A 62,396-nucleotide genomic window follows, 5' to 3' on the forward strand; every position below is an offset into this window, starting at 1 on the left:
TGGCACACACCCCCAGAGTCACCGAGACCTCCCACTGGATAAGCAGTTATGGAAGACGGATGGTTGTGAGGAAGGAGTAACAGCAAAGTCATCGTTAAGCTTCTCCAAATGAAGCCTTCGCTCCCGCAGTTTAAGGGTTTTAATGTCATCCGGAAACAGTGAGAGCCATGATGGCAGCACAGAGCTCAAGCAGAGACTCCCTCTGAGGATCTCCAGCCTTCCGCACAGTTTGTCAGAAGCAGTCTAATATGTTCTTGTCAGACCCTGGACAAGCAGTGAAGCTCGGGGCGAACAGCAGAGACAGCACTTGGCGACAAATGAGAGGGGCAGAGGCGATACCGGGAAACGTAAAACAAGACAGGCAGCAGCAGACGAACAAAATGTCAACGGGCAACGTCTCCCAGAGCATGTGGGAGTTACAAATTCCGCGATGTAATGCTATGCCACACTACACTACATAGGAAAATACATGCTCACGATGCAATGTGTTACGCGAGAAGATTTCCGGTAAGCAATAGCTTTTGCTCAAGCTGATCGGTATTCTCAGTCGTTGGAAGCTACTCCACGAAGTGGAGATGCTGAGTTCGTATGCTTGAACTTCACTGTACTATCAAAGTACAACCATTTCCTGGATGGCCCATCTACTCTCCCGCGCCATGGGCAAAATGTACGGGCAAGATTCAGCTAGTATTCCGTCATTAATATTTTAATTATAATTAGGAAGTTTTATTGTTAGGACATTTTTAGGCAGTAAGAACAGTTCACCAGCATAATAATAAATGTTTTTTTTTGTTAGTCTTAGTGCTGCATAAACTGCCTGCAATTCCAGAGCTAATTTTCTGTGGATCGCTAAGGGGATTCAAATTTCTTTACCCTGTTTTTTTTTTCCAGACCCGTGAGGGATACCGTGCTGCGACATGCAAAAATACCACGTTAAAAGTACAACCGAGCAGCACTTTTAAATGTCGGGCGTTGGGTTTGTGCCGTTAGCCGTGACCACGGCCACAAAGCGGCTGGATTCCGTTACTAGGCGCTTATCTTCCGTCTTTGCTGAGCAGCTTTGTCTGCCATAAGAGGCAGCAGCTCTATCAGCCTGCACTTTCCCCGGCAGTGACCGAAAACCTCGGCTAAACAGTAGTTTTGCGACAGCTCTGGGTCCCAAATGCCCCCTGCACCATACCCATAAAGAGAGAGTTAACCTCAGATAGGGACTGAACTCACGATCCCCCCGCCATCATTGTCCAAGGCCATGATGGGGAGCAGCGCCCCCCCCCCCCCCCCCCCCCTCGAAGATGAGAGTGTCCAGCGTGCTTATCTGTCCGCTAGGCTATGAAAAAAAGCCCTTCGACCATGTGCGGGCGTTTGCTCTCTGCTTAACCTGATACCCGCCCTTTCAGGGGCAGAGAAAGGCACAGATATTGGCTTACACCTGCATTAAGGAAATCCCACCTGCCTGCAGATAGTCTGGGGGTGCCCCGATGTGGTGGGGCAGGAGGGGGGGGGACAGGAGAAGCCATGGCCAGCAGGATAGGACAGTCAGGTGCACTGGGGCAGGGGGGACTGGGGGCATTCAGAGCGGAAGACCCCAGAGCATACAACCCATAGGGAAGACCCTCCAAAACCAGGTAAAGGGGATATCTCTGAGAGGGATGTAGAAGGGGGCATGTGACGCACGCTACCCCCTCCCCCCAGGGGATAACATGTCACAGCCAGGGCAGCCCCTCCTCTGCATTCTCTGTGGGCGAATGGTGAGAAATAAGGTGCAGTAACGGCACTTTTAGCGTGTAGCTACAGACCATCCCGGGCCGGATGGGGCCAAGCTGCACCTCCACCCAAAGGATCGCATTGTCTCTCACGGCCTGGTGGCCCCTGGACCATCAGAGCGTGCTGGAGGGAGTCAGGTGAATTTTGTTTTATTTCAGCAGCCAGGCGGGGGTGGGGGGGGGGGGGGTGTCTAACCAGTATGCCGAGTCACCTGCTCGCCCCATTCTGAGTGAGACGTGCCTACTGGGGAGAGAAATGGAAGTTCATTGAGTTGTGGGGCGTCGAGGGTAATTTGCAACATCCTTGCTTTATTCCCTCTGCTGTTTCTTCCAGCTCTTTTCTGTTTTGTGTTCTTTTTTGTTATAAGGTTCCTTCTCTTAGGGGGAAGAGGAGAAGAGACCAAACAATTCATCCAAAGGCACTTAGGCTGGTAAAGGTAACGGACCTTAACCACTCCTGGCATGAAAGAGCCAATTTCCCAAACTCAGTCCATTTTTTGGTGATTGTGAGATGAGAACAGCAACGTCAGACTTCCTCAGGGAACTGGGCACCAAAACTCACTGGTTCTTGTGTAATCCAGCAAAGTCCACGGAAATGGTACTTACTTATGAACATCCTGAGTATTGAAAATGTTCTCTTCGATTGGAGCTGCATTTGTTCCTATTCCTGAGAAAATAGATGCCTCTAGAGGAGCTCTAAGATGCCCCTGCCTGCTGTTATTCCCCTGGAGTACGTCTTGCTGGCACCCTTAGTGATTACCCTCCTGGGGTCTTCAGGTAAATGATGCCCATTATACGCCAAACGAAGCCTCTTGGGGAGCTGGGGGGGGGGGGGGGAGCAGATAGGGACACTAATTACCAAAGGAGGAATCTGCTCACTAACAGTCAGTGGCAGGAGCATCTTGGATCACAGCAGAGCATAGGTATGACCTTCATACCATCTTGCTTTAGAAAAAGCTGCGTAAAAACAGGCAGCACAGAAACTCTATCCTTTGTTTCACATTCGTTTGACACTTTTTCCCAGCGACAGGCAGACACGCATGTTGTGCACGCTGTCCATCTGAATGTTTTCGCAATTTTTATTACGCATCATCTAGCAATCCATCCATCTGCCATAATCCAGTGAGGGATCCCAGTGAGCCAGGGGCACAAAACAAGGCAGGGGACACCCTGGTGGGATGCCAGTCCATCACAGGGCACAAGGCAGGGGACACCTTGGTGGGATGCCAGTCCATCACAGGGCACAAGGCAGGGGACACCTTGGTGGGATGCCAGTCCATCACAGGGCACAAGGCAGGGGACACCTTGGTGGGATGCCAGTCCATCACAGGGCACAAGGCAGGGGACACCCTGGACAGGATGCCAGTCCATCACAGGGCACAAGGCAGGGGACACCTTGGTGGGATGCCAGTCCATCACAGGGCACAAGGCAGGGGACACCCTGGACAGGATGCCAGTCCATCACAGGGCACAAGGCAGGGGACACCTTGGTGGGATGCCAGTCCATCACAGGGCACAAGGCAGGGGACACCCTGGACAGGATGCCAGTCCATCACAGGGCACAAGGCAGGGGACACCCTGGACAGGATGTCAGTCCACCACAGGACACAAGGTATGGGGCACCCTGGACAGGATGCCAGTCCACCACAGGACACAAGGTATGGGGCACCCTGGATGAGATACCTATCTCATCCAGGCAAATGTCTATCGCAGGACAAGGGACACTAAAAAATAAAATATTTAAAATATTGCACTAAAAATTGCAAAAAATATCACAGAAAATAATTACATAGATTCAATATGTCAGTTCAATATCTGATGTCATCAATCAACATTCAGCTATCTGGAAATTTCAACTATCCAGAAGTGCTTCGGTTGCAGTGCAGTATCTTATATACCAAAGTATAAAATGTGGCTTAAGGAGCTTGCTTTGAACAAAAATGGACATTAGTACTAAACTGCAGCCGTGTTTCTAGGTCCGCCTTAAAAACCCAGCCTGACGATGCCTATTTGCCCATAAAACCACTTACCCATGTTCTCATAATGGTCCCACAAGGTGGTGTATGGGGAACTGTGTTAGTGAGAATAAAGGAGCTCTGAGACATCACACTGAGCAGGACGCTACCGGGCCCATTGCTGTCAAAACGTGAGCCTTTGCAGAACATAAACTTCTGTGACAGGTCCCAGCGTGAGCGTGTGTGTGGGTGTGTGTGTGCACGCATGTTACAGGGGTGAAGAGGTTTCTGCAGACAGCTTCCCATATCTCCATATCTCCACAGTTGGAGTTCTGTACACCCAGCAGGATGTGCTTCCTTCATCTTCTGCCACATGTCTGGTCTGCTAGACCCCCACCTCTCCCCCATTACAACCCTTCCCCCGTCCCTCGGTTGGCTCCCATTGCCATGTGACCCCACGACCAGACAGATTATTTCCATTACCTCAACACGACAGGGCCTTGCAGATAATACGTGGAAGTCGATGTTCCAGGCAGCTAGATGGAGGCACGTGAGGTCCATGTACAGGAATACAACAAATTACATGGCTCTGCTGTCCAGCCAGCAAGCTCCAGTTAAGCACTCTGCACTGTGGGACCAGCTGCGGCTAGGAATGGGGTCACTCTTCTGCTAGATTGTAACTAGCAATGTCCTGATCCACTGTTTTGGTACTACCGATATAATCTGATACATTCGATATGCCGATTCCGAGTCCCGATCCAATCTGATACATCCGATATGCCGATTCCGAGTCCCGACCCAATCTGAAACATTCGATATGCCGATTCCGAGTCCTGATCCAATCTGATACATTCGATATGCCGATTCCGAGTCCCGATCCAATCTGAAACATTCGATATGCCGATTCCGAGTCCCGATCCAATCTGATACATCCGATATGCCGATTCTGAGTCCCGACCCAATCTGAAACATTCGATATGCCGATTCCGAGTCCTGATCCAATCTGATACATTCGATATGCCGATTCCGAGTCCCGATCCAATCTGAAACATTCGATATGCCGATTCCGAGTCCTGATCCAATCCTTTAATAAATATTAAAATATACATACACGTACCATAGGCATCATCAGTGCATTCTTCGTCTGAGTAAGCCTTGCGGTTTTTTCTATATTCTTTCTTATGATATACCTGAAAATGCATAACTAGATTTGCTGTATTAAATAACACTCTGTTGATACTTCATTTTAAAAGGACTGCATTGCAAACATTGCAGGCAGCTGTCGGACTACTTCAAGTTTCCAATTTGAAGCATTTCCACATTGCTGACGTTTCAATAGTTTGCAGTCCCAAGCCGTGTGCCTCAGGCTTACTGCAGCATGCGATGGAACCTTACAAATGGCACAGCTAATATCAATGAGGTGAGTATAGGAATTTAAGTGGATCTTATCAAGCTGTGCTAATGGATTCCGATCAATTAAAGAATTTGATATCAGCTCAGGATATCATGTGTTGTAAGCCAGACGTAAACAAACAAAACAGATTAGGTTAGGTTAGGTTAGGTTAGGTCAGGTTAGGTTAGGTTAGGTTAGGTTAGGTTAAGACAGTGGTTTTCAAAATTTTTGGACCAATTACCACTTTAAGCAACTACATACCACATGGGTGAAAAAAAAAAATCACAGGAACATGAATCACAGTAATAATTACCACAGTCTTCTCACATACTGTCTAGGGGCACTCAGTACCACAGTTTGAGAACCACTGGATTGGAGATGATGGTGCTGAGGTCTTTTATTCTGAGCACACAGAGACCTTCTCATGCCCCTGTACAGGAAGAGACATTTTTATCAGCTTTATTCTAGGAGCTCTAAAGGTTGACAAGGATTAAGGACGGCCGGTTAAAGTTCTCCATCCCTTGTAGTAGGCCTCAGGCTTGAGTAACCACATTCGCAAGTCAGTCTGCAGTCAGAAATCCTCTATAAATGCTACGCGACCCTTGACCTAACCCGGAACTAGCTAGCCACCACCTGCCGGCATGTGACCGCTGAACAGTAAATATTCATCACCTTGGTTTGGCTGAATTCGCACCACCCAGCACAAGAGTGCAGCATCATCCAGGAGTGCTTCGAGCAAACACTGACTCTCACTGCTTCTTTTCGAAAGACGTTCATCTCGGAGATGAATCCTGTTACATAGACTCTGTGTGTCTGATACGTGCCGATACCACATCCCGGAGCCCCAGTCCCAGACAGCAAACGAACGACTGGAGATTCAGCTGGTAGCAATCATTAATACCTCAAGATTGCCAAGCGTAACCCATGACCAAAGGCCACTTTCCCTGTTCCCTGTGCCCTCAGGCATTCTTTTTTTAACTGGTGCAACCTGAAAACCTGTCAGCTTGCATAAAACTCAGGGACAGAATCAAGCTTCTATGTTTCCTCTGTTGAGCTTTCACTGGGTCCTTCAAACACTCAGCAGCTTCCTCGCTTATTAATGCACGCCCACAAGCCAGACTGCAAAGCCCGACTTGGAGAAAGCCCTTCATCTGAGCCTCCGTGGTTCACCTGGGCCTCACGTTTCAGAAGTGAACGATGTGCTCTTTCTGCAGATTTCCTTGTATCAGCCTGTGACGTGAGGCTTTAACTCTGGTGCATCTTACCATCCCTGAGTGTCATGGATTTTCATGGACATGTTGTGTAAACCGGCCATAATGGGGCGTACGTCCATTAAATTGGGCTTAATTGTGTACAATTGTTTTATCTGGGACAATCACAAGCTTGGAGAATCTTTGAAGACGGTTCTACTCGCATGTAACCACAAGCTCCCGGCTATCACAGATGTGGACCAAACGAACTCAGCAAAACACACATATAAACTGTTTAAATCATTCTAACGGGCTCAGAGTGCCCTACTGGATGCGTAGGTGATTTTAAAGGCTTTTATTTATTCGAAATATATGCACATTGACAGTAATTAAGAAATATGGTATTTGGATTGTTTCTTCCTTACTGGTTTCCAGGGGTGTTTGTAAATATGACCCATATTTCTTCAGGTTGAAAGCTGAATGTGCCGACCCAAGCAAGGGCACCAGTCTGACATTTTGTCAGGGGACACATAATGTCTAGCTATGACCCGACTGCTCTCATCTCAGACACCCGCTGGGTAACTCCGTGGGTCTAACAGCCTAAGAACTCGTGGTCGTTGGGATGCAGCGCCTATTTCATCCCAAAATATAATGTAACTGAATTATCACAGGTGGTGGAAGGTTCCAGTTTTGTATCTGTTTCATCTTTTGTTTGTCTAAAAAACATCTTTGAAGTACATTAAGAATTTTTAAATGATGTATTATGTACTCCCAGTGTAGGTTTTATTGAAATGGTTAAATTATTGACGGGAAATAATCTACCACTGGGTCAGATTGGAAGGCCAAATTATATATATACTTTTGGGGTTAGCTGGTCATGGGTGTAAAATGAATGCCACCCTATGTCTGAGAGCACTAATTGCCGAAAGCATGGTTTTGTTTGTCTGTTTTCATACCCTTTTATATTTGGCTCAAGCATTTTTTTCCTACGTTTCATTCTTTTTCATTGAATTTATTTCTTTTGACACCGTTCATCTGTCACGGTGCTTGGGGAAAATAAATGACCATCTGCATCACCTCGTCCCTGTCAAAAGGCGGATTTTTTTTTAAACAGCAGCCCTCGGCTGTCCTGTGACACGGGCAGAATTGATCCGCGCCTTTTAGACAGGCAGCGTAACCACATACAAATGTCTAAGCGGGCAGAAAATTATACATCACTACACGCAAATATTTTAACGGACAGTCATTGCCTGTATCTATGGGCGCTCATCTTAATTGATCAATTAGCAGGATGAATCTGATATTTTACACTCAGTTTTCCAACGGCAAGAAGCATATTCCAACAGCTCTGCACGTAACAAACTCCCAGTTTTATCAGACTGAATCTAGAGTAAGGGGGGGCCAAAAGTTGCTAATTGGATCAGCCCATGGGGTGGGGGGAGGGGGGAGCGGCTGGAATGAAAGCGAGCGAACACACAACCCTCTGTGGAGCGTGTCTGGGAACGCGGGGTCAGCTGGGCCGGGAGGCCGGAACCCTCTGCTCCCCACGGACATCTCCACCAAACGGGGGCTCATTAGACGGTCAGGCTCAGGTGTGACCCATTACCGGCTGCTTGACGAGGCTTTGTCACCAGGGGCAACAGAAAGAGGACGTGAGGGGGGTTTTTTATTATTAATGCACATAAAAGGCTGTTTTCTTATTCGCTCTCCCCATTTGTTCTGTGAAGGGGTCTCTTTTTTCGTTTGTTAGCGATACCAACGAAAAGATTAAAAGTGGCCCATTGTCTTCTCAGACTCGTCAGTCCTGGGCTGCAACCCTCCCCCGGCACGTCATAGACTGTGTGTGTGTGTGTGTGTGTGTGTGTATAAAAGATATTATCTTTATTGCTGTCAGCTATTTCAACTTACATTCATTTTTATTTAGCAGATGCTTTTGTCCAAATGTAAGTGAGGCAGATGCTACATTACAAACATACTGTCCGTGCTGTCAAGGAGTCGACTTGGCATGAGTGCAGCTAGGCTGGGCTCCCAACGACTGCCCACTTACAACTACGGCAACACTTTATTTGGATAGTCCACCTGCGGGGTATTTGTAGCATTTCAACTTTGAGATTCAACTCTTTTGAGATTCAACAGTTCCGCTGCTTCACTCTGACTGTTTACAGTATGGAGTACATGTACCGATGACCATACCTACATATTCTAAGAATAATTTAAGAGCCACACAATGTCTTCCAAAACTGTTTGACGAGCATTTGATATTATACATTTGATATGTATAATATAATCTGTATAACATATAACGTATAAACAAATGCATGGTCAGGATAGTTTCTTTCAAAAACGTTTACATTCACCTTAAGCATAACGCTAAGATAAAGGCAGAGTGACGTGATCCACGCGATGTCACACACAGAGATGCTGCCCGGCCACTCAGTCACTCCAATTTGTCACGTGCCGACACTGGGTCCCAGCCCCCAGTGCCCTCTCTCCCCTGCCTGCACGCCCCCAGCTCAGGCCTGATTTGGACTGCAAGGAGAATTCGGGGTCCTTTGAGAAAAGTGCCTCATGTCCAATAGAAAGGAAAAAATAAATTACCGTATAGTAAGATAGTTTTCCAGGGGCTGCTTTTCCCACCAAAGGCTAGAAACTTTCATTGTGTTTGGAATCATTCATAAAATTATTCATCTAAGACATATTATTTTAAATTAAATTAACAAACAAACAAAAAAAACAGTAACAGAAGTTTTAAACATATGCCACTATTTACTAGTATGCACCCATTGTGGTTGAATGTAACTCACTGAAGTGCAGGTTTTTATGTTACGGTCAGCTGGACCTAAAAATCAGCCCAGGGAAGATGAGAACTTAATGTGTGGGACTCGGAGAGAGATCCAGTCTTTGACGGGTTTGGGGATTTGAGGAGTTAATCTCCATGCTGAGTGGCGAGGGGAATGTATGCAAATGCAACTGTGGCGATAGTCTGAGCCAAGACCAGCCTCACCTGACGTTTCCGGAATAAATTGCAGCCTCCCGCTGAACGGTAACCTGAAGAGTAAAGGTCCACTGGGCGGTGGGGGGGGGGGGGGGGTGGTCCTGAATAGGGTTAAATCATCTGCTAATCGCTGGTAATGAGAGCTACCCTGGGGAGGAAGTGGGGGGCACACAGTCAGGGAGAATGATACAGTCCTCCCAGCAGAGCACTGTCTGGGGGGGGGGGGCGAAAGAGCAAGGCAGGAGCTGAGAACTACCAGTTTAACCAGTTTAACGACCAGACCTGAGCATATCTCACACAGAGATTTCACAAGTTTTCCACTTCTGCTTAATCTACCTTTGGGTAAAATCCTTAGCGGGGGGAGGGCCGGGGGGGCACACTTTGTCAGCAGAGGTGGAAGGATCTGGAAGGAGCACATTCAGGCACCGACGGCATTAGCTGGCACCCGAGTGCTGAGCTGCCTTCTACAGATAAAGGGCAAATCTTTCTGATTCGCTGGATCCAGGCCTGGCAAACACGTGTGCTGGGGCAGAGGGGGAGGGGCTTCTTCTCCATCAGACACTCACATGTGTGTCAGGATTGGAGAGGGAGCACTTGGTCAGGTGATCGTGCCAGCGCTTGTTTGGACTCCCCCCTGAGGGGCTGATGGGGTCAGGAGGGTCGAGCGGGACGGGCCAGGGAGGGGGTCTGCTCCGAGAACAGTGGGGTCGCTGGTCTGGGGCAGCACTTATCCAGCACTGTATCCCCCCCCACCACCATCTCAGAGCAGCGATGACCATTCAGAGATGCGGGCTCACCTTTCCCTCGCTCTCTCCCCCTCTGACTCCACTCCGCTGATGGTGAGAGAACATCAACTGTCTCTGGCTGGTCATATTTCCCAAGACAAAATGCTCATTTCGATTTCGCCAAGTACCTGAAGACAAAATTTCTTAGTAGGATTAAAAGAATTATTCATGGCCTTGCCATTAACAAAAATCCATCAAATAAACTGGATGAAACCAGAACATGTTTCCAGTGCCTCACTGGTTTCCGTAGGTAGCAGCTACCTTCCAGCTTTCCTCCGTGGACCTTTCCATCAAACACTGCAGCCCAAGTTAATGATTTAAATGATTTTTGGAAAAAAAAAATACACAAACCACATTCTAAGCAGCAAACTACACCCACACAGTTAGCAAATCCCTCTATACCCATTATGGAAAACATTAGATGTAATAAAATTAAAAACCCCAGGTGTAAAATTTGATTTTAAAGAGTGCAGGAGGATCCATTGGAATTTACGTTCATTTTCTGGATCTTGGAAATGCTTATTTACATTACTAAGATGTTTATTAGATACACTTAATCATCCTCTTTTATAAAAAAGACCATTCGCACATTTCAGCGAATGTATCAGTGAACCGACGTAACTCTGCCCGATTTGCCCTGTTAAACACTGGCGGCGACTCTCTGCGAGCCGAGAGGAGCTTGTCACCTGTTGGCATGTTCAGCGCAGGTAAAGTACCGCGGGACTGGAGCCACAGTTCGTTAGCACGCTTATCAATCATGACGGCAGCCCAGGGGAGAAAGCGGCCCAGGAACGCGACGGAGGGATCGCCGATGAAGACGTCCATGCTTCCTACCTGAGTCACATCCTGCTGTGAATCAAAGGTGAAGATTAGGAAGTTTGTTTATACAAAGCTTAAGTCCCCATTTTATATTATAGGATTTTCTGGTATTTCCTGTCTTATATATGTACTGTATCTATGCATGTGTGCCCTTCTTCGTAAAACTTAGTTTAAAATAGGACCAATAATGCTTCAATATAAAATATCAAACCGCAGATGAGAGTTTTTCTAATCCTACTGATTATTTGATTCACTCTCTGACAACTTCTAGGGCAAAGAGGATGGGGGCATATTGGGACACCATCCGAGATGTGCGGAGTTCCTTTTGTATTTATCCAGCCTTACAACCCCGGAGGTGTCCGCCCCTCCACCCCAACCCCCATCACCGCAAGTGTTGGCTCAGTGGTTCGTACATGTCGTACATTTCGCAAGAAGATGAAGAGGACCGGGAACGGGGTGAGGTGTCCGATCCGGAGCTGGATAAACGGGACCCCGGGAATCGCGTCCGGGTCCCGAGACGGGGAAGGAAGCAGACTTGGAAGAGCCACTCGCCGACTCATCGGACACAAATACACGCGGAAGTGTGAAGGGATGGAGAGAAAAAAAAGCGGCAAGGGCGGGGGCCGATTGAGGAGTGAGAGAGACGGGGAGGCGGTGGGGGGGGTGTAAGGTCTCTCTCCGGGAGACGTCCTGCTGTTCAGGCAGAAGACGCCTCCGTCGGGCCATATCCAGCCTGCTGCCTGTGCACCCCCCCACCCCCCATCCCCCGCCGTCCACGCCGAGCCGTGCGCCAGGGCTCGCGACATGCCCGCCGTCGCCAAGAGGCCCGCTGGCCGGTCCCTCTCGCCAGAGCAGATGCCTTTCATGGGCCCCCGACAGGTGCTGGCATGCCAAAAGACACCGAATGTGTGAAGAGAGGGTGGCAGGGACACAGGCATGGGGCAGAAGAACACAGAGGCTGGCCAGAGACAGTCCCCCTCCCAGACAGACACAGAGGCACTTCTTTATTCTAACAGGAAGGCCCTCAGGCCTTTGGAATATGAATTCTGCTTCCTGGCTCCTATTATATCCATTGAACGTGTGACATCTGAATTGTAATTAGTAGCTCATGGGTGACTGGATAGAAAATACCACCACCACCCCCCCCCCCACCACCACCACCACCACCACCCCCCACCGCAGCCCCTCCCCACTCCTAAAACACTGGGGAGTCCTGAACAAACACAACAGGCCTCCATCTTTGTACACGCAATTCCTCCCCCTCCGCCAGCTTTTGTCGTGGCCAAGCCAACAAACGGGGCCTGGCGGGACCCCAGAGAGAACCGGACTTTTGGGGTTCCATCATCACCTACCTCAATGGCTCTCCTTTAACCACAAGTGCTGGATGGCTCTGCCAAGCGTCAGGGAGTGGAGATAATGGGATTGAACTGGTACTTAAATCTCAGTCAACCACTGCAGCTCGAGTAATTAGCGAATTGGATCCATGCTGGGGGGCTAATGATGGGTAATGCTGCCCTGGGCTCCATACACAAACCCGCATGATGTGGGCTTCCTTCCCCCCCACCACTCTAGAAAACAAACTGCGGGTTCACACCGCAAAACAGTCCCACACGGTGTCTCAACCCAAGGAAAAGGCTTGAATTATTCCGAGGGGTGGGGTGACGGGGGTAGGGATGGGGATTTCCTTTAACGATGATGGCAAAGAAAAGAGAGCGGACCCTACCCATCCACCCAAGGTTCATTAGAGGAACAATGGTCTCTCTGCCATCTAATTAGGAAAGGTTAATAAGCAGAAGTGTCATGATTCATTACCCATGATCCTCTCTGCTGCGTTAAGAGGGGTTGACGGAAGCCAGACGAGGGAAAAAAATTGATACACGTATTATTGATATTTAAAAACATGAACACAACAGGCAAACAGGTATATATACACAGTATATACCTGCGTTATATGAATGTCACTGTTTAAAATGACCTATAAAGTAAATCTATTTCATAAACACGATTTTTATTCCTACAAACATCATTTTCATGAAAAAAAAAAACATTTAATAACCTAAAGCTGAAATTTAATAATAAAAATGCATGTGTTGTTTTCGGAATTCCCTAATTGCACATCTGTAACTGGAAAACCAATTTAAAATATACAAGCGACAGAAGCCTGGCACATTTTTTTATTCGCACTTAAGCGAAAAATTGAATTGAAGACACTGAAGACTGCATGGACGTCCGCCTCTGTCCACTTAATCCCTGAAACGTTTGCTGAAATGACACGTTCCAGTGACCGCGTGAGACGTGGATTTACCGTGGTGTGGGGGCAGCCCACACTGTCACCACCACACCAGGCTCTCAGGATAGCTCCTGTTTTACATCCAGCGACGACCATCCATTAAAATTCATGGGTCGTAGAGACATTTTGCTAAATGCACTATTTCCCTGCTGAGAAGCACTCAAGAATATTCCGGAATAACAGTGAGCCTTAATGTGGGCCTATTTCTGTTATAAAGGCAAAACTTCAGGGTGAGACATCAGAGACCGAGAGAGTTGCTTTTTCAACAGTATTTTCAAAAATGGTATATAGACGGTATAGTAGGAAAAGTTCAGGGGGGAAAGTCTACATTAAGCCATATGGCTGTAAGAACCGATCATCAGTTTAAGCTTTCAAACAAGGCATAAAGTGGGAGGAAAAAGACAATACAAATATGAATTACCTGATTAAGTGTTTGTCAAAGGCGATGATGAACACCGGCATTTATGTTGATTCATCACCCAATCTGTGTGTTACTTAATACCGAGACAGGTCCAGTCCACAAGGAGCTGTGCTACCTGTTTGTTAAATGGAGCAAAAATTAAATAGTCCAAAGAACCTTTGGGCCAAGACAAAAACAAGCCAGATACATCCCTAACCAACACTTATCGTTGTGCTTATAAACTCCACCAGCCTTTCCTACAGACCCCCCGAGAATGAAATACAATTTGTAAATGCATCTAATAAGACACAAATGCCTCTTACACGAGGCACGGAGCAGGGACCTGACAAAAGTGCAAACATTTCAGTTTTAAATGGGTAACTATTTAAAAATGCTTGCGCAATTTTTAAAACAAATTCACAAGTGTACAGTGAACTGTAAAGATGCCTCTTGTCAGATAAATACCGAATTAAATTTAGCAATTTCTTTTTTTGCGTGGTAACAATAACTTGTTGTGAGTGATAGGTTATATGGCCGTGTTGCTTGTCAACGCATTTATTTCCTTTAATTTTTAGCCTTATACATCATCATCATCATCGTCATCATTATTGTTGTTGTTTTTCTTGTGCTGACTGTCCATCCATCACTGGTATTCCATTTTTTTTAGACGCGATGAAACAGCTAAAAGTCGCTGGTGCTGAAAAGCGGAGCGCCGCCGCTCTTTGCCATCGGCGGACCCCTGCGGTCCCGGCGGTAACAACAGCAAAACGCGCCCGCCTCGGCTCCGGCGGCACCGTATGCTAATACGCTCGGGCGGGCGGTGCCGGCTGACGGATCAATAACGCTCCTCCCGGCAATTATCCGCCTCATCATCGCTACCTGTTAGGCAGTCACTGCAAATCCTCCTCCCTTCCAGGACAAAAATTGTCTTTATAACTAATATCCGATGTCCAATTATGGGTGAATGTAACGGGACTTGTAGGGCACCTATAGTAGGTAGGCCTATGTCCTTTTGAAGGGATGTTTTATATGCATTGCCTACTGATGACATTTTAAAAGCCTATCCATTTAAAAAAATAAAATACATTGCCATTCAAGGATACTTTGCTACTGTCATCATCATCATCATCATCATCATCATCATCATCATCATCATTATTATTATTATTATTATTATTATTATTATTATTATTATTATATTTACTAAAGACAATGGGAAACCGCGTCTGCTCTGCATATCAATCCGAATTGCTTCTTTACATTCAAACTGCACAATCGGGTTCAGCCAGTGGCTACAATTAAAATGACAGCACAGTAAACCGAATCCTCTCTGCCCGGGAAAGCAGTGTGGTATTTTGTCAAAAATCAGCTCGGAAAGTCGAGAGCTAAGCCAGAATCCCATCAGCCTGATGCAGCTCGGGTGCCTTTTTAAGCTATTCGTTAAAATCAGTTTCCCTTGGCATTACACCTCCTGAACCGCATTTCATGTAAACAGCCGGCAAGCAAGGTGGGAATGATAATGGCACGAGGGAAGGGGAGGGTGAGACCGCGTAAGGTGGAGAGGAGGAGGAGAAGGAGGAGGAGGAAGATAAAAATTGAATGAATTGGTTAGAAAAAAAAAGGAAAATATTGATCAAGGTAGGTGAGGGGAGGTTCCTTGCTTATCACATCTGTCAAGTTCCGTGGACTTTGCTTCTCAGTTTTTAGTCCTTCCCTGCACGAGGACCAGTTATTTTAGGAAATAAATTTGCCCCCGTGAACATGACTGCGGCTCTGTCTTGGAGAGACACTGTCCTGTCACCAATTCAGGTCTCGCATGCGATTTTTGGGCGATTTTTTTTTTTTTGTTTGTTTTAAAGGTACTTTTATTTTGCCTTATTTATTTGTTTTTATTTAGCATTGTTTGCTTAATCGAGATAGAAATTTAAGGAAGTTTATTTTTGTGAAGAATGTGTGTATGTGTGTTTTTGTGCATTCAGTTGAAATCCTAAAGGTACGTCCTCCGTACACGAAACATTTCGTCTGTCTGTTCAACTGACCAAGCAAATATACTGTAACAACATGTAAGAAGCACAAAACACAGCAGCCGTCTGCAGAACTAATCCGGTAATAGCGTCCCTGCAACTTTCAAAGTCTATTGACCTACATCGCCATCTAGTGGCACAAAAGAACCGCGGCGTCCATTCACGGGATATTGCCGCGTGTCCCCGTGCAGGTTTAACGTTAATAATCATCCATCCATCCATTCACCCATCGCCCGAACGCATCTTTGTCGGATATTCTGGGTAGAAGTGAAATAAAAAATATATTAATGTTGTTAAAGTACTATTTCACACAAATAAAAGGCAGGGATTTTGTGTTGAGTGTTTTAAAAATGTAAATATGTTTAATTCGAAACGGCAAAAAAAAACAGCAAAACAGCAAAAAAAGTATTTGGCTGTTATTTGTGCATAACATCTCATTTGTGTGTTAGCTTTTTGTGTTTCTTTCCTATTCCGTTATCTGCATAAGTTGGTTTTGGTTAAAGTATTAATCAAATCAAAGTACTTTTTTTATTATAAAAATCACGGTTTGTTAAATATATTATTCAGCAGTTCCAATATATTAAGGGTGACTACGAATAACAAACCAGTTTCAGTATAACTAATACTTACAGCACAACATGGAATTTGTTCCTATGTAAACACAATATTTTAATTACATATTATTAACTTTTCAATTTGATCTTGTAGTTCCAAAAGTAACCTTTTGCTATCAAGTGTTGTTCCACTCAGCACATTTATTGCCCTGAGACTGACTTTGGAATGTAATTAATCTTATCAATAATATTTTGTTTACGAAGTATGTATAAATATGATAATAACATTATTCATAACAATATGAATATGATAATGGTTGCACGCATTAAAATAATGCTGAATTCAGGCGAAAGCACAGCATAATGCAACATTAACAGAGTACATACTTTAAACAGCCAATGTTAAAATTGTTGCTGTTAACATTAGAATTGCCTACCTATAACAGGTGTAAAAATATATATGGATAGTATTGATATTGCACTTTATGATAACTGTAAAATATGGTACTAAACAAATCATATAAGTATACATCTACTGAACTCGTAAAGTTGAAGCTTAGTCTTTGAGGGTTTCATAGCGGTTCAGTCCAATACATCCCAAGAGGTCTCTACTGACCTTAAGGTTTAGGGGAAATCATAGCTGATCTGCCAGAGAACAGGGGTCAATGTCACTATGTCTCATGACTGTTCACATCAGACTAATAATCAATCATCGACTAATTAATTTTTATCGACAACTCCACCAAAGTCAGATCAATGACGGTTATTGATGCATTCGTGTAGTTCAACTTGTACAATGTATCTTCATGTTCATAGCAGGTAGCTAAAATGGTCCTCATTACGCACGCAAGTGCTTAAACGGTACTGCAGAGTGGTCAGGACAGTTTATTTTAGTGGTGGTTCCGTCTTTTTCATATTTTGCTATTCATTTTTTTTTCTTGGTAAGCTGGAGCTGGGGTGGATTTGAGGTGGGAAAGAAATTTTAAAATGCAATTGTCTTTTTGCATGCAAGCGGCAGTTTGGAAATTAACTTTTTGATTATTCACTTACTACAATAATTAAATATTCCTTGCCCCGGGTACTCAGGGTAAGTGAACCATAAAGGAGATATCTAACAAGCCTTGACAGATGTTTTGAATAATGTTTATTTATCAAAAGTGAAAGAAGAGAGTGCCGTAAACAGTCGCTCTCCGGTGACCTGTGTAACATTTATTGCTTTTGTCCCACTTTCAGAAGATGTGATGTCGGGCAAATTTTCCTCATTAAAGTTTCTTTTACGAAGTTTCTAAGAGAAAGACCCAATAGAAACACCCGGCAATGATAATGATTAAATTCTGGAAAAAAAATATTCATATTCTGGCAGAAATTCTAAAAGAAAGACAACACAAGTAAATGTTCTGTGGGGGTTCTAGAATAAGAACCTTACACTAGTAACCTTCCTGGATAGATTCTAGAAGAAGCATACTCACACAGGTAGATTTTCACAAGTAGTCTCTCTTTACATGTTCTAGGAAGAACCAGGAAAATTATCTGCAATATGCTTATTTAAAATATGATTTTCATTTATTTATAAAGGATAGCTGTTCTAAAACAATAGGAAAATTAATAATAACTTAATTTAACTGACTATACATATAATTTCATGTAACATGAAGTGAAAACCAACACATTAATGTATAACCTCAATGTATAAATGAATTAAATGGGAAAATGAACAGATATAATCCATATTCAGGGAATATTTGGATATAACATAATACATTTCAAATTAGGAGATTTTTCCAGCAGTAAAGTACGAAATGTTTATGAGGCATGTTTGAGCTACGTGCAACATCATGTGTGATCTGAAGTTCAACTGCAGAAGCGCCGGAGATAAGAGGAGGCAGAACAAACCATAGCAAAGATCTGAAGGTTTCATGCCAGAAGTCTGCAGCCGTTATTAAATGCTTTGATGAGCTCTTCTGCTCCCATGGCCTGCGTGGGGTTACTGGGATGTAGAGGTGACTATCTCTCTTTCAAATACGTTTCAATTTTTTCTTTCTTTGCCGCAGCAGTTGAGTATTTGATAAATCATTAGATGTTTAACCTTGCCGGCATTGTTTCATATCAAAGTTTTGCATGAAATTTTGCTGAAAAATTGGAAATAGTTCTTTCAACGCTTCGGGTGCATAAATTTGGCATTTCATACAAACCTGTAACATCAAAGCACAAATTAAACAGTTGGCATTCATTCGTTCAAGTTGTATATAATTCAGTTAAACATCATTTAATGCCAGTACTATTGGGATTAGCCAGTGATATGTAATATATTAATGTAAACTAAATTTATTTTAAAAGTTAAATCATATAATATGCTTTTCTTGAAAAGAAAAAGCAATCTATAACCATTTCAGGGAAAATTTCAGACTGTGAATGAACCATATTGTTTTGAAGTTTTAAAAGATTCAAATTTCTTAATTCTTCAAATAATTTCTAATGTGTCGATTTTTCCCACCTTTCAACACATTTGCCCACGGCGATGTTGTGACTAAACTGTCGAAGACTTATGAAACTAGTTTTACTATTTAATTATGAAATCAAAAATAAAAAATAAAATGTCATTGTTTTATGCCATGTTCTGGTGCCTATTTTGCATGTCAATCAGAAATGTCATAATGCACTGTCCAAGTATTCAGACTTTGCTTGAAGGCCCCAGGCCAAAAAACAAACACTTTTTAACTGGCCAGAAAGGTATCATCCTGCTCTTAGACTGGAGGCTTAATGGGGGAGGAATCGACAAATCAGACGCAAGAAATTAAGAATGCATTTGCATGAAAATATTCATATTTGCCCACACTTCTGTGACAGGCCATCACAACACCTCAGCCTCAGCCCACGACCGTAAAAAGAAAAAAAAAAAACTGTCTGCCACTTTCATCAAGTCAGCAATGTGAATAAACAATGACAGTCAAACGAGAGCATGAAATCACCTAATATGATGTCGGTCTGCTGTTCTATCTCACCACAAAAGCTATACCCTACAGGGCCCTGTTCTACTGAAAGTACGGCATTTTCCACAATCATGAATTCTCGCCTTGTCAGTTTCAGAAAATGCTACATTAAGGTCATTTTTGGTTTGTATTTTTTCGTTTCTTTTACTTTCTAGACAGATGGTCTAGCTGTTTTATTAATCGCTTTTTTTTTCCATGTGCTTTCGATTGAACCAAGTTGGGGTGTCAGAGTCATCACATAAATGAAGGAATTCTCGTTATGTAAATGCGGATTGCACTGATAGGCATGTTCTGTTTCATAAATTACGTGCCCCTTGTCAGAAGCCAAAACAGTATTTGAATAACTTCAGAGGAGTTGTCATCAAAATTTGAAATTTGTGCCCTGCCACTGCCACTTCTGATTTAGCTGGTGTAAAAATAGGTGTTTATTTCTTTATTTTGTTAAAAAAGTGCACATGATTGTTTTGTCATAAATGTTATTTAAATTAGGTCAGGTTGCATAAGTAATCGTGGCGCAACTTTTTGAATAATAACATAATGTTTGGCATTTGAATAAATACATTTCAATTTTTTAGTTTTAATAAAATATGGTAAGCAGCAATGGTTAGTGTATATTTTAAAATTATTTTCCACCCACTAACTTGTTCCCCACTAAAAAAACATGACAAGTTTAAATGCAAAGACGTGATCATAATATTGCTAGTCATTACTAATCACATTCCATTAGTAAACAAAAAAAGTGTTTAATGTTAGCTATGCATAGATAAATGCAGGCCCATATTCAGTCTCCACTATATCTCTTTATCTGTAAAAGATTTGATCATTTCTGGATGAAAATATTTTGAATGAATATTTAAGTTATATAGGACATTGGTGGAAAAAATCATACATTACTGTTTCTTGTTTGTTTCTTAACTTAAATTTTGTAATATCAGATATTTCCACTCTACAGAATTATCACAGTTGTTCACAGAATGAGAAACACCAGCAATGCTTATCTGTTTTTTCCCTGAAGTGCTTCAGAAACCAAATAATGTTTCATATATCAATCATAGGAAAGTCTCTTTTCAACCAGGGATGAGCAACAATTATCGCAGATTATTTGTAGGGAGCAGCAAGAGAAACTCTCATTATCAGCCATTTTTGTGGCCTTTCTCTCCTTTTGTTCTTGGTTAAAATGCACTTTATACAGTTATTGCATAAATCAGAATTCAAAAGAACTTCTCTGCATCTCTAACTCCTGACAGATACAAATACACATGACATCAGACCCCCAAAATTGTTGGGGCTAATTTTAATATTCATGAGTTCTGTGCAAGCTCACTTCAGCAGTTTCGATTAAGCATTAATTAACAGCCAGAGGGAAAACCAAACAAAAATAAAGAGCTGAAATGCTAATTAAGGTGATTGGGATGTGCGCAGGCTGTTGTGCCAAAGATGGCCTGCTGTGTGGAGGCCTTGAACGGGTCTGAGGAGATTCAGGGTCTGCCAGTCGACTGCCTCACTCGCTCTGTCACTTTCTACCGCTATTCACTGCTAGCCTTCGTTTTGCTGCAGATCTTGCCCACTTCTTTATATTGATGTGCTGTTTGACTAGCACAGTTAGGGCCAGGGCTGGGCTATTTGAGGCCCAGTCATGTGAGACTTTCAAGTTGACTGCAAGCAGAGCGAATTTTCCTCATGCGAAGACTAAACTAGAACTGCTGTCATTGTAAAACTAGAATGCAAATGTATTTAAAAATGCAGACATTTAAACACCTTTGTCATAGCAATCCATATTTTCTTTCTGAAGGTGAACAAACACCAAGGATCTTAATCTGTGCCATTGACAGGAAACACAAATCACTGCAGTATGATAATATACTTGTATGTTCAGGACTCTTCTGCCCATCTAACAATGCAGACAGAACATGAATTATTTCACTTATTAATGACTAAATGGACCTAATGTTGACAATCATTAAGTTGTTCTTATGGTATTTTGCTTGCTAAAAAGTAGTATCTCTGTTTAATTGTAGAGTCTCCCATAATTTTTATGAATTTAGTATTTAGCTAGTTTGAACAAATTTAAGGGATAAAATGATAATTTTTACAGAATTGTTTTCGGTGGGTCTTATTTATTAAGCACATTTCATTACCTGTTTATCTGTCTGTCATAGTTGTGTTTGTGTGTGCAAGTGTGTGTGTGTAACTTGTCAGCTTTGAAAGTAATTTTCTGATTTCGAAACACAATATGTAAAATACGCATCCCGTTCGCTTACAAATGCTTTTATGTTATTAGTTCACAATGTATTTGCTTCGGGACAAAACATTCCCTTCACATCAGAAATGCAAATATGTACAGAATCCATTATTGTATATTTAATATAGTTACAAGTAAACAAAGCACTATGACATCACACTTTAATTTGCAAATGAATATATTTGTAAAATATTAATAAATTACTCTTGTACACATTGAGACTAAGGGTTTAATATGTCATTGTCGTATTTGCTAAACCTCAGTCTAAATTTGCATAAACAGTAGACTACTAATGATTATTATTAATATATTCTTCTAATAATCTGTATTCTTCATTTGTGTTACCTATTTATGCATATTTTATCAACATGTCGAAAACTGGAATATTTATATTTTAAAGGGGGGTCAAATGTTATTAGTTTAAATATATAAATGTTTCGATGAATGTTCACTTTTTGAAGTGGAAAGTCTAAAGTCACGATAAATGAGAGGCTTAATTCAAAGGCCTTTGGTTATTATATTTGCTTTGTCAGGGTTTTGAGGCTGTCCAGCCTTGCAAGACCCAGATAAAAAAATACATGAAGAAAATAAATGACTTTGTTAACCAGGCCTTATTGCTAAGCCGGGGTGTCATACTTGAATTGTATCAGAAATTTTTATCAGTGAATTGTAATCAGGTACTTCGGGGCCACAAAGCTGTACATTATTACCACTGCACCAACCATCTGGTACAAAGTTGGGGGCTGGGATTTTTTTTTTGGCGGGGGGGGGGGGTCAGGATTGTGGTTACAGTGGACATCCAATTTCTTTCACAATTTCTAAGTCTGGTATTCTCACATAGAGACGGTAAGCGGGGAAACCAGAAAGGACTACAAGGATGAGTTGGGAAAGAATGTCAAAATGCTAAATTCAAAGAATGGGGGGGGGGGTGTGAGGAGGGTGTCAACAAATTATATTACTAATATTTTCATTTCATTTTTATTTAAAAGGGACTTGCTCGAACTTGCGAAATGCCTCACTATACTCGTTTCCATGGTTAAATTTTGTTTTTCATTTCATTTTTGATATGTTAAACAAAAAGGTCTTTTGTGGTTAATATAATTAAAAAATTTTAAATAATGCACTTTAAGACACCAGCATCATTTACATTTAACAGAAATGTTCTTTCCTGATGTTTCTGGACTTGGAGGGTAGTGGGTGACTTGGGTAGTTATTTCTGGGACTAACTAATTCCGGAAATTTCCAAGGACCAAGTGATGCAGCTGCCAAAGTAGTATGCGGAGACGGACTTGTTTGGCTGAGGTTTCTGTCTACACCGCTTGCAACGCGCTGAAGGTCGGCCCACATATTTTCAAAGGTTTTGTCACATATTTATTGCCTGGATAATCTGTTGTTTTTCTCAGTGTCAGTGAGAGGAAGTGACCTCGCTTTCACCCGGCTTCCTCTTTCTCATATCTCCTCATGGACTTCCTGTGAGACACATTTGTGATGAAACAAAGCCCCCCCCCCAGTACTTTTGCCTCTTCCTCACACTCTGTCTCTGCACACTGTATCACAGTCTATTACCACAAATTAGGATTCAATAAAATTGCTATTCAGAGATAATTAGAGGCCTGATTTTTTTTTTTTTTTTTTTTTTTTTGAGAGGGGGTGCCCTTTACAGCTCACGTCGAGGCCCTGCAGATACAGACAGCATGGGGTGGCATTGCGCCCTACTCGCTGTTCCCCAATGCCTCACATGCCTGGCAATGCCCCTCGGCCATAGCGGAGCCCGGGTACCCCCCCCCCCCCCCCCACGCCACCCCCCCAAACCTCCGAAAAGCGGTAACAACTCCTGAACCTCACCTGCTGAGAGGGGCACAGCTCCAAATTAAACAGATTACACCCCCCCCCCCCAAAACCCCCGAGCCCCCCCCCCCCCCCCCCCCCATTTTTTGTCTTTTATTTTTGTGAGATCCTGACGTCCAGTACTCCCTCACCAGACCCGTGATTAGCAGAATGAAGAAAGGAAGCAAAATCGAGAATAAAAAAGTGTCCTTAATTGGCAAAGGTTTGTCTTTCACTAATTAACACTTCCCTGCTAACACAAACTTGCTCTCCTCAGATTCTTTCTGCTTCCTTAGGAGTGACAGAGCCTTTGCCTAACAAAAAAAATTCCTGTTAAATTGAGAACAAACTTTGATTCATGAGACGGCTTTTAAATGCAGTCTTATATTCTGCTCTGTACTGTTCCGAAAAGCTCAAGGCTTTGATGTAAATCAGCTTAGTTGAGCGACTGTCCATTTAACACCAAGAAAGCTCCTTTGACTGTCATCATACTGTGTTTTCAAGTTGACACTCGAGTTTTAGAGTAAGTTTGATAGTGTAAACCAAGTTACACATGCACCTGAGTAGTAATGCCGAATTATTTTCTTTAAATATTGCACAAAATCCATATGTGGAAAAATTAATTATAAACAATAATAATACCGGCTAATAATCATGTTAATACTGATAAAAAATTATTTCCATTTGCATCCTTCTTTCCTAAATCCATCTTTAATGAATATTTATTAAACAGTAATACTCATAAATAATTTTCTAAATATCAAGATGTAAATACTAACAACAATTTAAAGAAATTATCATTTAAATAAGTTTGAGAATCGCTCCCTGCATTGTAACAATTCATTTTTTTTTCTCTAACATACAATATAATTTAATATTAAAAGCTCAGCTTATTACATACAGTGAAGTTATACAGATATAACAATTTGAATTCTGACAAATTCTGTCAAAGGCCATCATTAGTCATTCTGTCAAATGTACTTTATTTTAAAATATAAAAATATATTATAATATAGGTATTGTAAAGTCAGGTAATTCCGGCACAATGCTCATAGTTTTGTGTGAGTGATTTTCCCTTGTGGACCCTAAAACCTCAAATAGGGCATCTGTGGAGAATCCGTGACTGTGAATGAAGACCATATCGTGTCTGTGAATGAGGGGTAACAGCTATCTGGCCTGGGCCTCCATGGAGAGGATGCCGCACCGAAGCCGTCTTACGCTGCCAGCAGAAAGAGACAACAGAAGGCCAGTCAGGATGTTCTGAAGACCTTTGAAAGACTGCGGATTCGTTCTGCTAACTCAGCCCTCTGGATTCATCCCAAGGGCCTTTGTCAGACACTCGTACAAGAGCTGTATGGTTAGTAATTATACTCTTTACACGGGAAACGGCCCCTCTGAGACCACCATTATTCTGGCGATATTTCTCGTTAAAAACTCTATTTGTATGTACTATTTAATGCTACACGTAAAGAATATGTCTCAATTACAAGCCGTTACGGAGGCAAAATTAGGCGAGGCGTGCCGTGAGGTCTATGAAGATGAGACCTACAGAATAACATCTCCGTAAGGCAAACTTCGAGAGCGTCCTGGCGGAGATTCGCCATGGCGCCGGGACCCGCAAGGCCGGTGCGCAAAGTGAAAACTGGGCCGAAAGACACGCATGGCTCGTCCTGTTCTGTTGACCCCCCCCCCCCCCCCCACAAAAAGACGGCAGGTAATGCATTCAGCTCTCCCGAGGACTGACGGCACTTCATTATGCTGAATGGGTCCGGACACATTGTGGCACAGCAGGACGTAAGCCGCACTGTAGCCACTCTCGGATCCACAATATGTAGATCACCATATCTATTTAAAACATGACGCAACTCCACACTTTATGGTCGCACATTCCGAACGCGTGTAAATGGGAGGAAAAAACTATCCACGTCTCGACGGAGCAAGGGCAGCATTAACATTTACATTCTGACTGAGTGTTTTAGTCATTTTTGAAGCCAAAAAAAAAAAGGTTCAATATTCAATTTTTGTCCTTTTTTCATGAGTTTGGGGGGGGGGGGGTGCTGTTTTTATGCGAATCCCTCTTTTTATAAATTACAAAATGAGCCAGCATGCCATCATTCCTGGTCGTATCTATTATGTATGTAAATAAAACCTGTTTCATTATGCGTTTTATCTTCAGGCGCTCGGCTTCAGTTTAAATGTCCAGAAACGCTTGGATAAAAGTGCTCTGCCTGTTTTTTCAGAAGGCCCATGTGTCTCATATTCAGTCAACATCTGCTTCCAATGCAGGTTGATGGGGGACACAGAAAGGCAACTGACCAAGAGATTTCTCCACATATACTGACACGGCCTCTGTGGATTCGGGGCTTAATTAATTCGGGGTTTAATCCAGGAGTCGGTTTCTCTGGTCTTAAGGGTGTTGGCTTACAAGGCATCCCAGCAGTCTTGGTTCTCATGAAGTGCAAATCCTTAGATTCACTGGATAAGGCAAAAGTTTCCTGAGCTGTTTACACTGGCTGGTCAAAACAACAAAACCCCCCATACCAAGGATAAATAATGAGTATCAGCACCACCTACAGGCAAGTCAAGCGAAGAGGTTCTGCTTTATGCCCAAGTCAAGTCAAATTGTTTTTCAGGCACACAATGGAACGAAATAGCATTTGTGCTAAGAACAGCTTCACGCTTAAGATAACATAAAACCATCGGACGATAATGAATGAATGAATGAATGAATGCACAAGTGAATGAATGAATGAATGAATGAATGAATGAATGAATGAATGTGCAAAATAATGCAACTTTTAATTAGGGCAGTGCGATGGGTTTGCCTGTAAAGTGTAACAGTGGAAGAACAGCAGTAGTAATGGTCCTGCACTTGTCATCCCACCTTGCTGTAGAAAATCATCACTTTACACCACCTTGACTCTTCCATGTGTTCACATACACAGATCCATCCTGACTTTGCAATTGGGGCATGGTGTTTAAGGGCCTACGTCACGTGGGATTAATAGACTTTACCAGACCCGCAGGCATCACCTACATGCCCTACAAAAGTGTTTCCCAGTCCGGTCCTCTGGGACCCACTGTCGGTCCACATTTTTACTCCCACCCAGTTCCTTGCCAGACAGTCCACTTTTTTGCTCCCCCGTCAGCATTAAACATGGACTGCCTGAGGGTCCCTAAGGACCAGATCGCAAAATACTGACCTGCAACATCCATTGAGTCATATATATTTGTGCTTGTGTGTGTGTGTGTGTGTTGGTGTGCCACATATACATGCAGGAGGCCAAGTCCATTTACATGCTTAGCAGAAAGACAACTCACCTTATTTCCCATTTACATCTCTGCATATTTTATGGCTGCAATTTGTGTTGTGCAAGGGTACAGCAGAAGGGTCCCTTCCAGGGAATTAAACCACCCAGCTGTAGACGAACATCAAGACCCCTGCTGTCTGTATTAGTGCCTGTTATTATAATAAATCGTACCACCCTTTTTTGTGAGGGTAAAATATTATAATAGTATTATAAGTAATATAATAAATTACTATAATATAATGGATAATATTATTATTATAATAAATTATAATTATGTCAAATCTAGCATAATTTCATATCTCAGGAAGCACAGAGCACGAGGCAGGGAGCACCACTGAAAATACACACTTGCACATAAAGCACACAATACCGGCAATTCAGATATAACACAGAAAGCAATGTTTCTTTGGACCCTGAGAAGGAAGCGGCAGAGGAACCGGCGAAAAGCCACGTAAACACAGGAAGGTAAGTGAAAAGTCACACAGACGCGGAGCCCACAATGACCAAACCACCACTTGTCAAATTATATGCTATCCGTACTTCAGAAATCTTTCACAAACGTTGAGATACACAATGTGGGTCACATAAAACCAAATGAAAATTTTTTGGGCTCTCGAGGTGCCATCAGAACTCTTCAGACAATCTGTCTGCTGGGCTGCCGGCTCCGTGAGCGTTGCGTTTATTATTCAGGGCTTCCTTCTCCATCTTCATCGGCATTTGTCTCCCACCTCCCACCCTATCAGTGATACTGTTAAAAAGGACTATAGGAGCCAGTCAGCGGCATAAATTTTATTCTGTGGCGTTTATTGATTCGGAATAAACATATTCATATGCTTCATTGTAGATTGAGCCCCGTTTTGGTTATGATTATGTTAGTCACCTGTAAACATATTATTATATTTACAGATTTTTATAATCTCTGTATATCAGAACTCTTCAGACAATCTGTTGTATAACGTGTTTATAATGTAATTCATAATTTGTATAGATTTTTATTCCAAAACCTCACAGACGACTTGATGAGTGTCTGCTTGGGGATAATAAAGCCAGTTACAGTTGCTCCTTATTCTGGGTGGACAAACTGCAGCGGCTGCCACCTTACTTCTAGCGCCTGGCAGATTCCAGAACTCCAGCACAACTGTTACAAAGAGGACCAACCTGCTCTGATTTCTGTGGCTATCATAAGCAAGTATTTATAAGAAGCGAATATTCCGCATTCAGTTTGACAAGCCAACAAGGAGAATGAGCGTTAGACATTAGCCGTGCATGAGTTTTTGTGAGAGGCTGCCGTCTGTGTGCATGATTATCCTTATGTCCACAGCCAAAGGCTCCTTTTGTCCCTGGTGTGAGAACACTTTGAATTCAGACAGATCCTCGTTTGCCCTACTGAATCTTCTGATTAATTCTGGATGCGGTTCTTAATTAACACCCCAAAGGAAGTGTAGATCTCCAAGCCTGTTCTACAGAGAACGAGACTGTTTAAAGGATAACCTAAAGAGACAAGTGCCCCTATTGTCTGAGATAATGTCACCCGGGCAGTCTCTCACAGTTCCAGGACCTGGACGCAGGCGAGGTCTTGAGACCTGTCAGGCCCGCAGAAGAAAAGCCCACGGTATGAGATCCCCCACTGATCTCCTCTGCAGCCCACAAAAACATGTCCTCACAAGTTGCCATATGCCTGAAACAGGCTGTGATCATGCCAATCTCCGGATATTTATTGGAAGTTCTCTGACTTCCAGCAGAATTGGCAGAGGACAGATAGCTGGGGCGGGGGGCAAGTAAAAATGTGCCTCGGTTTCCAAGATCCAGAAGAATTTGAGAGCCTAGGAGAGGATGGAATGGCGGCCATCAGCTTCAGCCAGCTGAAAAGTGCAACACATTCCTGGCAGCATGCTGGAGAAGAGGATTCTTCCTGGTTTTTAAACACTAAAGGTTTTTCATGGGGGGGGGGGACATGTGCGTTCAACCTTTCTTTCTTTTGCTCTCCGGAGACCTTTAGCATCCACCCCCCCCCCCCCCAAAAAAAAAAAAAAAAAAGAAATTGGGCCAACTTTGAAAGTGGTCGACAGAACTTGCATCTCCTTGGTTAGCCAGCCAGCATTGTGGGACTCCCCTAGTTGACTTGGAAGAGAATCAAAGCTCCCCAGTTTCGGTCCTAATTTACCGACTTTATTAGTGTTTTCTAGCTCTTGTCTCTTAACTGCTTTGACAGAAGTGGGTACAGAGTTGCTTTTTTATATGCATTGAGCGAGCAGCTAATGCACTCAATTCACTCTGCGCTACAGTGAGCAGTCCAGGAAACAACGGCATTAAAACGCACGTCAGGAACCTTGAGAAATGCGGGTGTATCTCCTCCAAGTCGACACCAGCTATCAAGCACGGATGTAATAGTGGTACGATTTAGTAAGTCAGGAAGTGAGCCCAAAGGAGGACTAATCACCCCCAGGGAAAGTGAAAACCACAGACGGAGGACCCTGCATGACAGGGCACAATAAAATTGAAAGTAATAATATATGACATGCTGGGAAACACTGGCTCTTTAAATAACAAAACAAAGAGTTTCGCCGTATCACTGCTCACGAACGGAAATGCGACAATGCGCTTTTGTTAGTCGGTACGGTCCTTTAACGGAGAGCCATTCAGGACCTCACGCGATTGTCTCACCACATGCCTGTTTAAGCGAGATCTCCAGCCTCCACACTGGACAATTGTACACTTTGTGCCCTCTGGGGAAAACGGAGAAGCCCAGTTACAAAGGGACACGAAGTGCAGGTGTAATTGGGATATTTGCAAGCATCCAGTTTCAGGAGCCCGAGTGAGTGATGGAGACCTGAAGCTGCTGTGTGAGGAGGTGGAGCTCGCGGTGGAATCTACCATCTCCAACCTCCCCCTGTCTTTCTCCTACACCCATCCAGCCCCCCTGGCCCGTGACACACCCTGGACCTCTGGTGACGGGGCAGCTTCGCTTTGGCGGGAGGGAGGGGTAGAGTATGAGTGACAAATGAGATCGATTAAAGTGTCCAGACGGGGCACCTGCCCCGGACTCGGGTTGCACTGAGAGACTGCCTCAGTCTTTTTCTGTCCTTCACCCGGATTCCATTTTCAGCCTCATCGCTTTCATGGCTACAATGGGGAAGTTGTTCCTCTAATGGAGAGCCCTCAGAAAGCCGGCCTTATCCCCCAGACCCCATGTATTATTAACATGGGGCCGGGACACGCGGGGAGGGGGAGTCTTGTCCAGTCTATTCCAGCAGAATTAACTGACCAAGGTGCACCCCCGCAACTTCCCAGGACCTGAATTACCGTAATTTGTACCAAATTTGTAACCCAAGCACTATTTAACCAGCCTATTCTGTCACAAAAGAAAAAAATTATATGACCACATTTGATCTTGGCAGCATCACAGAGCACAAAGCTATCGATTCAGCTAGAACTGGGCCCCCTCGCTGCTTCTTACCGATATTGTCGATGACATCACAGTTTGTGTGCGTTGCCTGGATTGATTAGCACATGCCAGCTTTCATGAGTGGGGTGAGAGGCTGCCGAGAGAGGGACGCGGCTCGCGAAGGATGTGACATCAATTTGCGTTCTGCCCACTGCTAGTTTTCACACTCAGGCACAATAATTATTTTGCAGCCGCGCACAAATAATTCTGCACACCCGACATCTGATAAAAAATCACTTTCGTTTTTTTCCCAGGAACCGCTAATCTGATGCAGGGTCGGGGCAGGCCTAGAGCTCACGCCAAAAATGCTCAAAACATACAGTATTCCGGGAAAATTATATTTATATTAAAGTAACATGACATCACGTTGATGTCGTTAAATTTTGAAAAGAGCAAATGGAATTCTCGATAAAAAGGGAATCGGGTAAGGGTAGTTTTTTCTTTTATTTCCAGTATCCTTCACAGCCTGTCCTAAACACTCTCTGCTGTGGGTAAGATCACTTCCATCACAGAGACGGCATCTTGTGTGAGATTATTAGTAGCTGGGGTGACGTGAGGAGGCGACACTCTGACGGGATCTGGCCCGGACCGCTGGTGATGAGGGCCCCACGGCTTTCGGAGAGGAGAGGTGGCAGCTCTGCTTGTACTGGCTGGACATTCAGTCTTAAGCAGCTAGAATATCGACAGACACCGATTTACATTCTGTGTGCGGGTTGCACATGTCTAAACAAGCCAAAAATTCAACGCTGTTTCAATCAAACATCAGTATATCATTTTTACAGCTGTCTCCGGAACGTTACCTCCAGTGGCCGTTCTGTCTTAATTTGGCTTAATGAGAGAGGTATGAATAAAGGTTTTCTGTAAATAAAACCCACTACCTGGATCCTAGTCTTATAGCATACCTGTTAAACTCTACGCATTTCTGTTGTTCATTGAAAAGCCCATATTTGCCACATTTTCATACTCTTATAAAAAGCTTTGTGTATAGAAAATGGATGGATGGATGGATGGATGGATAGATGATAATACTTACATTATTATTATTATTATTATTATTATTATTGTTGTTGTTGTTGTTGTTGTTGCTGTTGTTGTTCAAATAATGATGATGATGGTAATGATTAGCCTAAAAACCAAGCAAGCACCACTATCAAACAACACCCAGTTGCTAAGAGTTGAAAGGGAGCGAAAGGCAGCCTCACATCCCTGTATTTGAATTTGCTTAATAAGTACAATGGCTGCTTTTCGGGGGCATCCAGCGGGCCTGATTGAAAAGGCTGGTTTACGGTAACCCTGTGATCAACCTGCCTGACAGCACACTATTACCCAGAATGACAAGCCGACGCTGCAATTTGGCCTGAAAGGAGCGGGCGGCCAATGGCGCTCCGTGATGCTTTGCTGATAGCGAGCCTCGCCGTCATCTTCCTTCGTAATTTGTTTTCAAGAACGGCGATTTACATTTCGGCTGGATAACACCTTTTAATGTATCGTGGGCATTAAGTGGGCGGGGAGGGGGGTGGGGGTGGAGGGGAGAGAAAAAAAAAAAAACACTGGATTTTAAACAGAACAGCCGGGACCTTGAGTGAAGAGGATTACAATTACAATTAAAATCAGAAGCTTACATGTCCGGCTAATGATCTGCAATAACCCTTTGTGTACCAGTAAATAATTCGCCGCAGCTGAAGGCGGGAACGTAAGGCATCGCCTTGCGGACGTCCATGTTAATGCCATGCGGAAAGCGTTATTTCACTAAAGGGCACCAAACCTGAATGAAATGCAAATATAAGCAATTTGGAAGCCGCTAAAAGGGGAAGGGGGGGGGGGGGGGCGGGACGTAGTGGCCAGTTAAAACAAATGTGTGAGGTTTATTATGATGCTGAATAACCTCCAGTAAGATTCATTTAAAATGGGGCCGTATATGAAGCCTGCATGCTGTTCTCCTCCGTGGGCAGTGGGCGGAGCCTCCCGAATTCGCGGCGTCGCCTTGATAATGGAACCCTGGCATCAAAGGAGTGATACCTCAAGGACGGAGCACAGCGCTTCCTAATGCCCAGCGCATAAATATCCCAGCTAATTAACCGCCGTTGCAGGTGTGTGTCGCCAAAACTGCACCTATTTTTCTGCATAGTTTATTGTGCATTAAAAAAAAAATAAGTAAATGAAAGAAAGATCATCGATCTCAGGAACAAAACAAAGGCCGTCTTCTGGAAACCCGGTTCCCCCTGAAGTCCCCTTCACAGCCTGGCACCGCTGGGAAGAGTGACCAGAATATGGTTGCCCTGCCGCGCCTTTAAATGAGCTGACCTCACTCGGCCGTTCGGCTATGCAGAGAGACACATTGTCACTTCAGCGCGCCTTGGAGTTACCTGAGGACCCCTGGGGGCCCCCATGCAGGTCACTCAGTGACAAGTGGGCTGACAGCAGACTTATAGTGGAGACGGACACGTTACATACTTCCAGAAAAGTCCGAGTAACTGACAGATAGCATCTCACTCCCCTGAATACTGATGACGTGCAATCATTGAGCCTTAGCCTAATATAACTCAAAGAATATGGTCATAGTGTTATTCTCCTAATTACTCCTAATTTTAAATTAATTGCTATTAGTTCCATTTCCCTTGAAGTAGAGTTTAATATTAAAGCATTGATAACAACCATATAGACTCAAATGTATTTCACATTTCTTCCTCTGTTGTTCAGTCAGTCACGTATGATTTGCTAAATGTGTTCAGAAGTATAATAATGTTTCTTTAGGGACACATATATAACCCTAGCAGGCTGTTATTGAGTATAATTGCCATATATTGAATTAAAAAGCAAAATAGAATGTTGACATACTATACAGTCTGTATAGTGTAATGCGATATTTTATTTTGGTCAAGAATATTTACCTGCCCCTGGACCATAAGCAGGATAAATTTATATGTGTGTCTGTCTGTATGTGTGTGTGTGTGAGCGCGTGTGCGTATTAAATTGTGTTTGGCTTTCTTATATTTGCTTTTCATGTTCCATTCTAGATGTGTTCCTTTTCTGATATAATGTTATTTACATAACTCACAGTTTATTCATTTTTACATAATTTCAGAAATTATGTAAAAATGCTTCCAGACTATATTTTCGCTGCGTACTAAGACATGCCAACTTGGTCATGCAATTAAAATAAGTTGATTTCCTGCAAGGCAAATAATGAAACGAATTTTAAAAATGGCTTAAATGTCACATGGGATTATTTAAAATCTAAATCGCGTATATCCTTATCTACATAATAAGAAACACTCCACTCCAACGGCCATAATAAGCAAAATCGTGTTGTTAGCTACATGCTAAATTGTTATTTTCTCTATAGACTATTTTATCCAGAACAAGACACCTGAAACATGTGAAGTGCTTTTATCGGGGGCACTAAAGAGGCCGCTAACATAAATTACTTTTATTTGAGTGATTATATCAATTATTAACTCCAGTAAAAACCTGAGGGGATATCAATACAGATAATTCCTGGCCTACAATAGCCACTGATAACCAGCAACATAATATGTTCTTAATGAATTAGCTTGTTAGAAGATAATGTAACAAAAGCTATTCACGGTGACAAACTCCCAAAATTACATTTCATATACCCATTATGTGCAAGCTAAGGGACTCTGGGTGATTTCAATTTTAAAAAGGCTAAGTAGGAGATTGCGAGGAGGAACGAGGGCTTCTCCTCCTTCATCAGCTGCCTTTGTATACCGCCACGTGCAGAGCGCGTCTGGCTCCCGGAGGAACTTATGGGGCCTCGGCTGCATTACCTGTGGACCTGGTGAATCCTATAATTCGCGTCTGCCTGCTAAACTGGCCTCTAGTGTGATGTTTGCTGTGGGGGAGAAGGGAATCAAATGACCACCAGCACTGAGGTGGTTCCATCCATCTGTTGCCTTTTTTCGTTTGCACTATGCTACGTTCGTCACGATTTTCCTCTGTCATCTCCACTCAATCTACCAGACCCTCCGGTCTGGTGATGCAAACATGACCATGTGTCCGTGGTACCCGAGTTTGATTTATGGCACTTTTGTCTGATTCCCCCGTTTTGCTGACCTCATTCCACCTCACCCCCCCCCCCCCCAGTCTGAAAAGAGAAACTCCTTTGCCCAGGAAGCCGCCCGGTCCACGACTCGGCCCAATGTCACACGCTTCAGTTTACATCGCAGGCCTTCAGATCTTGCTGGTGTGTCGAGGGAAAATATTCAACAAGTTAAAAAGCAAAATCCGATAAACATGCGATCATCAAATGCATACATTTCTCTTCAGGCCTTGGCGAAAGATTCCACAGACTTTCACGGTGGTCACTCCCTCTGCTGCCGTGTCCAATGTTCTTTTTAATATTTAATACGTCAGCAGATGTACTCCGGTTCAGAAATTCTATGGAAAAATGCCTCGCTTACATACATTAATCCAAACAATGTTAAAAATTCGTAAGGGTATGCTAATTCCACTGCTAAGAGTCATCTGAATAATTTAATAAAATGACTTCTAAATGTAGGATTTCACAGCTGAAGAAATGTTAGTACTTCTGTGCTAGCCTGTCTTAGAGAAGGTTAGCATCAGCTATTTTGCCAAATGAGACAACAATCCACAGGAACCTTGATGTCGAACTCTTCAGAGCTGTCTATAAAAAAAATAAAGTGAATTAATAGATCACTAAAATCATTTTTTATCAGTTTAAGAAAACAACTAAACACTGATTTTATAAAGCATTAGTTAAAAGTTGCATGGCCATTACGCATTAGTTGTTTCTGATGACGAACAGCTGATTTTTATTTAACAGCAGGTCGTGGGTTTGGGTCACTATTCTGCCAATGAACCTGTGGGCTGATATCATTTCAATTGATATATTTATTTTATAATTGGTCTTACTAGTAGAACTTGAAGATTCCAGATTTTGTGTTAACTCCTTTCTGTTAATGTGCAGTATCAATATACAGAATAAGCACTGTGCTGTTTTCCTTGCTATTTGGAAAAATTTGAAAACGTACGAAAAACAAAGGAAAATTCCTACAGTCATACCGAGTTATCTGAAAAATAATATAACATAGTCAAAAGAAAAAAATAAATAAATAAATTGTGTCTTCTACTCACATCTAGTGAGCATACCTCATAATTATGATGTACTAACACTCGGAACAGACTGACACAACATGACAAACTGAAAATATTATTTGATTCTAAATAGTAAGCTGATACAATCCATGCTTTCTCATCTCATTTGAAGAAGTTCAAATTTGATGTCCATCTATGATTCAGTAAAATTAATTAGTGTGTACAGTAATTCATTTATTGCGAATTCTTAAACCCCACTCTGTTTCCCTTACAAAGAAAATAAAATAAATTAATTAAACTCCATGTTTATCCTTATCCCTGCATTTCCGTCATACTTACGAATCTTAATTCGTTTGAAACAACAGAACCCACAGAGGTTATAACAGGCAAAAACAAAGAGCCTCTGAACTCGGAAGCTCGATGATTGGCACGGAAAGACAGCATAGCATCCTCTGATCTTAGCTAATTGAAGGCTTGCCACATAGATTGGGGGGGGGGGTGTTCAAAAACACACTTTGCGACATTGTTTCACTACTGCCCACTCAACCTTTGATGTGCACCACTCGACGGCACCTGGGCAACCAGGCCAGAACTCGTGGGATCCAGCCTGGGCTCCACTGGATAGGAAGGGAGGCCGTTCCCATTCAACAACATGCAAGGACACAACAAAACACTTTTCATATTCATGACCGCCCCCGTTCACTCAAAAGCCTGCTGTATTGTTCACTTTTCCTATTTTTACCTCTCCCTGACAGCTCACACATGCTTTAGAAGTGACCCATGAAACAGCTCCGTAACCGCGGTATTCTCTTCTTGGTGATGGTTAAAAAAAAAGAAAGAAATAAACGAATCGAAGCACAAAAGGGCGCCGACAAACACGAAGTTTGTTTTTACTTCACGACTGAAGCTATTCCTATCAGATTTATCACACCTGTTTCTGCACCATCCACAGATACCTGGTAAATAAAAAAAAAATGACAGTAAATCAAAACAGTCCCAGAAAGCAGATTCAGAGTTGTTTTCTTTAGAAAAATAAATTGAAAGCTAATTGCATCAAGTTGCAGTTAAAAACTAAGCATTGTTTTGACATGTTGAAGCTCTTAAGTTCCGCACATTAAAATGAAACATGAACCTTTGCTAGCTATGGTCTATTCTCATTTGTGTGATATATCTGAAGAATATGGATGCTATCCCAAGATATTTTCCTTACCAACAGCATTGGAGTATTACTTTTCTATCATTTCTCAAGATGCCTTTTCATAAATTCATGTAGAACTTTTGAGTTATGTGCTGTTTGTTAAATAACAGCAGAAATATATATATATTTAAAATACAAAAAAGTGTGCTACAGTGAATGACACTGCAGACTGTCACGTGGATTATTCAACAAGCCTTCATTTGCATTTTTATACAAACCGATCGAATCAAATGCTACGACAGACCAAAAATATTTATTTTCTCGACAGGGTCTACATAAATGTGGAACATGGCTGTAATAAAGCAGACTGAAATGTCGTGATTGTGCCGGATTTGGCTGCATTGGACGAGCACAAAAGGCTGAGAGCTTTTCCTTCTCAGAAAAAGGCTCATGCACTGGTGTCACTCAGAGCAATTTCAGACTCTCTCACGATTATTTATACTCCATTTTAATGGTTGTGTTGTTTTGTCTTCCGTTGAACAAATTCAGAAGGTTTACGCGGCAATTCATCGTCTATACTTTACTAGAACCTGTTATTGCAGATTTCATTCTTTTCAATACAGCTAGTTGCTGAGTGAGTTGTAATTTAATGGAACGGATAACTACAATCCATGTTAAATAATTATACATTTAATTGCCAGTATGAAATGATTATGTCTTTGGCCAGATTGCATCCTGGAGAAAGACACATAAATTTTTATTAAGAGCTGTATTAAAAGCACCTCTACTGCATGCAGTTATGCGCAATAAAACTGATTAACTGCTTGTGTGTTACACTGTAAAACATTTTATAAGATGTTTGTGAGTATTTAACTGCAATGTAAAAAAAAATAAATGGTTAAATTTTGTGGTAGGAAGTAGCAGTGAGATGGCTGATTCTTCCTCTTTTGTCCCTCCAGGGAGTTTGGGAATGAGTTCACTGGAGGACACAAGCACCCTGGAGCAGTCATCTGCATTTCCAGTGGGAGACAGCCAGACACAAAAAGGAAGGGGGGGTGGGGGGAAGGTTACTGTTTGTACTCTGTGTACTTCTCTATGCGAACAAACAGCAAGGTGGGTGGATTGGGAAGCAAGATGCTGTGCCCGTGATTGAAAGGTCACCGGTTCGAATCCCTCAGACAACAGAGCGGTTTTGCTGCTGGGCCCCTGAGCAAGACCCTTACCCCCCCAAATTGCTTCAGGGACTGGCTGGGCCTGCTATCTCAGAGATGTTTATTCGCTTTGGATCAAAGCATCTGCTAAGGAAAGCAAATATTTAAATGAGGGTCTGGTGAAGGGAGCCCGTGAAACTGTGGGGATCATGTGGTGTAAGTTCAGGTACAATGTCCAGTCAAAAGTGCAAAGCGGTTTGTGAGGTCCAGCATGTCTGATCCACCCAGAAGGTCAGGACGTGGCAGCGGGAATACTGCAAGTTCCTTCTCCATGTTCAAACAAAGAAGTTTGGGGGTTCCATAGTGGAACTGAGCAGAACGTAGAGCAGGTAAAAGGCAACTACAGGAGAATGACTTGAAACAGGTAATTCTCCTGGTGATAATATCTCCAGATCATAAAACAGAAAGGCATCTACACATAAAAAAGCTTCACCCCTAACTTCTCTTGTCAGTGATACTTAACTCAGTTTACTGTTTTTTTCTAAAGGTGAGAATATTGCAAAGTCAGAAAGTTTTTTCCAATTTGCACATTGGAGCTTCCTGACTCAAAGGACCCAGATGTCGTGCCGTTCTTCCCTGGAGGGGGTGAGCCTGTAACCAAGAGCTGTGGCTTCCCGCCACATTCTGGGGAGAGGGCAGAATGACCACTGCTTATTGTCAGAGCCCAATGGGCGTCTTCATCGCCTCTGTCATCTCTGACATGCAGAGCACAGTAAATTGCTCTTTCCTCTGCCTGGAAAACTTGTGTGCATCCCTCCAGTCACTTACTGTTCTTTTGGCTTGTGCTATGCCGCACATGAATACTGTGCAGGACAAGAACACAAACCAAAGACCACCTCCCCCACCACTTGAGCTCTAGTACCACTGCATGACACATGATTCTTTTTTTTTTTTTATTCCTTGCACATGTGACACTTGCTCCATGCGACACATATCTGGATTACCCACCATGCACTGGGCTTGGACTGGCCCAACGAATGGTAGAATGTCTCAATGAAATGCACTGCTTCTGAACGTTGACTTGAAGGCTGGCAAGGAATGGAATCGCCAAGAGATTTATTTTTTTCTGAGAGTGTATCCACATGTAGCTACAGATGTCAGCCATTAAAACGTACACAAATCGTATTGTTAAATGGGACAAAGACGGAACAGTTTGAAGAGGGGCGGTTTCCTTTTGCAGAATCAGCTGAAAAATACTGACACTGAGCTCACCTTCCTAACTAAGGGACAACAAGGCCTGTATATTTCAAATAAAAACACTTACACATGGTAACTATATATCTCAAAAGGTGTGGTAAAGGATTTTAAAGGTTATTGTGAGCTGCATATACATCTATACATTACTTGAATCTTTGATTGACTTTTGTTTCTTGTAACTACACAAGCTACGATACATGGATTAATGCCTGTCTTTAATTATTGCTGGAAAACTTATTGTATAAATCACATCCAACACAATGAATGTGTTCAAAATTCTGATACGAGTTTTTTTTCCTTCTTCCTCAGGAAACTACAGTAGGTGTCATCAGTGTTTTTCTATGTAGTGTATATATCTAGAACAGGGTGGCCAATCTTATCCACAAAGGGCCGGTGTGTATGCAGGTCTTTGGGATAACCTTTAGTTCAGCTGTTCAAAACCAGGTGTGAGGACTCTTCAGCCAATCAGTCGTCTAATTAGTAATCTAATTAGGGAATTACAGCGAAAGCCCTCATACACAGCAGCCCTTTCTAGATAAGACTGGCCACCCCTGATCTAGAATGTTCACTGAGTCATGCTGGTTTCCTCTGGTTTTTCTCCCGCAGGCAATTCTAAGGTGACCGCAGCCTGTGAGCACGTGTGAACGGTATGGAACTGGCATCCCATACTGGCTTCTCCCTTCCCTGGTGTCCAGGCTCCAGGTGACCCTGCACTTTGCATTCCATTATTAGCATTAGCAGCATTAGCGTCACCATCGCTGCCAGGAGCTCCGCAGGCCCCATGTGGTAGCTGCTCTGGAGGCATCATGAACCATGACCTCGTCTTGCCGCTTCTAGCCGTCTGTTCCAACTCTGGCCACTTTTACCTGCCTAGAAAAGGTTAACGCTATGTAAAACGAACCGTAACGATGAAAGCCATTCCCTGCGAGACCAGCTACACGGCGATCAGCTAAAACTCCTCGCCCCCTTTTCTCCAGGAAGTAATAGCATGCGTGTGATTGGGGGAAAGGTGTATATAGTATAATTAGGGAAATATCAGGGTTGCCGGCTGCACCCCCCCTCCCTCCCGTTGATGAGCTTTATATGAGAGAGTGTTGTTGGTTAATTCTGTCTAACAGCGGTCTCTGTAATCACATACCCCCAATTAGACTCCTCTGCTCGCTCCTTTTGCAACTGTTTCTTTGCAGCCTCTTGTTGCCAGCCGGCATAATTAGCTTTCATCTGCTCCGGCAAAATAGACGAAAAGAGCATCAGTGATTGTGCCGCCACTCCAGCCCTCTACAGTAATCGCTGGCGATTTCAATCAGGTTAATTTTATCGTTGAAATGGAGGAAAATTGCCTCCTGGCCTCTTGTGCAAATCGGTCTATTCTTCCCCCAGCGAGCTGCTCACCAGGTTACAGGGCGCTCCGCTAGTAAACACCCACCTTTTTTAAAGGGGGGGGGGGGGGTGGGGGTGGGGAGCAGCAGATGAGGCTTTGGCAGGTCTGCAGCCCTGGAGCAGTTAGGCTCCGCCTTTTTTGGGAGGAGAGAGGGGAGGAAACGGAAACTCCATTCGTGCGACAGCCGAGAGGGATTGTGGGTGCGCAGGTTATCACACCATGCTGAAAGCGCAGAGCGTAGGGTGGCGAATTTCATACCTGGAATCATTCACATGGGTTTTAATGATACACAACAAATTGATAATATGATGCTGGCATTTGTGGGACCAGGAAAGATCCTGTTATTTGTCAAGGCCAGCTGTCTAATAAAAAAGAATATATATTTACATTTTAATTTACATTTCCAAAATATTCATGCAACATCTCCAAAGTCTTCCAAGTTTCTTAGCACCTGTGACCCTCTGGGGTGTTTCAAAGGCCACTGGGAACACTGGGAGTTAGGGATGCTCATGTGATCACGTGCAAAATTGCCACTGTCTATTGTTTAGGTTTACATCAAATAAAGCAGGGTTAGACATCCCTGGGAGAAATCAGAAGTTATTGGTCTTGCTCAGGGGTCTATAATGCTGAAATCACTCTTTCCACCCTGCGATTCATACCTGCAATCTTCCAATTATGGGCACCATGTCTTAACCTATCGAGCTGCACACTGCCCAAAACATGAGAGGAACCTGAAATTTAATTCCTTAAATGATCATTATTAAGGGTCTAAAGTGCAAATTAAAAAAATGTACATTAAATTACAGGGAGGATGTATATTGTGTATTTAATATTTAATGTTTTATTAGAACAAAATTTTAGTGTTCGATTATAGATTTTATTCATTTTATTTAGATTTTTACTTGATAAACTGCTATGATTTGTCATCTCTCTTCCTTATCTTTTTATCCTGCAGGGATGGTCTGATTACACTGGCAAAATAATAATAATGGCCAGTTACTATGAATTCCAATATGAATTAAGGCCAGATACCTTTGTGTCTCTATGATCCAACACACTGCCCGCCCTCTCACCCAACTGCATTTGATTTTGAAGTCTCTTCACTGCGAGTTGCAAAGTAGTCCGAAGATGGCTTGTAAGGCCACTTTTTCCAAGTAGTTCTGCAGTCTAGGAGATTTACATGCACAGAACCACTCTGCCTGGTATCAAATGGCTGCTAACAGGTAGACTGGTCCTTAAAATGATTAGGTCCCATTCCATCTAAGCATTTTTTTGACAGACATGTGTGACGCTGATGCATGCTGATAAAATCCTGCCATTCTTTCTCGTTTTCTCCCTCACGGACGCCATCACAGCAAAACCAAATTTGACGGCACTGCGAGCGCATCGTCCAAGATCTGTTCCAGGTTTTAAAAACTCTTTGACGAATGTAATCACGTCTCCGTAACCATCGCATACATGTCAGAATGTATAAAGATGGGTTTAATATGTTCATTAGGGAACTTCATTGGTTTTTACCGCTATTCGACACACTGCAGAGCCGACACTGTAATTAACGTCGAACGCGGCTGCGCCATCCAATCTCTCAGAGGACACATCACCTGCAAAAAATGTTATAGTGCGAGGATAAATGCAGGTTAATGCTACAATGGGGTAATAGTAAAAGGGGGTGGTAAGCTCTTCTGGCAGACCTCTATCTCCTATTCCCTGGCCAAATGCGGGAGTGAAATTTTAAACGAGCGAACAAATCCCCCTAACCGAGACAACCACCCACCCATTGGTCTAAGCCTGTTTGGCAGGGAAATTGGGAATGGGGTTAAACCCCCGAAATTGCCAGCAGAAATGACGGTTGGGGGGGTGGGGGTGGTTGTTTAATGCCACAAATCAACACATCAGAGTGAAATGTCCCGTAGGGCCTGCTTCCACCCTGGGAGGTACCTCGGCCGTTGGACTCGAACCCGGGCACCAGCCGTTCCTTCATCGCAGCCACCAAGACCCAGGCTGGGCCATGTGACCAGAGCCACTGCCACTGCCGCCTGCAGCTCAGCTGAGCTGTTTGTTTAGGAACCTCTCCCTGAAAATTGTATTCCATCGACCATGCTCACTATCAACACACAATTATCTGACTTAATCATGTGGAACAGTAGCAAAATCACCTGGGGCTTAGGAACTAATGACATTCTCGTCTGACGCACTTTGCTAAAATGGCTCTGCACCTGCAGCAGGAACAGGAAGATTGCTAAAGAAAATTTACTTTCGTTTTTTTTTTCCCCTCACGCATCCTTTTCTATTTCTTTCCCTTCATCTTCAAGCCATCTTTCTCTACTGCTCCGGTCTTCTGAAATCATTCTTTTTTTTTTTTTCTGCACGGCAGAATCGTGAACATTCGGGTATCGATATGCGTTTATTTTTCCATACACATAAGCCTGTGCACTGATACGTTCCTTTACCATAGCCAGATTTTTTTCTGTTTATATGCAAAAACTATGCAGCATAACTGATGCGCAGCACTTATTAAAAAGTCACAAACCCAAATCAGAGAGAGTGCCGGTTTCTATACACTAATCTTCAGGTAAGAATTCATTACAAAACTTGGTCCCTGACAGATTTTGCTTAGCATGCTTTTGAGTGCTATCTAATTACAGGGCGGGATTATTTTCTGTTTCAGTGATTAATCACACCGCCGCGCTCATGTATTGCAATATGTTGGACATCTTGAGATAGGGAGAAAATCAAATTGTTACCCCGAATGTGTAATGTTTATTCAGCAAGTCCAGGAGATTGACTGAAGGTAACAACAACAGCAATCATGCCGCAAAATAATCACGGCAAGATTGGTTTTTGTCAATGCTCTGTTTTGCAAGTATAAACCTATGGGAAGCTTAAGTTTGTGTGATGTAACAAACAGACTGCCCTGCAAATGCTGAAAAAGTGCCTCTATCTTGATGTTATCAGCGACTCCACTGCTTCCAGTGGAATGGAACTAGTTCCAGATCTATGACCTAGAACAATGTCTGCAACACAGAACAGCCTGTCTTCAATATATAGCTTCTGAACCATATGCCACATCTAAACAACATATATTAAAAAACTGGAATCTGCCTCAAAATCATTCTTTTCTGCTTCGTGAAAATTCAATTCAAGTCTTAATCTGGTGTAATTTGTAATTCAATTTAAATTTATATAAACAATAAAAGATGTGTGACTTAAAAAAGCCGCTAATCCAAAATAAGTAAATGCAAAGATTAAGGGCATATGTTCTAGCACATGGAAGCAAAGAAAACCAGAATATGCAGAGACACCAGAGACACAAACATGCTTAATAGCCTCAAAAGAGCCATAGAGCTTTTTCCTCCAGGCTGCCATAATCTCCACTTTTTTTTACTTCTTAATAAGAGATAATAACAGTAGGGCAGATTAGCTTACATGTGCAATGGTGGCTTTAGTTTGATAATTAATACAGATGCTGGAAATGAATTTCAGTTTGTGGGAGAGCAAGCGCTGTTTGCCCAATGCCGCAGCTCTCAGCACAGCAAGAGCCACGATATATATTTCACTGAAATAATCTTGTTTTTTGCGACAGTGCCAATTTTTCCAGTTAAAGCCTGTTATCTCGTTAAATGGCTCGCTTGATGGGATTTCGATGGCAGCCGGATGTCTGTCTTACTCACCCTGAAATTAGGCCCTGACATGAAATTAATTTTAAAAAAGGGAAATAAAATTTAAAAAAAAAACATTCTATATATTAAAGAATAAGCTGCAGGTACAGTTTTTTTTTAATCAATTTGAACTGATTTCGCTTTTATTTGTAGTTTAATTTTAAAACAGTTGAGGCTCTTCCTGGATTAAAAGCAGAAGTTGACAGAATTACAGATTTGCGAAAGTCTGAGGCGACCGAAAAGTGTGACAGTCCGAAACGGCAAACCCGAAAACGATGACGCCGGCGTTCCCAGCAGCCGCTCCGTAAAAACGCCAGATCCAATCAAGCGCATCGGAGCCCCTCGGTACATCCGGACAGGCCCCCATCCCGAGTGCCAGACTCGGCCCGACAGGAGCTGAGTCAGTGGTGGCACTGATAACTCTCGGCGTTTGAAACGGAGATGAAAGCGTTCGGGGATGAAAGGAACTCCGATTTAATCTTCTCTCCTCCCGCTCGGTCTCTCTCGTTCAGCGCACCATGACAGAGAGAAAGCACTGACAATGAGGGGGAAAGGAAGAAAATGGACAGGCTTAAGATCGTTTTTGTTATGGGGCACGGGAAGGAAAAGATGAAGAGACATATATAAATATATAGTATGCATATATATATGGATATATTCTACTTTCTCTTTCTTATATACTCTGTGTTAGCAATAGCCTTTTCTGCCCTACAGAGGCAAAGCAGAGTAACTGCCCTGATATTTAGACAGAGAAAAGGCCTTCAAAGTTTTTTGACTGTCCACCCATATGTGGAGTAGGTAGATATATGATAGCGTCTTCCCTAAAACCGAGCATAGCTGAACTAAGATATTTTGTCATGAGGTAAAACAGAACCTAAGTGCTGATTTTGGTCATATCTCATATGCAGTCGTATCGTTTCACTTTCCTATGTCTTTGTGTCTGTATACATGCAATAAAACCTGCACGGCATTTGCTAAATGCATGAAGTGTAATTCTGCCCCAGACCAGCGTACGTAAGCGTTCCTGCTGGGGCAGCGGCTTCCTTATGGTGACTCTGGGCGAGCGCATTTTCTTGAGCTAAATGGACAAATTTAGGAGGGGATGTCAAACCACCAGTAAGAGACAGGAAAGGAGTAGTGGGGGGCGGGTATTGTGGGGGGGGGGGGGCTGGGGGTGGCGAATGCAGATAGGGATGGAGAAGGAGGTAATGCGCGTTTCATTCTCCACACAGCTGGTCCACGCAGATTGACAAAACCCATCACGCGATCCCCACTGCTAGGCACAATGGTGCGGCTGGCGGGGCCCCCATCCGCAGCCCTGTTAATGGCACGTTTAACAGCCCCTTGTTGATCCCTCAGATCTTCATTAACCCTCACAGAAGTGGCAAGGGGGTAGGAGGCATAGGCCACCAAGCAATCACTAAACTCATTATGCAGACAAAAAGGGTCGGCCAGATGAGATACAGGGATTCGGGGGGTTGGGGGGGGGGGAGGGGGGGGTGACAAGGTGAGTGCTGGATGGAAAAGAAGAGGGGATGGGAGCAGGCTAACAATGCACTGGAATGGAAGGTATTGCCAAAGTCTAAGACTGCTGCTTTCATCCAGGTTCATAACTATTTTACAGTGTTGCAATATACCGGTAAGGTAGAGGTATGTCATGCTGGTCATAAGGATGGATGGACTTTTACACAGGAGAGCTCAACTCTGTGAGTCCAGCACCTAGCAGCCAAGCCCACAGCAGGTTCTGTCCGTCTCCCCCTCGCTTTGTTGGGAGCGCCCAGTAGGTTCCGCACACCACTAACACTGCAGTTCGTCTTCGTTCACACCCACCCTTCCAATCCAGTTGCCGCGTGGAGTGGGGCCTGAAACATGACGGGTCGACCCCACCAGCCCCCCGGAACCCCCCCAATCCAAAGAAGAACAGGGTTCTTGACTGTTGGAATGGGCCGGCTATGTCGCCCAACCCCACACAAAACACAACGGATGTACGAGCTCCTGGCATGGAGAAGGTCTTAAACCAAGAAACATTATTTTGAGTATAATTTCCTGCTCTCCTGTTGGTGGGGGCTCTGTAATTATACCTCGCGGGTCTGCCTTGTCCTGGCAAATGGCACAAAGGCGAGGGGAGGGGTGGCGTGCCTTGGAGGCTCACCAACATACCCCATCTTCGTGCGACCGGCAGAGCAGCCTGCACTAAGGGTTCGTGTTTGTTACGCGGCGAGCAGCATAACAGCGGTGCTCTATGTGTATGTGCTGTGCGAGATTCAGGAACAGACCGTGTAATCTAAGTTTATTAGCCACAGGTGTAGATTTAAAGGGACGTTGAGGGGGACATCTTAGTGTCCAGTGTCACACCCGGGACAGAGCAGAAGCTGCCACAGCTTCTACCACGTGGGTGTCAATTTCAGAGAAGCAGAAAAAAAAATCACGTCGATCTCAGACAAAAGCGCAGATTAGAAAAGCCGGAGTCCCATTGCACTTTGAGACTAGCTTGCCTTTGGAATAGCGTGTCAACTCAAAAATGGCGGAAATGTAATGGAAGGGGAGAAGGAGCATTGGACTATTGTGGCCGCAGCCATCCTCCGGGTCAGCTCCATCTCTCCGGGACAATGAAGACGACCGTGAAGAGGAGCAGCAGAATCACACTGTCTGCCCTAGCAGCGGAAACTCAGGCAGAGGTGACGGACCAGAGAATCAGAATACATTTAATGAATCTGCCAGCCGATTATGTAAAACAAATTAACCAGGCTCTGTGATTGAACACGACACGGTATTCATTAAAATCCACCTTAAAAACATCAAGCCGTCCAATCGGGGGCTGCAGTGACAGAGACGTCTGAACCGGACGCCGAGACTGAAGCAGAAGTGACAGGCAGCGATGTCATCGCGGCAGAAATTAGCACATAGTTAGGAAGTAAAACGGGAAAATAGTGACACACCGACTCGGTCTCTGACACCGAAGTTCCACGTGTCAGAATTTTAAGGGTTTGATCCCTGTAAAGACATTTGAATTAGTGCTGGATCACATTAAAACACACAGCTAAGAATGTACATTTTATTTTATTCATTATTTTTTAATACAGAGTACAGAAGTGATGGAGTTGTCAAAATTTCAATTAATATTTAGCTGACTCCAAATATAATCATAAGAATTAATACAGCTTACATTGATGATTATGTAAATAAGACCGTATATAAGTAACCCTAAATGTTTCACTGTGGTTCTCCTTGTAAGCTCTGTGACTTCAAACAAATGTACCTTTTTTTAAAAATACAACTGACAATTTGAAATTCAGCACGGTAAATTCTATACATGATCATTATAATACATTTAAATTTAATAAATGAAAATTTTACGCAAATGGCGCGTTTCTTGAATGCCGTTCAGATAATACATACAGTGCTGTAATGACATCTGTCCTTAACATGCATGTTGAGCTGTAATAATAAGCAGTGGTTCAGTGATGACACGCTATAATACGCCGCAGTTTGCAGCGCTCAGGTGTTCAGACCTCACTGCACGGGTTCAAAAGAAGCTTAAAGCAGATTGACTGAAAAGAAGGACTTATGAATAGGGTCCTGGGAAGTCGAAGAAGAATGAGGAGATGTCAGCGGGATCAGTGGATTTTAGGGCCGTCGAGGTGCAGCTCCAGGCCGCAGTACTGTACAGTTAGAAAAAGGCACGCTGAGTGTGAAGCAAAACGCACTGCACTGAACAAAGCGATGCTAGCAGAAGTAGCAGCACTAACTGATATATTCTACCATCACAGATAATATTTATCACTATAAGACAATACTGTGATACGCATTACTGGGCCTGTTTGTATTTCACTACAGTTTCAGATGTGATATTGTTCTGAGTAAGTTTGTTTTTATTTTGGGAGTCCTTCGCGTCCTTCATGCAAACCACAAGACACCAGCACCCCTTGTGAGTTATTATACAGTTATTAGAACTCCGCAAGGTGACTCGCATTCGATTGAGCTAAAACAAAAGTTGCAAGGCCTGAGGAACAAGACATTGTACTTCTTCGGCAACAAAGTCAAGTTAACTAGGCGAAAACTCTAGAGGTCCAAACACAACACAACAACTATTAAGCAGATCTTCATAGGTGCCTGTTTTTCTGGATAAAGCATAAAAATATTGGTGTCCTTAAATAAGTTTGTTTATATCAAGCAGCAATCATAACAAACACTAGCAGATCAGGTAATACACACACACACACACACACGTCACATTGGTATCTATGCATGTTATCTGGACGCGACGGACAGGCAGAGGGAAACAGGCAAACCACTGAGACCAGTTGCCTCTTGCTGCGCTAAGATTGTAGCCCCGGTCTGTCATAAACCCCCTTCCCTCTGCACATTTTCCAGTATATAAGTGTCTCAAATAGGCAGAATGTTATCCTTTGTAATATGGGGATTACAGTCTTTAAGGAGCATTCTCGACGGCCCTCGATTTCCCTCAAAAAAAGCACGATCACAAATCATCCGTTATGAAGTCAGAGGCGTGAAACTTTTCTTTTCACCCGTAAGTACTCTAATGCACATCATCTGGGAAAAAGCGTGGCAATAAATAATAAAAGAAATAAAGGAAATACAAATCCCCCACAGCTCTGAACCATTACGTCCGAACCTCACAGATGTGCGAGGGCTGATACTGTTGTAAACCTTTAGATTCTTTAACTATGTGCAACCCTCTGCGAAAGAGAAAAAAAAGGAGAAAAATGGAAAGAAAGGGAAAAAATTAATCGTAAATTCCTGCAACAGATAGAACAAGATTTCCCCCTAGTGGTGCGTCGGTGTTTTGCCAATGCAGTGAAATTCGGTTTCCTTACATACCGGAGATACACACCTGAATCAATTACTATACTGATGGTAAATGTTAAGCACTGGGATACCGTATTATTCTATAACTAGACACCACATATACTGTAATTGTGTTTTCTTATGTATTTTGAATATTTTAGGCTTGCAATATAGTCCTGTTTAATGATGTCATAAAGAACAATTTGACATCATTCTTTAGTTAATCAGGGTACCGAAGGTTCACTAGGCATTAGTACTGTATGCTATCTCGCTACTCCATTTCCTTTAGAACCAGAATTTCCTTTCTTTTCGCACTCATCTACTGGGGAGGTCAAAATATTATTTCCTGTTTACATATAATCACATCTCATTCTAGTTACCGTACAATCCACGGGACAGTAACTAGGGCATATTTTTGGAGTAGGGCTTATTTTACGAGCATCCTGAAAAATCATGGTAGGGCTTATTTTCGGGGTAGGTCTTATTTTCGGGGAAACACGTTATTTCAGGGATTTAAATATATGATCTTCCAATCAAAGGCACGGCAGCCTAACTTTCCGAGACACACACTGCCCTACAACCCTCCACACCAAAACTGAACATGTTGTGCGTCTGCTCTATGACGGACTGCAATCTCATGTGGGCTGTCCGACTTTTGTGGCCTGTGCTTCCTGGGATAAGCTCGACTGATTAAGTGTTTTTGGAAGACGGATGGATGCAAAAGTTGTTCTCCCGGGAGCATTGCTGAACCGCACAAGATCTGATGTTGCATTACAAACTGATGGGACTCAAATGACTGTGCAGAAAATCCGTGACACATTAAAAAAAAAAGCAGATATGCTGCTGAATTATCTTCCAATAAGGCTGTATGAGTTATGGTTGTATTTCCTGTGGATTCACCTTTGGTTCAAATGACTGTGTCATCTTGCCCCTAGAGAAAAGATCTAGGTTTTCTTCTTCTGTTTCCCAAAGATGAAAATGAAGTCGCTACAGCACAAAGATGAGTCTTAGCTTTTTCATTCACGCTTCTCATAGTTTTTCTCAAGAGAAAACGCAATCGCATCTCATGGAATTCCCAGTCAAATCTCAAAGAGTTCTTTGCAGAGTATCGTTTTATCACTTCGCCATGCACCTCGGGGCAGGCCTGTATTGAAATGAGGTCAATTTCAATTACCTCTACTCCTAACATCTACTAATAATCATATATAATCATTTATTTGTGATAAATCGGACAAAAATGGTATTTTATTGCATAACTTTTTTTCCCTCATAGGACGTTGTCCTATATATCTCCTATAGACGCATATATGTCATTCATATATATCTCTCTGTACATCTCGTTCATCGTCTTTTGCTTTATCGCCAGGTCTGTTACACACCTCCTAAATGTTATGCAATATGTCTTCATACCTCCATCTTGTTGCCACTGCTTTTGCATCATCCTGTCCAAAGGAGAAGCATCTTCTTAAGCAGTTTCTCAGCAACCAGAGCAAACATGAAGGTTAAGTGATTGGTGACCCTGCTGCATGTCCCTCTGCTCATACTGTAGAGCTAACATGAGTCACACATAATTATGAAGAAAATGGAAAATTCCAGAAGAAAGAGGAAACCCCAGTAGGGAACAAGCCATTATTGGTAAGATAATAATATCTTATGACTGACCAATAGTATGAACCTTATGCCCTATAAAAAATTATGATAAAGGCAACTACAGTTCTAATATTCAGTACAGCAATACATTTAATACACCAGTAATGCATCTAATACGATAATGTGTTTTTAAAATGATCGTTTTAAAGTAAATTATATCAGTATTGATCTTTGAGGAAAACGGTTTACATTAATCCAGAATTGCAGAACCAGTACAGCTAAAGGCATTAAATAGCATATGAATGCTGTGTGGTTTTGAGGACATACAAACTTCAGATAGGCTTATGCCACATAACAAAATAACAGTTAAACTGAACAGAGATGGATTTTACTTAACACGTTAAAGATAAAAGTGTAATCTCGTTTAAGCGTACCTCTTCCTTAATCTCAATTTAAAGGAGGCTACCGGGATTGGTTGAGCAGCGAGAAATGGGATAAACTGGAAACCATTGATGGGACTGCCAAAATCTGTTACGTAAGTGAGCAAATCACAAAGATAGATAAGAGGAATAGGGAAAGTAAGTAGTGTAGCTAAGTGCACAGTACAGATGCACCGATGTAATCAGGAGATTTGAGATGTGGGACAACGTAACAAAGGCAGGCCTACTTGGCAAGGTTATTCGCATTCCCATAATGTTATTTTTTGTTTGTGTGTTAATGTATTACTGAGTTACGTAACCTATTCTGCCTAATTAAATGACATTCTCAAACTTCTAAATTTAAATAAAAATGGATTTAGCTAATAGTGTGTGACAACATATTACCTATGCCGTCTTTCTCATATTAATTTATATCTTTAAAATAAATTAATACAAATTTAACACATTTTTTTGTTGTGATTATTGTAAAGTATTAAGTTACCCAAGCAGAATTAGAACATTCTCAGTTGCATAAGGCCTATGTGTGTCAATTTATAGGTTAATAAAGGGTCTCAGTACTCAGCTCGGCATTCATGAACAGATCTATAGCCAGTAGTATGAAAAAAACATAATTAATTGGGTCTGGGGGATGCTGGGATGGAAGTTCCTAGATCTCCCTCTGTATTTTACTGTACATTACATTGATTTAAAGAAATCAATTTTATAAAAATCTATATCAGTAATGAAAAAAAACTGAAAATTCCGAAAGACTTGTGTTCGGTTTGGTTACTTATGAGTAAGGTTAGGGCTGGGTGGGGGTTAGGGTCCTCATGTTGGGATTAGGGTAGAGAGTTCTGGCAAAGACTTAGATACCTAATCTGTGTCTCTGTGTGCAGTACTTAAAAATAAAATAAAAAATAAATCATTTTGTCCTTTAAGTGGCAGTAGAGTATGTACAGGTATAAAAGTAGCCTTACAAAGAGGTATTTGCTCAGGTCCATTCATCCATCTATTAACCGGTTATCTACAGATATTATAATAAAAAAATATCAGTATTCAATAATATATTTTTACTTATGGTGTACTCGGAACAACCTGAACTTAACTCAGAAATAAAATGTTATATTCAATTATACAATATAAATTATAGATATTTTAAAGATATAAATGTTTTATAAATATGGACATAATTAAATATGATATTTTCTAAAATAGTATTATTATAACATATTGGTATATTTCTTAGTGTTTTGACAAAAAATGGACCATAAGGAAAACATGCTATCATTTCTCATTTCACCTGTATTATTTATTCAGGATCAAAACACACGTGAGAAGTAGCACTTCAAGGCCCACGCGTGAAGATCCAGGGCTGTCAAACAGCGAATGACGGGGTCTTCGGGACCCCCCCTCTACATTGGGGGTGTCATGGATCCCATCCAGCCAACATTGTGGTTGCTACCTATTCATACTGAATTATTAAATCGTAATTTCCGTTCGGTGGTAGTTACCCAGCTTCTAACTGTCTCCCATGGTGGTGCTTTTTTAGGTAGCACATGCTTTGTGGAGATGTGACATTGTGGCCGCAGAAGGACCGATGATTGCACAATCCCCCTGGGGTCCAGTGATGAGGAACAAAAGCCACAACCACTGTTTTGATTTCCCCAAAACAATCCAGAAGTATGACTAATGCCGAATGATACCGAAGGTACTTAATATCTGATACTTAGCTGCAAATTGCTACCAATATCACCAGACAAAGCATTTGGGTGCAGGTGCTCCTGGCTAAGACAGTATTCTGTTCTGCTGTGATGTTCCAGCACATATTATAGGTGAGTTGTGTTAAAACAATGTGAATTGCACTGCTGGTAAGCCCAGCTTTCAATACAGGTGTGTTAAAAGAGTTGTGGAATATGAAAGAAAAATGCCTAAAATGTTCCGGTTCAGTTCTCCTACGAATCGCCCCTGACTGATTCAAGGTCAATTTGCAGCGGAGATCTGGGAAGCTACGCAATGGCATAAAACACTGGGTCACGTACAGTACCCACTGGTCTGATTACGCTCTTCTGCAGATTCCGTGGTTTCCATGGTAGCAGTCAGAGCAAAGGGCTCCACATTCCATTGGCGCTTGCCTCCGTTCTATTGTCACTATTGTTCACAGGGTCTTGAAGGTGCTGCTGACGGGCAGGCCAGGGGTAAGGAGGCCGGGACTGACTGGAGCCCGGACGAGACGTCCGACGAGCCCCGTGTCGCACCCTGTGGTCTTTCATCGCAGCGATGGCCGCGTTTGCAGCCAGATCCCGGCGGGCTCCCAAGTTCCGCGCCCCAAGGGATGTAGATCGTCTCAGCAGTCTGGACCTGGGACTGGCAAGAGGGTGGTCCATCTCCACCTCTGCCCCAAAGTGTCCTGCATGGGCACACAGACAGCACCTCTCCAAATCGGGTCATAACCCAAACACCAAAAAAAACCCTAAACATTCTCAGATACAACAGGAACAGTAAAGCAGTTTATGGTAGCTAATACATGTACTCCATGACACCCTGACAATGACAGTACTATTCTTAACTTTACCAGAAATAGGATATCTCCTGGAAGCAGAGGTGTGTTCCCATCTCCTCTGAGCAGGAAGGGAGAAATATCTCGGTGTGGTTGTTAAATTCTGGAAATGAATGAGAAGAGTGAAGTGAAACCACCCCTATAATTACAAAGGAATACAATCCTGCTTTGAAACGAATGCAACACAATAAGCCTCTCCAGGTTTCCCCACCGCACCGTGTGCAGGCCCCCCACGCCTCTCAGGCTGTGGTGAAGGCTGGCGTGCCGCCGCATCAAGATCTCCCTGGTTCTGGTTTCGTCGGGCAAGGCGTGCTTGCTTGTGTAAGATACCGTCTGATGGAAACACACAGGCGTTTGAAATTATTCACCATCATGAATATGCTCATTAGATGCTTAGAGGTGACGGGAACGTTAACACATAAGCGCTTAATTGAATTTAGAAAAAGGCTTCGCTCTTGCACATGTGTAGGCCTGGAATCTAAAAGGAAGGAAAGCGCTTAGAGACTGCAACAAGAGCTGCCGGCTAGAACAAAAACACCGTGCTAGGCGTGTAATCTCATGTGACATTCTATAGTAATACTGCTGTGTCTTTTCTATAACCTCAATTTCAGAGATCGGTTTCACAGCTCCCCACATGTAATAGTAGGAAATGAATGTTGTCAAGCTTGTCTTATGTTTAGCATGGGTCGGAGTAGCTGTAAAACCACCCCTTCTCTTTGTCTTTTCCATCTCCTAGCCGACCACATCTGGTAGTGAAATGTAGACATGGCTGCAGACAGCAGACAAAAAATCCCTGTAGTGACTGAAAGTACACTGACTTTTTTATATACGTACATAATCATTTTAGAAGACAATATGAGATACCACAGAGGAGCTACAAGGAGTCCTAGTAAGTATGTAAAAGATTCAGAAATCAGGAATTATACAGCAGATCTGCAAAGATATAAGCAAGTGTTTGTTTACGAGATCCATACAGTTGCCTGCATAAGATCGAAGCGTCTCCTTCGGCAGGGAATACGGCAATGACTCACCCTCTGTCGTATCTTGTACATGTTCTTCGATAAGAGATTGTGCATGTTCCTCAGATCGCTTGCCAAGAATTTCTTCTTCAGTTTGGAGGCAGATTCTTCCTGACTGGTAATTCAGCGATATAAAATGCTAATTCATAAACGGCATGTATCATAAGCAGCCTCTCAACCTGCTAATATTCAACAGTATCCATGCAGCTAAGAAATGACACGGAACCTTATAGAACCTAGTAAGTGTAGGAATGTGAAGCCGACATTGGCAATGTGGTAGAAAGATAGTGAGAACAGACAGAAGAAGGAGGGATAGAGAAAGGGACTGAGACCAGCGGACATAAGATCATTTGGAAACGAAGCTCCAGCAAAAGAATGACTCACTTTGGGGTGACGGGAGACAGTGAGTCACCAACTGCAGGAGGTTCCAGAATATCCATGACATTCTGCAGTTCCAGCTTCTTATAAAGAGATACAATACTTGACTCTGGTTGGTTGTCCCTGATCAGGATCCATCTGATGAACCTGTCATTAAACTTCTTGAACCTGTGTGCAGGGAGCAGAGCAGAAGACTGCATATCCATTCAATCATAAAATGAAATAACACAACCCCTGTCTGTAACAAGCATGCGGGAGTGCAGTGCACTGTACGTAAAGCCAGTGGGAATGTCGAAATCAAGGATAGGCAACACTGGCAATCCATTTCACTACAGAACTTTGACCCAGCATCCAAACTCACTTACAGATCCTTACTGACATCCAGTTCATTCCATTTAACTGAAATTAACTGCAGTCCTGCGATGGAATAGATTTTAAGTGCTCTAGTTACACACCCATACTCGAAACTGTCGACTTTTTAAAAAACCTGCTTCTACTTTTTTAGCCTATTGTTCACTGCCATTGTTCGCGTTGTGGGATTGGAGCTGGACCCTCTGAAGGTGGTGTCGGAGAGGTGGATGCTGTCCAAGCTAAGGACAATACTGGACGATATCTGCCACCCACTGATGTGCTGGCCAGTCACAGGAGCACGTTCAGTGAGAGACTAAGACGACCCAAATGCTCCACTGAACGACACAGGAAATCATTCCTGCCTGTGGCAATCTCTCTGTACAACTCCTCCATATAAACACAAGTATTACACTACACTGTACTACAAGTATACACCTCATATCAACTCCATGTATAGTTAATTTTCTGTAATATATTAGGATATTGTTTGTATATAATTTATATAATATATATTATCTATAATACATAATATATATTGTATGTATATTGAGTTCTTTGTACTCTTACAGCCATTTGTAATTTTGGTATTGTAATATTTGTAATATATTAAGATATTGTTTATATAATATATATATTAATATTATGTATATTATATATTGTTTATATATTGAGTTACTTGTATTACAGCCATTTGTAATATTTGTATTATTTGTTATTGGTATTTAACTTGTTAATTATATAAATTATATAATGGCAAGTATTAGTACTCTGTATTGAGCACATAACTGAAAAATATACTGCCCTGTGACAATTTGGATGTCCCATTTGACATCATTTATCATCATTCTCAGTATTGTTCTAAAGCAGTATTTCTCAGACCAGACTTTGACCTCCAGACAGTCTATGTTTTTGCTCCCTCCCAAGTCCAGTGGAATTGGGAGGAAGCTAAAATGTGGACCATCTGCGGGTCCCAGAGGACTGGTTTGAGAAACGCTGCTCTGAAGCTGTGATAAAAGGCTGGAGGAAGCCTGGGTAAGAGAAAGAGAGAAACAAAGTGATAGTAGGGCTGGATGTTTATGATGACAGACGCAACCAATCTTACACTTCAAGCCTCAACAGAGCTATAATGAGCACAGTCTTAAGTCTACATATACAAGTGTGTCTTAATGCTCTGTCCCTGTACTTAAAGCAGGGGTCTCCAACTCCGGGCCTGGAGGGCTACCGTCCAGTAGGTTTTCTATCCTACCCGGCTTCTGATGAGCCACACCTGTTTCTGATATTTACCTGAGAGCAGGTGTGGCTCATCAGATGCCAGGTAGGATAGAAAACCTACTGGACTGTAGCCCTCCAGGACCGGACTTGGAGACCCTTTATTTAAAGAGTTCCGGTTTCATAACTAGAATGCAGCTAAAAGCAGCATCACAGCTCATTCCACATTTCCTATGGGAAAATCATCAATAAAGCTACCACCAGTCAGGCTATTACTTGTCTTTCCAGTAATGGTGACTCCACTGACCACAGATGTCCTCAATTCCAACAACAGTGTGCTCCATCACCTGGATGAACATACAAGATGCTGAATTTAGGGATACCAGAGGTGAACGAGAAAGTACTTTGAGTGTGAGTAATAGGGCAAACAGAATAGGGGCAGACAAGACAAATAAGTCTAAAGATTCTTACCCGCACGTGAATCTCAACATTGATCGTTTCCAGATTCCAAGTGGACTTCCTCACATTTATGAATTGGATTAAGGGTCGGATGCTCATTCCCTGTTTCCGATACCAGATGAAAAGCCAGGTGAGTACAAGTGCTTCATCTTTGCTGAAGCGTATCCATTAATAGCCAAGATAGCCAATGCTGTTGTTGGGTGTTCAGCATTTAACCACGATCCTAAAGGTAAATTGAGTCTGAATGTTTGAGGGTGGTGTGGTGGTTTGGGGGGTGCCTCAGTGGGTTTGGACTCCGTGTCAATGATCAGAAGGGCACTGGTTTGAGTCCCCGGGCTGACAGATAGATGGCACTATTTGGCTCATGAGCAAGGCCCTTAGCCCCCAGCTCCGGGGGTGCTGCGCGCTGGCTGACCCTGCGCTATAACCCCCAAGCTTGCTCTCACCTGTGTATCTGTCAGTGTCTCTCATGGGGAACAAGATGGGATAGTATTTCCCCATGGGGACCAATAAAGCATCGCTATTCTATTGCACTGAAATACAGAGACCTCACAACATAGTGGCGTTTTCAATTCTTGCCTCCTCTGTATGCAAAGCCCCTATGTTTCTGCTCATGGTGCCTCCCCGTTATCTGAGACATGCAGATTGGTGAACTGGTATCTCTGAAGCGTGACCCTGCTATGGACTGACATCCCACCTAGGGTGTCCCCTGCCTTGTGCCCTATCCTGGGATAGATTCCAGGCTCATCATGACTGTGCACTGGTATAGCAGTTATGGACAATGGATTAAATCCTGAGCTGTTACTGGATTTATCGATCATTAACACATTTAATTCACTTAATTCAACTCGATTATTCTTTTGAAAACCAACAGATTCAGTAATGATTACAGCGTACACGATGACCTGAAGTACAGTGCATCTAATTAGATCGAGTACACATTAATCTTCAAGTCAGGCTTTGTCTAAGGGTCAGTCTTTGCCGGTCCATCAGCACTTGGCTGTACACTACCTGGAAGAAAACGGTGAATATGATGATGGTGACGGTGGCAGTAAGGAAGAGTCTACGCCAGACGATGGTCTGGGGGAGGAGGTAGACGAGAGCGAAGCTGATGGCCCCTCGTAAGCCACCGTACGACAGGCTGAACTGGTCCTTGTAGTTGAAGCCGATGGTACGGAAAGGGTTAACGACATGCATCAACACCACAACGCCTGGGAATGGATGGAGTCACAGAGTCATCTTCTAATGTAGCAGCAAGCTTCTAGGAAGAAATACAGACTGTCCCCGACTTGACCTTACCACTGCCGGGTTTACAACCACCTGAAATTTATTTTTACCCACATTTACTTCAGTCGTGTGTGCAAGTCACTTTAAGTTGCATAGGTTGTAAGTCAGGGACAGTCTGTACAGAAATAGAGACTGAATTGTGTAAATGAACCCAGTGAGAAGGATCATATGGCTGTTTGCCACAAGAGCGACAAAATAAACATAACAAAAGACCATAAAAAGGAATAAAGAAATAACAAAGAATAAACAGCTGGGGGGCACAGCAGAAATGTTATACACTGGAGTATCAGTGAAATATAATAAATGAGGTTTCACAAAAAATTCATTACATTTTAGACGGAAATGTCACGTGCACACACACTCACACACACACTCACACACACACGCACGCACACACTCACACACTCACACACGCACGCACGCACATGTTGGGTTAACATATCTTTATGGGGACCGCTCATTCATTTCTATGGGAAAAATGCTAACGCTAAGTATGACAACCTTAACCCCCACCCAGCCCTAACCATGAGTAACCAAGCGAAATAAAAGAGTTTTTGCATTTTTAGCTTTTTCATTGCAGTCACAGATTTTTATTAAATTGAATTGGTTCCCTGGTTCCCATAAGGGAAAAAATTGGGTATTCATCACATTGTGGGGACATTGTGTCCCCATAAGGTAAGATATACCCGCTCACACACACACACACACAGATACACACACCTGCTTACCTAGCGCTCTCCAGACAAAAGCAAACAACAGCGTGAACAGGATGTATCCCCAGTTCCACTGGTGCTCCGTTGTCACGGTGACCACGCCCAGGAATAGGAAGATGACCGTCTCAGACAATGTGGCGAGCATCTTGATGACGTGCCGGATGGTCGTGCAGGAATTCTGGGCCACATTCTCCTCCACATAGTACTTCATGGTCATGGCACAGGTCACAATGCTGAAGGCCAACAGAAGGGCATTATGCTACTGCTACTTCCGTAGTAGCCATCCTGCCATATATTTGGGGGGGGGGGGGGATGAACCCTGGTGCGGCAGGTACTCACGCCATGATGCTGGAGGTGGAGAGCATATCTGCCACTAGGTAGGCCAGGTAGCTGTACATGACAGCGAAGAGTGGCTCGATCTCGCTCACCTTGGATGTGAAGCGCGTGGTGAAGGCGGCCACGAAACCGAACAGGAAACCCACAAGCAGGCCCCCCACGCCGACCACTAAAAAGCGTGTCACACCCAGGAAGACGTCCGTACTCTCCACCTTTGGCATACCAGCCAAAAAGGTGAACATATCATAAAGTACCTGGCCAGGAGAGGAAAGATCTATTTATTGCATGTAACCTCACAAAAAACACATTTATCTGATGCTTTTATCCAAAACAACGAACAGTAGGGAGAAGGGTTATAACTAAGATGTGCTTCCTGGGATTAGCATAATGCTCCACTTGATAAGCTAAAGTTGGCTCATGGAAGTTTTACTTACACAAAAATGTTCTGAGGGCAGGTGGAAAAATAATTGGTTCAGAAAGATAACCAATCAGACTGTAGAGGAGGTGGGTCCAAGCAACTACAGGAGTCGAGACCAAGACATCCGATTGGTTGGTCCCAGCTCCTCTAGTTGCTTAGTAAGTAAAACTTCCATGAGCGTTAAATTGAGCTTTATTTCATCCTGCATCTGCCGAGGTCATTCTCACCACAGTGACAGCGTCGCTAAACAAGCACTCTCCCAGTGCCAGGATATAGAGCTGCTCATTGACGCTGAGGTCCTCAAAGATGGACAGCACTGCGACGGGGTCTACGACCGAGATGATGGCGGCAAAGAGCAAGTTCTCCTGCACACTGATGTCCCTCACGCCAAAGAAATCGATGCAGCAGACGGCGTAGAGGGACAAGCCGATCCCGATGGAGTTCCACAGCGTTCCCACCACCGCAACCCACATCACGGTGCCAATGTTCTCAAAGAAAGGCCTAATGGGCATAAAGTATCCAGAGTCCAGCACAATGGGGGGCAAAATGTACAGGAAGAAGCCCCTGGATGTAAGCACCGCTGGGGGTCGCTCTTGTACAGAATGCATAATCCCACCTACTATCAGTCCAACGCCAATCAGCAAGCACGTCTCCGGAATCCATATAGTAATCCTTTCGTAAACGTTGAAACCTCAAAACAAACAAACAAATAAATGAAAATAAGATTTCAGAACATTAAAATGTTGCCGTCTTATAGACCGACAAAGCTTTCCCACTGATCGTCTGGGAAGCTGACAAACATCTAACAATACAAACACGCAGTCATACTAATATAACGATGAACGCAAATGCCACATACCGATTTTGGCAAATAACGCCAAAAGAATCCACAGCGTGATTTCCAGCGGCATCTGTATACGGCTGTAGTTGAGCGTGAACACAGGCAGATTCTGCTTCTGTTGGTCCGGACCAGTCTGCGTCCCGTCCTCTGTACCAGACTGGTTCCCATTTGATACATACCCCCAGGACGCATGGACTAACCAAAACATCAGAAAAACTGCACAGCAGTTCCTCTTAAAAAGTTTGTCCATTTGCATCAACGTCGAGGCGATATACTCTTAATTAACTTAAAAGCAATATATACATATATATATCGTTATAAGTCTTTACAGGATATCACGAAAGTTGAATTATGAAATACAAGCTCAAATCTATATATTGTTATAAATAAATAGCATTGTAGTCACACGCTTTTTAAACTGTTTAAGATAAACTGTTTTTTTTAATAAAACTGATTAGTGTCTGCCTTGCACATGATTTTGTGCACTAACTTCGCCGCCTTAGCGCAGTTTCGGCGTTATTACCTGTTGATCCGCTGAGCCACACCCGTCCTGGGCGGGACTCGATAATTGTCACTTTTGGAAGTACTTCAGTACATTCCGGTCAACCAGCAAGACACCTGAGATTTGAGCGCTTTTCAAAACACGGATATTTAATTACATTTTTTAATATAATACAGCTTTGTTTAAGGAAGGTTCGCCATAGGTTCTAAGCGTAACAGATAGCATATCTGAAGATACTACGGCTGCTAATAATAGGCTATGAAGTTCATACTTAAATCTGTGTAAATAAAATTTGTACAACTTATAAAATCGAAAAAATAAGAACATACATATATAAAAGCGTATTATTCTTAGAATGGCTTTGCATATGGTATAATTATGCAAGGTATGATGACTTCAAGTGGTAAGGTGTTCATGGGAAATGTTTTGCATTATATTTATAGGTATTACTGTGCGAATAGGTGCCATTGTATGAATTTGTTTGTTTGTTTGCTTGTCTGTTTGTTTATGTATTTATTAACCTTACTTGCAAGTACCCTAAAGCTGTTTATACCCTGTACATGCAGGTGTCTTACCGTTATTTAACCTTTTCATGCATATTTACATGACATTTTATTAATAATTCTATCTGTGGTTGACTTTTATTTAATTATCTAGAGTTAGTACATTGTTTTTTGTAGTTTTGTCTTTTATGTTTGTTTGTGCATTTCATACCGCCGCCTGCACCTGTACTTTTTTGTAATTGGTGAGAAAAGCATCTTTGCTCCCATTGGGTTAAATTAGTCAATGATGCGTGATCACCCACGGTAGGTATCAGTGTCTCACTTCTCGCATCACTTTGATAGAGGTTTTTCTCAGAATCCTATACCTCTCCATTCCTTTTCAGCTGCCCCTTATGCAGGTAGGACGGAAGCACTCGAGATCGTGCAAAGCACATGACCGTTTCAGGACCCGCCCCCACTCACTAACACAAATCAGGCCACAGTTCAGCTCGACAGCATGTGTGTGGGAGGAAACCTGAATACCCAGAGGAGACCTAAACATGCAAAAACGGTGGCTATGACTGCACTACAGCCTGAGCTGACCAGTCTCATTAAATGCTACTCTATGTCCATTTTAACCGAAAAAGAATGTGAATGCCAACATTCATCTTAGATTTCCTGCTTTTTCAGTCTGGCTGAGGATAGAACATATTTTGTTTTTCAAGCAATGGTCAGATATACTGGCAAGAAGATCTATTATCTGTTTTGTATACATCATTCTGCATCTGCATACTGTAAAAGATAGACGGATACATTTCATATTGCTATAATTTGTTATGTATAGTAAGAGAACTGATTAGCTAGTCTTAAGTGGATTGTTGCTTTGGTGCACCTTCTTCAGTAGTAATTCGGTGTTATGTGGCAATTTTTAACCTTCATTCTGCTGTGTATTATTTTCTCTACTAATGTTTTGAAAAATGGAAAGAGACAAATCCGCCCCTTCTCACAGATTCTCATATATGTGTACAGCAGACCACAGAGCAGAGGAGAAGAGCACACTGCTTCTCTGAGGTGTCGGCTTGTCTCTCTGCATGTGACTGGCTTCGTTGAGAAATGCCATTTATTGACAATAGATTGCTATACCTGGTACCTTGATATGGTGTTATCCATCCATACATCATCCATCCATCCATCCATCCATCAAAGGAGAGCATGAAATGGTAAAAGAAACATTCCAGCCCAGCTGTACTTGTGCAAATGGCAAATTCAGCATCATTTCGTTTCATTGGTGTTATGACATTTTCATGTTACCATGTTAGCAAACCACAACTATGATGTTGGTCGGTTGCAATTCAGTCACTGCCCCGCAATCATGGCT

The 62,396-nt window shown here is 42.9% G+C and overlaps 1 protein-coding gene across 1 annotated transcript; it reads right to left on the reverse strand.

Moving 5' to 3' along the window:
- Positions 1-51,753: 51,753 nt before the first annotated feature.
- On the reverse strand, positions 51,754-60,575 carry LOC125710196 (sodium/hydrogen exchanger 2-like). Its single transcript, XM_048979636.1, has 12 exons — positions 60,053-60,575; positions 59,421-59,884; positions 58,779-59,029; positions 58,455-58,672; positions 57,451-57,650; positions 56,452-56,541; positions 56,257-56,327; positions 54,427-54,588; positions 54,055-54,157; positions 53,240-53,356; positions 53,039-53,126; positions 51,754-52,873 (listed from the first exon to the last, which is right to left on the reverse strand). The coding sequence occupies exons 1-12, from the start codon at positions 60,288-60,290 to the stop codon at positions 52,563-52,565; spliced, it is 2,313 nt and encodes a 770-aa protein (XP_048835593.1). The 5' UTR covers positions 60,291-60,575; the 3' UTR covers positions 51,754-52,562.
- Between the last annotated feature and the right edge of the window lie 1,821 nt (positions 60,576-62,396).

Source organism: Brienomyrus brachyistius, chromosome 16 (genome assembly GCF_023856365.1).
Source record: "Brienomyrus brachyistius isolate T26 chromosome 16, BBRACH_0.4, whole genome shotgun sequence".
NCBI lineage: Eukaryota > Metazoa > Chordata > Actinopteri > Osteoglossiformes > Mormyridae > Brienomyrus > Brienomyrus brachyistius.

Bases quoted from the DNA above. Each gene is read 5' to 3' on its own strand.
- LOC125710196 (XM_048979636.1), bottom strand. From the start codon at position 60,290: ATGCAAATGGACAAACTTTTTAAGAGGAACTGCTGTGCAGTTTTTCTG. The intron at 57,651-58,454 runs GTAAGCAGGTGT...ATCCATTCCCAG, and splicing joins TTTTGTCTGGAGAGCGCTAG to GCGTTGTGGTGTTGATGCAT. The intron at 53,357-54,054 runs GTGAGTCATTGC...TGTTTCCATCAG, and splicing joins TGTACAAGATACGACAGAGG to ACGGTATCTTACACAAGCAA.